Source organism: Accipiter gentilis, chromosome 9 (genome assembly GCF_929443795.1).
Source record: "Accipiter gentilis chromosome 9, bAccGen1.1, whole genome shotgun sequence".
NCBI lineage: Eukaryota > Metazoa > Chordata > Aves > Accipitriformes > Accipitridae > Astur > Astur gentilis.
This window is the reverse complement of record NC_064888.1, coordinates 34,098,745-34,170,833: the sequence shown is the minus strand read 5'-3', so window position 1 is coordinate 34,170,833 and position 72,089 is coordinate 34,098,745.

The window sequence follows — 72,089 nt, the reverse complement described above, 5'->3', positions numbered from 1 at the left end:
TGCCCTGAGCCCTGGTGTCTGTCCCACACCTGGGCATGGATACTGCAGAACTATGGATTCGTTTCCCCCCCCAAGGAAGGATTTCCAGGTAAAACTGGTCCTTGTGCATTCCTGCTACACAGAGCTGGTTTTCTTGCCCAGCCTGTGTGCTTAAAGCACACCCTATATTGATGTGGGACCCTGTCTTTGTGCCTAAAGAGGAAATGCCAAATCAGATTGATTGCCCTCACCTCATGGTGGTTTAAGAATTAAAATGGCCTGAAGGTGGGATTCAGCGGTTAGATTTGCTTGGGGAGGCGTGGTGGCTTTGGAAGTACAGAGAAACTGTAGGTCCTGGTGGAGGATACACTGAAGAGGAAGAAACCTGATGGGGTCTCAGCTAAATGCAGAGGAAAAACAAGGAAATGCTGCAGATACTAAGGGTAAGAAAAGAGGTTGTAGTGAGCACAGTAATTTCCAGATCCATGATAACGCATTGGTGTTTTACGAGTTAAAACATAAGCGCAGAGAGTGACTTTGGAGCCCATCCTGCCATAGTGAAATTCACACCAGGTGGTGGGTTTTCAAATGCAACAACCCCAGTGCAGAGAACCTGAGAGTTAATATGAAAATAATTTTAAGAATGAGTAATTTTAAAGGCCTGGAGATTACTGCCTTGAACACCTTTCCTCAGGCCCAATTGCAGGGAGTGATACAGGTTAGGAGCAATTAAAAGGAAGGAAATCTTTGAGTGCTCACCCACAGGGCCAATAAAAAAAAAAAAAAAAAAGGAAAAGTTGCCAAGTGGAAGTGTGGAAGTTGATGTTTAACTGCATGTCAAGCAAAGCTGTACTGAGGAGCAGGGGGATGCTTCAAAGTGGCTGCTCATGACAAGGTCCTTCCTGTAGGCTTTGCACATGCCCGAGCATGCACACATGAATAAGAGAGTAACCACTAGAGAAGACAGACAGAAAGCCCTCTGAAGATGGGAAGGAATCAAGAGAAAAGAAGATGACCCAGCCAAGTCAGCTCAACTCCATTAACAAGGGATAGCCGAAGGCTAAATGAGAGGGGAAACATGGCATTATCAAGATACAGATTTGTCATAAAGGCTGCATTATTAATTTCAAATATTTGAAAACATTAAAGACACCAAACTTGTACATATGTGGCAATAGCCCATCCACACAGATTAATCTGGGTGAAATACAGTGAGTATTTTGGGTAATCCTATTGCAGAAGCCGCAGGACAAGATAAACTATTTATTGTGCCTTTGTTATTTTATGGAACACATCACTCATTCAAAGTCTTAAATATTGACTTGATCTTCTACCTGGCAAAGTAGAAAAAGCCCAGTTTTTCCCTTCTGCACTGAGAAACAGGTAACTACCCAAGGTCATACAGGAAGTCTGTGGCAGGGAGAAGAATTGCTTTCACCTCTCCTGAGTCATGTGCCAGTGCTGCCATTTCCCAGCCATTCTTCTTCTCTACCTGTGATCAATGTTTTCTCTTATAAGCTGTGGAAAGATAGGGACAAAATACAATAGCTATCTCCTCCACAGATGGGTCGTTCCATTCGGTTTCACTGCTCTGAAATGAAAAAAAGCATATAGAATTTTAAGGAAAGATCAATTAAATACAGAAGAAAAGATTGGATGCATTCATCGTACTGTTTTTTAAGAGATGACTGGCAGACAGCATAGGACAAAGAAGATCCTTTTGAAAAGGATTCCTCTCACTCCTGTAAGTGTTTCTAAATGGTAATGGTCTCTAACTATATGTCAACTCTTTCCAACTTCATTCATCAAACAGAACCTCTAGAGAGACCATGTTGATCCCCATGGCTATAAAATTCCCTCGGTGCTGTAATGATCTGAAGGTACAAAAATTCCATGGAAATAAATCCCAATTAAATACCCATTAACAACGATGGAAAGATCACTGGGGCTATTAGAGGCAGCCCTAAGACACAGTAACCACACGCAAAAAATTGTCCGGCTTCTTATTTATCTGCTTTAATCAGTGTAGCGCAAAGAAAAACCTTCCTAACATTTCAATAACTAGTGCTAATTTATTGCAACTGAACTCAGTAGCATTTTCATAAGGCTTAAGTACTTATTATTTGTACCATGGCAACAACTAGCAGTCTCAATCCAGATCATTCCTTTTTCTTCATATTATAAGAGAAGCTTCTGCTCTCCTTCCTCCAGAGCAAGAAGCAATGGAAGATGTAAGACCCCAATTTTATCCAAGTAACAGAAAGAGTTCAAGCAACTTGTGTCATTTTACTTGGAAGGCTGTGACAAAGTCTGGAACTGAGCGCACTTTTACAGAGTTTAAACTATAGCAGACTCCCCTTTAATAGTAGGACGTCTTTAAATTCATTGCTGGTAATAGGCTTGGTTCACAAGTGTGTAGCACTGGCTGATTTCTGTCGTGTTCCAGAGATTTAACACAGAATTGAGTAAGCAGATTATTGTTGAAATGCCTACTCCCGTGTTGCCATTCAAATGCAACTTTATTCTTTGAGCATTCAGACACGTCTGATCCCAAATCCAGCTATGCGTCACACCCCAATGAAAATATGACAAGGAGATGGTCCTCAACCTCGCTGGCAGTCAAGCATCATTCAGGATGCTGAGCACAGGGCAGAGCCCACATGGGCTATTTATTTACTGATATTGCAAAGGCAGTTTCCTCCTCTACCTTAAACCTTTCTGTCATATATAAGTAGAATGAATCCTTGCCACCCTGTGACAATTTATACCAAGCAAAAATCTGGTCTTTGCAGCTTCTTCAAAACCTCACCGCAATTATAGCTGCAGACCCACAAAAGTCCAAGACCTGAATATTCCTGATATTGAAATAGACTGTGCCATCCTAACTGCACCATCACCTAACAAGCGATGTGATCTGTGTGATACACTCTAGTCCAGGTTTTGATCTCAACACAGCACACAGAGAGCATCGTTGAAAGTGACATGTGATATCTTACTGAATTCAGGCTCAGGGAAATTGCCAGTACTTATCTTGCTTGACCAGAGTGCAGCCTTCAAAGCAGTAATCATGAAATCTTATTACTGTACAAAGATTGGAATTATACACTGGCATCTGTGGTTCACACTTTTTGATTGGTTTAGGCCTTACTTGACTGGGAGATACTAGTTTCTGTCACTAGGAAACTTCCTCGGTGCTGTCTTCCTTCTGCCAAGCTCCTACCAGCTCCAAAGGGGAGTGCATTACACATGGTTTTGACAAATTTTGTCCTAACAAGCGGAAGCACAATTTATTTGGTTTTCCTCAAATCCAAAAGGCCAACTACACTCTCTTATCGAAGTGCCATGAAATCAAAGTAGAAAATGAATGCTTAGCAAGCAAGCACTGTTACAAATCTGAAACCACTGGCTCTGCATTTTCATCCACTGCCTTAAAACATTTACTCCCAGGGCAAATAATTGACTAATGAAACTAAAACTTCCTTGGGAAAGCAAGTGGTTCTGACCTGGCCCATGTACTTTCCACTTCACACTAATAAATCAATATTTTTCTACTGCCCTTTGCCTTTCTTCCTGTAGGTTATCAGTAGTCTCATTGCCCAGTTGCTGTTGCCTTTGTCAGCTGGATTCTGGCTTTTCCTTTCTTTTTGCTGGCACCTGTTTTAAAGCTTGAGCATAGCTCCAGAACACACTGTCCATCAACTGACTTCAACACAAACTTCTTTTTGCAATGCATCATGTTGTATTCCCTTGTGCGGGTTTCTGCCCTAATGTTCACATCTGGTGGGCTTCATGGATTTGTTTCGAAAACAATAAATTGTTATGTTTCCCACCTAGCTGCCACCAGCATATTTCTGCAGATCATCATGTGCCCTACATTTGATTAAATAAGAAACCCTTAGACTTCATTCATAGCCATGTAATAGGCCTGTAGAAACTACAGCAATCAGCTCCAAGAAACAAGGTCTTAAGAAACTGTGCCACATATTTTTAGTGTCTTTCAATACATTTTGTCAGTTGGAAATGAGGGCAAGCTAAGATTACATGACCAATATGTTTCCCAACAGATACCTCAGCATCATCATGTCACAGAGACTCCTTCTGAAGCACCGGTTTAGAAAGTCATCTTTGACCAAACTCTGATTATGGAAAAAGACCAAATCTTGGAGCTGGCCACAAGCCCCTGGGTTTAATTCTTACTGGGCATATTCAATATCTTGCATGGATCTGATTTTCTGTTGCCCTTTTTTTTTTTTTTTTTTTTTTTAAGTAAGTCTGATCAACGGGATTTAAGACTTTCTAGAGCAAAGACTTTTAATGAAATCTGTGAGAACTGAGATACAACGCTGCTAGTACAATTGGTATAGCCAATAGCTAAATTTTTATGAGCTTCTCACTGTAAACCCCTTATTTTGGTAGCTTTTAGATTTCCCCAAAATGTAGCTGGCTTGGGTGGATTATATTCAACAAATGCCCACCTCATGCTGGCTTCTCTTGTGTAACGGTTCAACAAAAATGACCTAGCCATTTCCCTGAAAGGCCTTAGGAGGATATACATTGTTTTCCCCCTTGTAGTAAATGAATTGCTGGATACTTTTCCTCTGGGAAGCTGTGCTGGGTCCTCCCCAGGAACAGATACACTTGGGTGGGGTTATGAACTCATAACCCTGTGCCTTTTCTCACTGGTGAAAGCTGGGTAAGTTTACTTTTTTCCAGTGAAGATGGAAACCCACCCAAATTTGACTGCATTGAGGTTCTTTGAAAAGTTATGGCTTGCTCAAGTTTACATGGAGACTCATTAGATGCTGGAGTTTGATTCTCAAGAACTCCACCACTCCATGTGGTTTCCTCCTCACCTCAGTCCTCCCACCCTGAGCAAGTCACACAGATGCTGTCCTACAGAATAAAGAAGCACCTCCCCATCTGGGCTTTGTGGCCACATTTCCCTGACCCTAGGAAATGATGACAGTCGGCATTAACGTAGAGTACTGGAAAATCAAAGAGCAGAAGGGGACCTGCAGTGCTGGGCTGGAGCAGGGGAAAGGCTGATAGGGAGTTCTGGGAGGTTGGATGGGGAAGGGCAGGTACAGAAAAGCAGGTACAAATTCAAAGGAGTGCAGAAAAAAGAGGAAAGGAGGATGATTGGGTGCTTAGGAGGACATAGGCAATAGGAAACCTTAGCTTCTGTAGTCTGTAGCACCAGAAAGTAGCAATAAAAGCACAGACAAAACAGTTTAGCTAAATTAATATTAAATCCAGGAGAGATCCTTGGGTCAAATCCTCTCTTGTGCACGTCAAGCCCTGTCCAGTGCCTGAAGAGACGTGGGACTGTGGGAACATGCTCCAGCACTGCCAACACATTGAGCCAAGAAGCACTTAAGGCAGCACCAGTGTGAGTTGTTTTAACAGGGAAAGCAAGGGGAACAGGGTAAGTCTGACATCCCCATCCTACGTGCCCCACTCACAGCATCAACCACTGCAGACCACTGCCCTGGAGGCACTCTCAGAGGACTGAGCACAGCTCATTGCAGCAGTGATAGCTGCGATGCCACCTCCCACATAATCTGCAGCCACAGTAAGCAAGGAATGAACCTGGCCAAGTCCTGGGACACCCTCGCTGGGTTTCCTCTTCCCACTGCAGCACAGCGAACACATTCCCCGTGCAGGGGAGTGCTCTAACCCCAGCCATGTGACAGAGATTCACAGCTCATGGGGGCAGAAGGAAAACACCAGAGGGGACAAGACTGCAGCCTATGCATCCAGGAGCTCAGTGAGCCATGGGAGCCCTTGGCTTGATCCCAAGACTGGTGATGTTCTTTGCATGAAACAGTCATGGAGCAAATTTCTTCAGTACCCCAGTCTCATTCAATGAATAGCGAGTTATACAGTATTTCATTGCAACACATAACTCCATTATTGCTGAGAGGCATGAAGTGAAATTATAGATATTCCTTGACTCCCATCCTATTACTAGTATGAGACAAAATGATACATGTGCTGATAAAAGGATTTGAAATGATGGTCTGTGTGTCAGAAGTGCCAGTACAGTCAGAATTATTTTTAAAAGATTATATTAAAGCATAAATTAAAAGGCTATCCAGAAAGAAAAGTAGATGACTTCCAATAGGGTAAAACATCTATCAAGGTTTAGCATATACTGTGTAGTTACCCTTAATGGGCTCAGTCTTTCTCATAGATTATTCACATATTCTGTGGGAAGTCCGGCTGGATCCTCTTTCTATCCCCTGTAAACCACGGTTGATAATATCTTTCCATTATATTCCTAAGGTGTAGCTATTTCATTTTTACCCAAGGGATCCCAGAGCTATTGTGTAGTCCCTAGAAAGCTTTAAAACAATTTGTCTGTGTAGCAATTCATTCCTCCCCATTGCACAAAATCTCACATTTTCTTAATTTGATCATATGAAATGTTTGGGCTTGACTACTGAAAAAAATCACAATCTTTTAAAGGCGCGGGGGGGGGGGGGGGGGGGAAGAAAGAGATTTCTTGAGAGGTTACCTGTTGTCTGTGTAATGCTTGGACAAACAGTGCTCAGACAATCCATTACTTGATTAGATACTAATTCCCTGTGGTTTATCTTAAAGGTACATAGTTCAGCCTTTTAGCAAGTTCACTCTTAAAAGCAGCACACATACCTGGACAAGCCAATAAAAAAAAGTAACAATTCTAACAGAATGAAAATATTCAGTCTTCCTACAGAGGATTTTGCCTCATAAATATTTTTAAATTTATTTTTTTCCCCCCTACAGGGATTTCCACAAATTACACAAATAGATGGAGCGTCTGCTGGGAGAACAGTATTCCAAATGACTGTTAACTGCCTAAAAATTGCCTGCAAATACATTTTTGGCCTTGTTATGCCTAATAATGACTCATTGTTGAATTACCCATTTCTTTATTGGATATGAGGACAAATTAACAAAGCAAATGGAAGTGCTCTAGACTGAAATGCCTGTTATCTTAGGCCTGATCAACTGGCCCATTGAGGTTATTTCCTCCTCACCCTGACTTCCCAGAAAAACTCTTTGCTTCACAACGGGAAACTGATTTCTTCATTTACATGCTATTACTCCTGAAGCCAATGGAGATATTTTTAAAATAGCCTTATCTAGATCATACTTGGCCCTGCCAACCCAGCCTGGGATGCCTGACAGGAGGAGTATCAGCAGGATGGGAGCAGATCAAAGTGCTTACAAACCCAAGGTTCCCCACATGGCTGGTTGCCTCTGCATTGGACAGAGCTGCTTGGGCGGGATGTAGCCAAAGCTATGAGGTGCTCCTTCTGAAGCTTTCTTATCCATGAATCCTATCAACTTTTTAGGACTTACCTCAGGTGACAGAAGTCTCCCACCACTGTTAATGCTGGCAGACCTTCCCCAGCGATGGCAGCCACGGGCCCTCGCCATGAAGACTCTGCCTGGCTCCCTCATTTTCTCATGGCGTGGAGACCCCGCTGCCCAGCCTCTGCTGTGTGATGCTGGTGGCACTGGTGACAAGGTGGTCCTGGCAGGGACGCAGTGGCACGACTTGCTGCACTTGCACAGGAGCCAGCTCAGATTGCCGGTCCCAGCCGGAGCTTTCGCTTGCTGGGGGGGGGGGGGGGGGGGGGGGGGGGGCGGGGGGGCTTTTGGATCCTGGGGCTGCAGAGCCAGCAGGGATGGGGCTGACTGTCAGGTCAGAGGTCTGGAAGGTTTCTGTCCCACATGGCACTTTTGAATGCTGTTGTGTAAGTTTTTCCCTTGTCACAGCTGGATTGCAGAGGGGCTGGTTGGGAGCACTTTAATTACAAGGGTTTGCAGCATCAACAGGCTCCAGTGCAGCCGGTGGCTTGGAAAGTGTCTGACTGAGATGGCTGCAAGCTGCACGGCTGAGCCCTGGCATGCCAACGGGGCTTGGCGCTGCATCTTCTGTAGCTGCTCTAACTCCCTTTAGCTTCTCTCAGAGAAGAGCTGATGCTTGCAGTTCTGCCTTACAGAGTTTCTCCGTAAATCTCGAGACACAGAAAGTCTTTACAGCCACCTTCAACTTTAGAGTCTACCACAGCCTACTACTGCTCACTAAAAAACAAACTTGAAGAAGTCTTACTAGGTAGTTTGAGCTAGTAACTTTCACTGCAACTGCGATTAGTTGTAAATGAATTTATTATTATACTTAGCCATATTCTGGTACCCATGTTTCCATACTTTTGTGTCTGTAACAAATAAGAAGGGAGAAAGAAATAAAGAAAATTCAAAGCCCCAATTTTTTCCTTATAAAGCAGTAAAATAGGGCATGAACCTCTATAAATAATCCTCTAATACAAAGAAAAAAAACTCCATTATCCTCCTCTTATATCTGTAGAGAATGTGTTTTGACTGAGAAGAGTCTGTTTTGACTGAAAAACAACAAAAAAATGTGGCCAAGAAAAGGAACACCTTCTACGAGGAGCAGGAACTGAAGTAGCTTTTAATACAGTGCAGTCAAAACTTGATTAACCCCAACTTAAGAAAATCCCATGTCTGAATATTCTCCCAAACAGGACTTTATCTTAACAAGGGACAACAGGACGTCCTCATCTAATGCTCCTGGCTTTCAAAACTTGTACCCCATCAGACAGGTCTGAGTGCTGTGTTGGATACATTAGTGGGATAGTGCTGGTTCAGAACAATGAAACATCTTTGATTAATAAAATTCATGCTTGTGCTAAGGGACAACATTGGACCTGCTCACCGCTTAATTCTCATCTAAGCCCTCAGGCTTAAGCAAAACCTATTTGCCTTGTGCTGACTTTCTGCACAGGGGTGAATTTCGTTCTATGTGAGATCTGTCTGTGCAACATTACCCAAGAAGTAAAGAGGAATGAGAAATAATCTCCCTCCATTCCCGCAACATGTCCTCGATTTCCTCTTAAAATGTCTCTGATAATTGCTTTCAAATGCAGGCATGTATGCACCCGTTGGAAGAGGCACTCTTTCAAAGAAAACGTGCACATCTCCAGGGCTGATTTTGGTTTTCAGAGGATGGAGTTCCCTAAAACAAACCCTTAAAAAAATAAGAAGTTGCTACTTCTCTAATGAACGCATCTGAAGAACAAGACATATCTTTTTTTTTTCAGTCTGACAGAATGAAACATCAATCCTGAGTAACATTTGCATGTAATTACATAGCTCATCTAGCTTTTACTGATCAAGTGATATGGCATGCAGGCCAGGAACCAATGTACAATAAAACAGACTAAATCCTTATTGCCAAGATTAGCTTCAACTGCTCTTTGGGTTTCTTGGTGAAAATGCATTTTCAAGTCAGCTGATGGCTACATATTATCGTCCCACTAAAAAGTGTTGCAAGGGCTAAGCACTCTAAACTCCAGTTATTGCAATAATGTATTCCTTTTGTTGATCTAAAGATGCAGAAGTCCTCATCTTCTCATCATAACTGACTTAATGAAAATCTCTGGCGACAAATTGATTTTTTTCAACCTGCCAAGTTCCTGTAGCAGATTTAAAATGAAGCAATCTTTAATTAATTCTTAACATTTAATCCCAATAAAACACTCAAACAACAGCTTCTGCTGGCATTCGGAATGCAGCTGTTTAATAAAATAGCAGCAGCAGTTTCAGTTTGTGGATGGATGCATTTCTCTTTGTCTCTTTACACAGTAGACTATGCCCATGGTTAACTGGGTAACATGGTTAACCCCAGAACTGACTTTACCATGGTGTATTTTGTCTGGATTATGATACGCAAGCCTTCACGTACACAGAGCTCTCACTGAAGTCACATTAGGCCAAAGCTTAAGACAACTGAAGAAATATGTCCTGTCTGGTGCTGCCACTTCATCAGCCTTATATCAGCTTGTAAGGGAAACTTGCACACAGAAGCAAAGCCAACCCCAGTGAAATTCAGAGTTTTCATCTCCCATTTCCATAGGATACCCTTCAGAAGATCCCACCTGGGAATGAACTATCAGCTAAGGCTTGTGGTTATGTTCCTGTAGCACAGTGTTTCAGGAAAGAAATCTACTGTTACCTACAGAAATGTAATTTGAAATGCCATCAAAACAGACATGCACAACGCCAGTGAATATTCTCCGATTCTCAGAGTCTGTACTGGTTTTTGACATGGCTCGCCCACATAGTAAGAAAGTTCACATTTTCCTGCTGTTAAAGTGTCTGATGCTGTCAGCAGTGTTGCCAGCATCAACCCTGTTGCTCTCCATAGGGCCTTTCACAATTGTAAAGCACATTTTTGTTTTCTTCCATCATAAGCTTTTTTGTTCACTGTTGGCCAAATAATGTTGATAATAATCCCTTCTAGGGAAAGAATTTTACAGGCATAAAAATTACCTTTGTGTCTTGTAAGGCAACACAATCTCTAGCTCCCCGTGGTCATTTTTCATAGGAAAATGAAAGTGTTTAATGGTGTTGACCAACAGTAAAGCCTCAATCCTTCTCTGAGAGCCCAGAACTTTTGGTCATGGGTTAGATACTAGCCAGCCATGCATGCCACATCTATATAAAACACAGGTCTTTAGTTCAACATTTCCACTTTAAAAAACGTACATTGTTCTGGCATTTTTCAGACAACTACTACTAATTACTGTATGCATGTAATACTTTTTCTGACTTAACCTCTCACACATCATAGAAGAGCGATGTGAGGGGGGGGGGGGGAAATTGCACATGGGGCCTCGTATCTCTTATCAACTGCTTCTGACCTCACAGAGGTGAAGGCAAAGGTGAATCAAAATCCTATCCAGAACTGTTGGAAGACCTAGGCACACAGTCCTTTCAAAATGGTGAGATAAGAGTTTCTTTGGTCATGGCCAGACATGAAAGTGTTAAAGACAACGTAAAGAAGACAGGTCTGCAAGATCTGAGTTTGAGCTGAAGAGGAAACCACTGAGATGGCTGCCATCAGGCTGACCTGTTGTGTCTCCTGGTTTCTTTGCAGTTCTCCATCTGTCTCTGTCCATCTGGTGACCCTTGCCTTCTACTTTGATTGCAAGCTCTTGGGGCTTTTGGAGCTTCTGGGGGTTTGGGACTTTTGGAGCCTGTACTGCACTTGGAACAAGTCCACATGTCCTAGTCATGAATGAGAGTCCCTCATGTGATGATATCAATGATATTGATGGACCAGAGTTCACATCCTTTGGGAAATCCTGGTGTTGTAATTATTTTCTCTTTTGGAACCAAAAGCAGATATTTGTCACAGAAAGGAAATTATTTAAAAAAAAATTAATGAGCACCATTAAGGTACTTTATGTGAATGATACCCAACATAGGTCTGTTAAGTATTACATGTAAAACAATCAGCATAGTATTAACAGTTATTGATATGACCTAAGAGTCTAAATAAAATTAATTGAAATGCCAATGACATAGCAAACCTTTTATCTTTGAAGGTAGGAAAGATTTTGTCTTACTGTAACAAAATGTTTCAGCATTACTAAAATAAAATTATAGTGTTGCAATTATTCGTTTCAACTTATCTTTGCAAACATCATAATAGTTGACACATTCCTGCAAAATATTTCATAGTGATGAAGCCACACTTGTTGGATAGGAAGCTGTTCTTTCAGAAAAGCTCTGCTTCAGAGAGTTTAGCTTTGGCCTGATGTTAGAACTCTGCATAATAAAATCACAAGAGGACTTGCATTTGCAACAGCCCTGGGTGGAAGCACATCTTTGAATGAGTGAACAACAAAACTCTCCCTGCATTAACATTCAAGATGGGTCTAAGGAGACAGTGTTCCAGCCTTCCATTATTTTCTGCTAAGCACCCAAACAACTAGGGCAACCTGGAAAAAGCTACGCATCTGTAGTGAAATATATACAACTAGAATAAGGAGCAATACCAACTCCATTGTGCCCAGACACAAATCACTCTTTTTTAAAAAAATACCTGAAGATCCTTAAATAAAAGCATTGTTATTAAAGTAGTATATGATAAGTTATGTCATTACAACCATTGCATCAACAGCTCATGCAATCCACCATTCAGAGGGTTTAAACACTCCAGCTATTCCCTTTGCCTGGTGGATAATTTTGCAGGAGGGAGAGAAGCTGACAGTCCTGCCCATGCCTACTTCCCTAACTCAGGCCCAGCATTTCAGAGATATCAAGACGAATGCACTGTGAAAACACCAAGTCCATTATTTCCATAAATGCATGGAAACCAACAACATTCAGGAAAGAACAAAATGGGAGTGCTGGGCTCTGTGCAGTGCTTTGCATTCATTACCCTCAGAGAGGTTTCATGAAAGCACTCGGTGTCATTCTCCTAGCTCTCCAGCATCTCAGCCTTGGCTCAGTGTGTAAGTAATGTGTGGATAACTTTTCTTATCTTTTCTTATTAAAAGAGAGAGAGAAAGAAAGAGGCAGCAAACCCAAACTGATTCCGATCCAAGGACCTTTTCCATCTCCCATAAAAGACTCACATTCTTTGGCCTTATAAATAAGTTTATGTTAACAGACTAACATCATAAATAACAGCCCGGTTTGACGCTGGCAAAAAGATGAACTGCATCTATTAAATGTGGCTCACCTCCATGAGTCTAAACCAGGCTATGAAAATATAACTGACCTGATTCCATGAGATAGCCATGAAGGACAATGCGCTGGGCACACACGCTTCGCCTCTCAGGACACTGCTGCTGGACCCCTGCGTGAGAGCCTGCTTGGGAACTGAAGTGCCAAAGGAAAAGGAGGATCTAGCTGGGTCATTCATCACAGCTTCCTTCAGAGCTCTGGCTCCCTGTATGGATGGCAAGTGGACGTCAACACATTCAGAAAATGGTCCTTTCCTACCTCTCCCTACCCCAAGGAAATGGAAGCTTCATGGCAGCGTGGCAGGGCTTTCTGCCATGGGGCAGGAAAGCTCCTACAGCCAGACCCGACCATGCCACCCACCCAAAACCCAAAATCTTTGCAGCATCTCAAGGTTTGGAGCACCCAGTGCCTGTAAGAGGAGATCTACTGGGCTCACTTTCTTGTTTTTACTTTAATGGCTAGCAGAGCTGCTGCCCAATTTTGGCATGATGGCAGCACCCTGGTTCGCCCACATTCAGCTCTCCTCCATCCAAGGAGCTGCAGTGCAGACCTTGTGCCCCAGGGGTGAGCCCAGCGCAGCACAAGATGGGCCAAGTCCCCATGAGCCTTTGTTGGATAAATGTAAGTGTGATGGAATCAAGAAGTAGACAGGGAAATACCAATGTCCCCGTAAGAGAGCTCTGCCTTCAGGGCCCTTGTTTTTTCCAATGGGCTCCAATGTAAAATGAACACTCTCTGGGGAGAGATTAGTTTAAGCACCTTGGTATGGAGGACCCCTTCCCCATCATGTTGATTACCATTGCTGCTCATCAGCATGCTGCTTGCATCAGCTCCTTGTTCATCCCTGTGCCACTAATACTTTCTAATCAGTCTCTAGCCAGTTCATCATAAATGGCCCCCATCAATGCAGCCTTGCTGCCTGTGCAATACTGTCATAGCAAAGTCAGACCAGGCACAATAAACTTGACATTTCAACCAGGTTCAGCTCCAGGTTGGAGCCAGTGGAGAGTGCTGGGACAGCTCAGACCAGGATTGGGGGACCCAAGATCTCCTCCTACCATCAGTTCTTGCTCTCTGTGTGGCCTTAAGAAAATTACAATAATGCTAGACCAGACTGTGGTCTGAGTTACAGGCAAGGGTGTTAAATCTGTTGCGTTCACACATAAAATGTGCTTGTAATACTTTGTGAGGCCCTCTGATATCTGCACAGTAAAGGTGCTAAGGAAACAAGTACAGTTATTCACAGAGATCCAGAAACCAGAGCCAATAACTGACTTTTGTCTGTCTTCAACCCTAAAGCAGGTAAAATTTGCCAGTTTTGGCAGAGTTTCACTGTAAGCTTTGGTTCAGCTGACCTTAATCTCCTGGAAAGCAGGAATCCACAGAAAGAAACCCTATATATATATATATACATGTGGGGGGGGGGGGGGGGAGTGAGTGGGAGTGAGCTGCTGCTCTACTGAATTTCACTAGCCCAACTTTAGCTCACGTGCTTTCTCCATGGGTCTAGCCACATGAACAGCTTGCCACAAGAAATGTTAAGGTGCAAATTTGCAGCACATCAGCTGCTCCATAATAACTGTGTGAGCTTGCAAGCCACGATGGACGCAAGGCGGTCCAGCCCTTGCTCTTTGACAGTTAAGCTACTTCATATTTAATGCAAGGGCTTACCACAGCTACCTCACGGGGCCAAGCACAAGCACAAGTTACCGCAGACCGGCTGATGTGTTGTAAGTTTGCACCATATATCACAACTTGCTTTAGAAATAGGTAGCAGCAAGGCATGAAGATGATGAGGGCAGCAAGACAGGCTCTGGGCTCCCCAGATCATAAAGCCCTCCTCACACCCCTGATTCTGTAGGGTCTTGACAGCAAACTGTTGCAATGCAGCAACGTTCTGAATAGTCAAACCTGGGGCCATGTTCAGTGGGTGCCTCCTGGGGTGCCCAGACAAGCCTGGTGCACCGCAGAGTCTCTCTCCCTTGCCAAGTGGCTCACCAGCACCAGCCCCAAAGGTGCAACCGTGTTGTCTGCACATCTTGCCAGGGAATCACCCAGCCCAAGGTCCATACATGTCTGTCCGTGCTGTGTAGGTGTGCTCATGGGCTCTGTGCTGGGGGCACTGGGGGTCTCTGCAGCTTTTGGGGTGTTTCTGTGCACTGTGAGGGCCAGTCTTTGGGTGTCCCATGCAGAACAGCAGCCACCAGAAGGTAGACCTCATTGTGGGATGAAACCACCAAGGTCAGTCTGAGCTCAGATGTGCTGTGGTGAAACACGAGGAGGGTGGCTCTGATGTGGAAGGAAAACAAATCTGCCTCCCACAACCACCCTCCTGTTCCCTCTGCAGTGCTACAAAACTTTAAAGCCCCTACTCGTGCTCCCACAGTCCCCACGTCAGCCCAGCTTTGCACCCCCAGGTCCCTGTTACCACCTCTTATTGTCCGTCTGGGAACCATGTGGGCACAGCAGTGCCTGAGGATTGTTGCTGCACGGTACGTTTTTGATCACGGAGTTGAGAAACCTCAAGTCACCTCTGCTTGGATTCCTTCATGGTGACTTGTTTCTGTGGGCATATTCCAGTTTAGGGATCTCGCTACCAGCTTTGGTGGAGGAACACTCACAACTCATGGTAGATAAGGATAACCATCCTGAAGCATGCTCTAAATATCCCCAAATTAAATGATAACTATAAAGAATTTAGATACTGTCCCAAGGACAAGAAATCCTAAATGCTGAGTCTGCTATTCTTGGCCTTTCACAGTGACATAAAAAAGCAAAATTTTTATGAGAGTGATTGCTAAACCAAAATTGACTTGGAGGTGTTGCCTTAGGTCCAGCTCTGATGGATTTCAGGCACGAACATTCCCTGACAGTGAAAAAGCCTTTTCAGGTGTCTCAAGCCAGGCATCCCAAATCAGTGACCACTTTTGAAAATAAAAATGTAGGTCTGGGAACCCGTTCCCACTAAGTCTTGTTTATGCGAGTGCACGGCTACAATGGACTGCTTGTCTGTGTAATGGCCAGACTCTGAGTAAGGATTTGCAGACTCAGCCTCCTAATCACAGCCAGTGGAATCCTGGCCCTACTGAAATCAAGGGAATTTTCCCTTTGACTTCATCTGGGACCTGGATTTCACCTTCTGTGTTCCCACCTACAAAATGTGATTAACCAGGCTGCTTTTTTCACATGAGTGTTCGTAGGCTGTAGTCATTAGTGGCTACAAAGCATAATTTTATTTCTTAGGGTGGAAGCTGCTGTTGAAATCCAAAATGTTGTTAATACAGCTTTTTAAATCACATTGCTTCTTGAGTATTTTGCAAACAAGCAAACAAAATGCCTGAATCTCCCCCCCCCCCCCCCCCCCCCAAAAAAATAACTTCACCTTTAGCACTTGAACTTGGAAGTACCATATGTCAACCTGGGTGTGCAAATTCTGCATTTCATGAGCTGCAAAAACTCCCTGGGGGAGATCTAGGGACCGCCAAAAGTTCTTTGGGGGACTCTCTTTTGTACTGAAACTGGGGAACTCTCAGCGGGCTTACCCAGCTGCTGGAAATTCTTCCACAGACACTGATGTGCAGCGCTGTTCCAAAACAAATATCTCTGAGTCCCACACTTCATCCATCTGTTTCGCATTTCAAGGAGTTAGTGTTCCACACACAAGTGTGTTAAGAGACTGAGAGAGCAAGCTGGACCAACAAAGGCTCATTAAAGAAGGCCGGGGGGGGGGGGGGGGGGGGGGAGGAAGGGAAGACAGAAAGCAAGCTATTTTCCAAATATTGTACACAGAGCCATTGGGCAGGGTTAGCACAGAGCTGCAAAGGCCAGTGAGAAACCAAAGGATCTCCCCCCTAAAACCCCTCTGAAACATAAAACATTAAGTTCCAATTCAGAACAATACAGAGAGCTCAAGCAGAAGCACATTAATGTCAGGGGGTAGTGCAAGTCAAATTTGTCCCTGATGTCAAATCATTGACTGGAGAGCAGTTACACCAGGAATGAAGGAGGCTGCAGGTTCTTATCAGTCGACCTGACTTCTGCTACATTTAAAGTCATAAAAGATACCCAGTGCTAACCAATAAAAATTAAAAGAAAAGTCAGGGTCATTTTTGTCGTTCCCTAGGTCTGATCCAAACCCTTCAGACTGCTGGAAACCTAAGTGAACTGCTCCGTAGCTTTTGTTTTCTGTAATTGTCCCTCACACAGTGCACTGTGGGGACTGCTGAATGCATTTCATACATTTTTTGGCAGCAGCGTTCCATGTTGTGTTAAGGGTTCATTAATCTGCTTGCCACTAGGCCCCTGTGAAAAGAGGAAATTGTTTCACACTTGCTGAAAGACAGAGAAAAGAGTTTAGAGAGGAAGGAGAAACAGATTAAATGGGAAATACAAGCGATGGAGAGACAGGTTTGGGGTAGTGCTTTGTCACTTCTCGAATTATACAAAGGCTAACATGTGAATTCGGGGAATGTGACAGACTTTTGTTCGGGGGAAAATGTGCTACTGTGTCATTAATTAGCCCAAGATGGGGGACTTGGCCGCAGCTCATCTCTGCTCAGATTGTGTGAGCTGAAACAATCGAGGCCCATTTCCAGGCTGAGATGGCAAAGGAAATGAAGTGGGAGTAAGGTATTTGTAAAAGGAACAAGTAAAGAGTAAACTGACATCGTGAATCAAAGAATCAATCATTTCAGGGTAAAGAGGCCGGTGGGTTGGGGAGCAACGATTTTCCTGAGAAAGACAGGGTGGCACTGGCACATGTTGTGTCTGCCAAGTGATGTCCAGCCGCTCGAATGGGCTCACCCAATTAACTCAGTCCGGACTCTCTGTGTGGTACCCAAGGCCTTCCTGCAGCCGAGGTTTAGAATTAAAATGCCCTCAAGACCTGGAGACACATTTCATCTCCCAACGTGCTTTCTAAGCCTTCATCTAAACTCCCTGGCACACAAAACAGGGCTGGAAAGAGCACAGGGCTCGTGGGTTTCACACTGCTGCGTGGGTGTAGATGGCTGGAAGGAAACACCAGGGGAAATGTTCTCCCAACCGGACTCAAGCTCCGTGGCTGCCCATTGGTAGCAGCAAGTCCTCTACAGAGGCAAAAGCAAGAGTAAGAGCTGTTGTCACCACTTTTCACAGCAAACAGATCTTCGGGAACACTCCTGTGGGTCCCACTGGTTTGGATGCCTTTTGTATAGCTACTCACATACAGAAGGGTTGCAGGATCAGGGCCAATACTGTGTTAAAGCAGTGAAGATCAGACATGCAGCAAGAATGACATATTGTGTTTTCACAAAAAAAACCCAAACAAACTGCTGCGGTTTGAGTTTACAGTCCTATCAAGCATCCCTCTAAAGACGAGTGGAAATCCTGATAAACGGTTTCAGCATTGCCTCACACAAAAATGTGCTAACTAGGGTGGGCTTAAGTTTTTCTCAGTGATTATGAACTGGTTAGGCAAAACGAAAATTGAGAATAATTTAGATTGGACAGAATCTATTTTACCTGAGTCATAAAAAGACAAGACTGGAGCTGCTGAATAAATTCTGATTTTTGAACCAACTCTAATCAAGAGCTTCTTCCCTAGCTCCTCATGAACTTTAAAAGAAGCAAACTGGTTGCACTGGCCAGATGGCAGTAAGATTTGCAGCATCAAATTTTACATGTTTTAACATTTTTTGGCTGGTTCTGAGTGCAACCACCTCTTACAGAGAGCCCTTGGACTCTACCCATAGTTCAACTGCTGGGAAACAAGGTCGTACATTGTTGACTAAGAAACACCAGTATTTAATATTTCACCTTGTACTTGTATTACGAAGTAGTTTGGTTGACACCTCTGCAGAAGGAGAGGATGTTTTCTTCAAAACTCTAATAAAGGTTTCTACCTTACCCTTTTCATTCTGCAGTGCCTTGCCTGTTTGACAGTGTTTAATTTCTGCACAAAGGTAAAGGAACGTGAGGTGGGCAGATGTACTTGTGCGTTAACATTACACGTGGCATTTGGCAACACACACCTCACCATTGCTCACATCGGGAGTGGACCTTTGTTTTTTTTCTTCTCTATTGGTGTGTCATGGAAATTTGCAATAGGCCAAATGAACAAGAATAGCCCATGACATTATGCCTCCCACCACTGAGTCATTGCTGGTAGGACTGGGATGGAGTTGTGTGCTCCTGTACCACAAAGGAGCCTATAGTTTCTCAGATACTTGATTGACTGCTAAATGAATGGCAAGCACTTCGTTCTCTGTAGAGTGTCATGATTAATTCATCTCCTTCCTATACCCCACTGTACAGGTTGTAGTGGGCTTCATTCATGAACGAAAAAAGACCTGAGTAATGCTCCCCTACTCACAATTTTGTTTCTCCATAGAAGGTCACAAAATATACCATGGCTGCAGGTGGTCTTATGTAAACAAAGCAATCTGGCCAGAGTTCAAGGCTCAGCAATATAATATTGTCAAGTGATCATTTTGTTGAAATAGTTGGATGCCTATAAAACATCTGCAAATGCTAAATTTAAAATACAAATAAAGCCCAAAGTTGGAAACTCCTCAGACTTCTGGTGAAAACATTGTTTTCTAGAACACAGATCCTCTTGTCCCATGTAAATCTAATGCTGAATGTGGACAAACAGCTTAGCTCCTGATAGTGCCAAGAAAATGGGCTTTGCATGGGTGCAGAGCTCTTTCATTCTTGCAGGATCATAGCCCAGCTTCCCAGAGAAAAAAGTGATGGGAGAGCAATAAAAATCAGCTTGGGAAGTGGGGGGAGAAGGCTCAGGGTGATATTGTTGCAGATTGTGAAACCTAAATTAAACAGAAGAATGAAATCATCTTTCTGTTACTTATTTAGCACTTGGCTGAAATGTTAGACCCTGTCCTGAGAAAAGTCCATAAATGGTATCACCCCAGGAGCAGATCGGTGAAGGCATTAAGTCATGGGGATGCTCATCTGAGATAGAGGTCCCTGCTGACTTTCTGCTGGCCCACAAAGGGACAGTCCCTGACTGCTGGAGCAAAGGGAGATGAAAATGCCACCTCAGTCTGCCCCCACTCCCACTCTTGTTTGTTTAACCGTGTGCTGCAAAGCAAAGTAAAGGATGGAGCCAAAGCTCCCTCAGCTCACGATCTACCTGCTCCAGACAAGTCGAGGGCTTGCAGCGATGCAACATCTACTGAAGGAGCAGTGGGATCCGAGGGAGGGAAAAGTCAGGAGCTGGGTGATTTAGGAGGATACCAGGGAAAAGGGCTTAAAAAGGGTGGCTGCCACCTCACCTTACCCCAGAGGTGAAGGATGATATGGTTAAAGCTTCCCTGTAGGTATCCAGCAGGAGCCCTTAGGTTTTGGTTTAGCAGTTCGCAAATCTGAACCGGGAGAGAAAAGAAGAAGGAAATGGAGAAAAGATTTTATACATATTTTTCCATGTTTGTTTTTCAGTCCTACCGACTTTTCGGCTAACACCCTTGTTCACATTTCCCAAGCAAGACCTGCTTCTGAATGCCTGGGGTTAGAGGACAAAGCGGCTTTGCTGCTCTCAGCGTATCTGCAGCAATCTCTGCTGTCGAGGAGACACCGTGCATTGAAACAGCAGGTGGTGTTGCAGGTTAGGAGTGAGCTACAAAGCAGAGTTTGCTCAGCTCTTGACTGCACAATGTCTGGCTCGAACCAGCACTATTAGTCTCTGAGGCCCCGTCCAAACTACAGCTTGAGCCGCACTTGCGCTTGCAGCTGTGCTGTGTTCAGAATTGTCGGCAGAGGTTTCCTGGCATGGTTTTGCTATCCAGCTTTGCAGCCTGGGATTTCTCTAACAATTGTGCGAGCCGAAATCATGCTCTTGACTGTCCCTCTGGGTAATATGTCACTTAATTGGTTAATACGCTTATAATATCGCTTAAAGTTGTAGCGGGCGTGGACACGAATGGCTTTGAAAAGCAGCTTCAAGTGCAATTTTAAGCCTTACTGGCTTTTAAAAGAGAGAGAGGAAAATATCCCCCCTTCTGTTGCTGGCGCAGGTGGGAGCGATCCTGTCGATGGGGCAAGAAAGGCCTTTGGCATTTTTACCTCAGCACCAGTTCATTCTTTCAAGCAGTGTGCAAGGAGGTTTTTCTCCACTGGGCAGCCCTGAGCACGGTTGGGTGATGCTGGGTTTCCAGTCCCCTCTGCTGCTGGAAGCACCCTCTGCCCCGCAGCCCTCGCGAGGGTCGGCTGCCGGCTGCGAAAAGCGGGCAGCGTCCGAGGGCAGCAGGCGCCTCGGAGCACCGAGACGGCTGCGGCTGTGCTGCCGAGCCCTCCAGCAGCCCAAGGGAGCGTGAAGTCTTTCGGATGCTGCTCCTGTGCTTGCACGGGCATCTCCCCCGGTTCCCGTCGGGTCTCTCTGGGGAGCGGCGGTGCTCCCCACGGGCGCAGGCAGGGCTGGGGCGTCCCCCCTACTCTCAACCAGGGCATCCGAACTCTCCTACGACAGTTTTCGTAAATGGATAAATAATTCACCAAACTCTCCCTTCCTGGTTACCAGACAAATGACCGGCGCTTACCTGAATTTTCCAGAAGTGTAAGTCTCCCTCAAGTATTAAGCAAATATTGCTCTCCAGCAGCCTACAGATGCTGCTGCCCTGCAGATGCATACAGTTCACTTCTTGCGTGAGAAAAACATACACATTAATGATATATTCATACTGTAACAAAGCAGTTAATTAATTTGCTAATACATCTTTTCTGCTTTAGAGCCTATCGAGTAATGAACATTTAACGACCCATTCATTTCCCTAAGAACTGCTGCATGGCACAGTGGACTCAATACAAAAGATGACCATTTTCACGCATCAGATAATCTTATCTACAAGGTTAAGATAATATTATGTTAATATTTCCTGCATTATCTTGCATGCTTTCGACTCCTTTGAGAGGGATTCATTTGGTTTTAGCAGCTTTTGCAAGCATTTTTGCTTCCCGGATGATTTCCGTTTCATTTTAGCTTTACAATTATTCTCTGCACTTGGTCAGATCCAGTAAACAGTAGTGAAAAAAAACAAACAATCAAAAAAACCCCAAAACAGTGCAGGCAAATGTTATATTTGACCTGCTTTAACCTCCAGTCCGCTCTGTAAAGTGGAACCGGAGAAGACAGTAACTAAAGGCCGAGCTGCAGCTGAAGTATAGCTCTTGAACTCGCTTCTGAGTGCTTCCTATGAATAAAAATTGAACACAAATTAAAAACAAACAAAAACAAAATAAAAGCCCTTCAGATTAATATCCCTCTCAGCTTTCAGTTTGTTCAAAGCCAGGCCTGGAGGGCACGGAGGTGATGCCGTCCATGTGTGGATTGTCTCGTGGCAAGGACCAGGTCCCCTTGGAAAACTCAGCCTCCGTCTCCACCCGCACCAACGATGGAGTCAGAGGGGCACCGTGGGTACCCGGGTGGCATCCCAGGGTGTGCTCTGCTGCGTGGCCGTGCTAACGTATGGCCACGGAGAAGCGTGCTGGGCCAGCACGTGTCTGTAAGACGTGAGCATGGCTGCAATACCCTCCCCACCAACAGTGGCAAACAGATCTAGAGGGGCTACTTGGTGTGCCCCACGCTGTAATTCCGAGGTGTACCGGAGCCCTCACATGCATTTGTGGTAGCTACATAACATGCACATTTAGGAGTCCCTGAATACTTGTTTGCCTCTGTAAATCAAACCAAAAGGCTCGTTATGGTCTGTTGGGTCAAAACACAACTTTTTTTAAAAGTCCCTAAGCACGGATTTTATCAGTACACCTCAACAGCTCCAACAAACAAACGTCCCTCTAATGCACCAGATAAATAGCATGCATTAAAATGTCTCTGAGCAGCACTGCGAGGACAGCTGCACGCAAGGTTGTGTGCAATAGCCGGGCTCCACGTAGCCCCGAGCCCTGCCGTCAACTGCGGAAAAGAAGGGTGTTTTCACCGCGGTCACCTCCGCTTTCCCTGGGCTCCAAATGAAACTGAGCCCAGACAAAGCTCCAGCAGTTCAGCTACCAAAGCGCAAGGCCGAATTAAACATCACCACTTCCACTTCACTGTGTATTTCTTTTTTTAACTGCTTCTTCCTACAGTTAGCACCCAGGATTATACAACTTGGCAGCAGGTTTGAAAACACGGACGTGCGCGTGGGTCGAGTGTGAAAGAAGGGACCTGGCACGTCCACAGCACGGTCACCACGTGCTCCCGCAGCAGCAGCCCGTCAGGCAGCTCCCCTCCACTCTGTGCAGCTCTTTCATACGGCGACCTGAGAGAAAGAAATATTTGTAAAAACTGGAAAATGAGCTGGCAAAGCCCAAAAAACCTGGCAAGTGAGCTCAGTTTGGTGTACTGCCACAGCCTTTTTCTAAATTCCGTCCTTTTTGTGCGTGTGTTGCCTACCATCTCTGACCAGGTCTTTAGCTGCTACCCCTATAAAACAAATAAACAACTTTATTATGAAATAGGAACTGATATTGCTTTTTCAAGCTAGATGCCCCATCAAGGTGGCAGGGCTTGCTGGCTTTTGAAGGCATGAACACACTCCCACTGCTAGCCAGTGCTACCAGCTCTCCAGTTTTCTACTGGGTCTTGCAGTCCTTCGGCCCCAAAAGCCTGCAAGCCACGGAGCTCAGCTTTCAGTCTGACTATGTGTTCAGTCTCTGAGATGGTACTGAAAACCCTGAAAATAAGGGCTGATCCAATCCTCCAGCTCCAAAAGCAATGGATAAACATAAAGAAGGGCAAATGTTGTAGCTGTTTTATCCAGAGGAGACAAACCTGCATACTATGAAGGAGACACAGACATTATGGAAACAGTGGAAGGAAAAATTAGTTTGTCATTTTGTCATGAAAGTTATTTTTCTTTCTTTAATTGTAAAACACACTGAATTTTTTTTACCTGAGCACTGCGATTACATTTCAAGGTCTTGCTGTAGTACATAATAGTAGGAGGCCGGAATAGACATACATTGTCCATCCTGCCTATAGGTAAAAGAAGTAAAACACCAAAACTGCAAAAAATGTTATTGCTTTGTTTTATATTTGCACAACACCAGTATTTTAACTCTGCTGAGAATCAAGTAATTCTGTAAGTATGATGACTCCTATCTGCAGGCAGCCCTAGCAGGACATGAGATGTAATCAGATGGGCATCTCTGGGGATGCTTCCTGTAGCATAAAGAATTTTATCCTCCCTGAGCACAAATACCACTCTCAGAATTTTTTTTATGTTAGAGAAAGGAAAGGAGAGGGAGAGGGAGAGGGAGAGGGGTTTTTGCGTGCAGGTTTTTTTACATTGCTCCTGCAGGTTAGGTGATGTTGGACAACAGCTTTTGCAATGCACTGTAATAACAGAGTTTTGGAAAGTGGAGTGGGAGAACCACTAATTGCAGACATAACTGGCCGACTTCAGGAGGATTACTGTTCATATAAACTTGTAAGGTGCTTCCATTGACTTCCTGCGAGTTTGGATCAGATCCTTTGTCAGTGGCTAAAACTTACCTGATTTACTCAAGCTTGCAGATTAGTAGAGCGAAGGGTTCTGCTTACCATGTAAGAGTAGAGAAGTGTAAGCCATAAGCAAACCCCCAGTTGCAGCAGGAGGACCTAAGATCAGCCTGTACCACTGAAATGAGCCACAATGATTCTATTAAGACAAATATGCCCCCCTCCTCTGCAGAGGAAACCATGTTAGAGCCTAAAAAGCCTTCCAGCAATAACTATACTTCTGTAGTGTTATTGCACAACCTCTGCTATAAAGTGGGGGGGAACCAAAGAGAATACTATAAAGAAGCCGCCTTGAAATGAGAGGAGAAACCCCTTGACAATTGGATGATTGGTTAAAATTAGTCCCACTACACAAAAGCAACTGTTCTGATCAAACCCATGAGAATTAAGCTCTAACACTGAAGAATAAAAACAGATAGAGAGACAGGTTGAGAACACAGTTTTTACATAGCTCCACAGATCAAAACTGTCTACTATTGCTTAGAATAACAGTGACAATTACTAGGAAGGGATTTTAAAGGACTACGCACTGGAGAGGCCCATAGGAAGAAAAAGGGAAGACTGAAGTTCTCAACAGCAGGACTGAGGACAAAAAAAAAAAAAAAAAAAAAAAAAAAAAGACAAAATGAACTTTTCCAGAACACGCCAGGAAAACTCTGTAAGATAGGGTCTCTGCAGCTAAAAGGCCTGACAGGAAATGGAAGTTTGGATGACTAATTAAAATTGATGAAAATGGGACAAAGACAGATGAGTTCTGTTTCTACTCTTTCAGTAACTGACAAGGTGAGTGCCTCCGTTTTCCCACCTATAACGTGCATGGGCTAATCAGTTCTCTGTCAACAGCAAGGCAGTCCGGTATTAGAAGTAGTTTGAAATTGCTGGGAGAGCCTTGGATGCTAGGTGTTATATGGATTATACTGGATTTATTTCTGGAGCTGCCGCGTCCAGAGCTGAATCTATGAACAGATGGGACAGTCTCCTGACTGTTTCAGCTCCATGCTCTTAACCTCACCTTTGCAAGCAGTGCCTCCTAAATGTAAATGAACATTTTCCTTTGCCCTTACCGACCTTTCTCAAATTGCCTTCTCCACTGGCTCTTCTGTAACAAAGCACTGGCCCCCTACTTCTTCTGCCCTCCATATACTCTCTCTGCTCCTTCTTTTTCCACAGTCTGATCAGGAATTGGCCTATTGTCTTTCAAGCTTATGTGAATTGTTGTTTTTCCCCCTTACACAGTGGATTCTCATTGTTAATATGTGAGCTATATGATTACCCACAGCTGGAAATTCACTTCTGTAACCATATAGCTATTTCCTGTATTTTTAGAAATGGCTTTTTCCAGCCCCTCTTACATCTAGTCCCAGTAGTACTGGTTTTAAATAGAAACTTATATTTATCTACAAAGTACTGAGTCCTGGCATCCCTCAAGGGACATAAGAATAATTCCCCATTTCACATATATGACAGCTCTACAGAGATTGGTTTGCAATGGCAAGAGGGACCTATAGCTTGGCCATTGCTCTTCCATGAATGGGCATCACAAGCACCTTTGTTCTCTCAGGGCACATAATCAACCTGCAAGCTACAGCCTCTGCTTAGATGTTCCACTCAGTTGCTCTCTAAAGTGCACTGCAAAGAGGTTGCTTGCCAGAAGCATCTTAGCTGCGTTGAGTGCTGAGCAAGATAGGAAGCTCATTTGCTGTTTTTACAGCTATCAGCAGCTTTTACTTCTGATTTTACTCAGAAGGGCTGTTCCAGGTGGCCTGACATGAGCCTATAGGACAGAAAGAGATGGTTATTTGTGGAAGATGAGGAGACACTGCTGCATTTGGTCTTAAAGACTAGAAGGAAACAGAGTGACAAAGAGTGCGAAGACAAAGGCAAGATCTAATGCAACAAAGGCCAAGAGAGTAGATCATAGCCTGCATTGGATGTTCGTCCCGTATTAGAAATGTTCTGTGTGTGATAGAAAGGCAAACATAGTACCAGCACACAACTTCCAATCACTGCAGGCCACTGCAATGTCTCCACAGTGTACGTATGTCACTAGAGGAGAAACAAATATATTGGTGTGCTATTCTTTTAAAAAAATAGTGTGACTGTGAATAGTGTTCATAAATTATCTATGGGGTAATAACTGAAAGGTTCTCTTATTCCGCACATGGGCCATTCAAGAAGAGCAGTGCATGACACAGGACATGCAAGAGCTGGCAGAAACACCTGGCAAGCCTGTGACTTTTGTCCCTCTTTCATTTGCCCAAGATAGTGGAGATGACTCTGACATCTATCACTGATTCTTATCTCTCCTTCCTCCTTTTCCATTAAAGTTGGCTCCCTAGGTACCATAACAGCATGTGCGTAAAGGCCTGACAATATTGCCAGTACAAATAAAAATATCTAGTAAAAGTCTTTATGTTTTTTGATAAAAATATAACTGAAGCAGAGCTGACTGAGAAAAAGATCCATTGGTCCTATGGCCAAAAGAATAGTGCCTTTTTTAGTGCTGTTGAGGTCACAGAGTTGACTTGTTTCAATTCCGTAATCCCAAAGACAGTAACTGCAAAGGAAAATGAAAGGTGTGAAGCAAACCCAAAATATCTCCCTACCTGACTGCAGGAGGCATGCTCCTTGCTACCACCTGCCATTCAAGAACCTAACCAAAACACAGGGTCTAACCTCTCCTGAACTTCAGCAAATCTAAATATTCTGAGGTTACATCTAAATACTACAATGAGCAGGGCATACCTACCCTTACCGAAAACACTGAGGCAATGTCAGCTCAACTGGTAGGTCTCCACAGTGCAATGCTGCCTGAATGCATTAGCTTGGGATCAGGCACATTAAAGTCATGCTTGTATGGAAACACAGTTATGCTGTTTCAAATATTGCTTCATATCGTGGGAGACATCTGTGTCTCTGCCCCACACCCTGAGCTCCTCTCGTACCGGGGGGATGCTGCACAGGACACGCTTTGTGTGGAGGCAAGTTGTTATAAAGCTGAGAGATCACACCCTGATCATCTGACTTCTGCTGTGGGATCTTTTCTTTTAGGCCCCTCTTACAAAGACATGTAACATGAAAAGGCTCAATTTTCCACAAAGAAATATTTTGCCGTACAAGTGTTCCTGTGAAGACATCATTTCATGACTGCCCCAGTTCAGTTTAGAGAATGCGTGCAGGGAGGAGGGGTTAAAAATACTTAAGAAGAAAGTTTCCCCAGAACTACTCCCTGTTGAGTACACAGGGGGGATAAGCTTTGACAGTTTAGTTTTAAACAAGAGATAACATCAAATAGGCCCATGGGACTGGTTCCAATTATCAATCCAAACAAAAAGAACAGCTGCACCCAAAAAGGCCTGTGCTTACAGTCATATTTCATTTTAACCACATTACAAAGAAAAAGTCTCATGATATACAAGGCTTTGGGGTTTTCTTTTTCTTTCCACAACGTATTTAGTAAGTCACCACATCATATGGTATAGAGATGCACAGTCAATTAAGCAGGCATTTCATTAACATTGCTTTTATACTCACATCAAAATGTCTTAGGTTAATCAAACCATTACATTAGAAGGGAATGCTACAAAAAGGAAATAACTGACAACTCTACCTACAAAACCCATGACTTGATGTCGATATTGTTCCTGGTTGCCTGTCAAGGTAAAGTATCTTGGGATTGTATTTCCTTGGAGTTTTCACAATGATAATGAGAACAATTATATTTCTCCATCTGGAATCCATTAAATATGATTATGATTGCTGACTTTCCTATCCTTATTACTATCTGGATTAGCTAACCCCATTACAAAGACCATGCTCCCAAAGCTCACTTGCAAATATTGTTATATGATTTCCTGTCATCCAACCAGAGCGTCTTTCTCTTTCTCTCTCCCACTCTCTCATCTTTCCATTCATGTACCATTTTACAAACTATTTTGCCCTTGTCTCAATTATAAGAACCTTAATAGATTCAAACTCCCAGGTGACCTGCATTTGCAGGTGTTTAAGGGGGGAAAAATCAGCTGCCCTACATGGTAATGACTCTTGCCTTGCCTCAATCAAGAAAATGGATCTGGCCTGTAACTTGCAGGTGGTACAGGGTGGAAACTTAAACATCCTGACCATTTATTTCATGCAGAATATGTAAAGATTAAGTAAGGACTATTAAGAAAGACGTTATTATAGAGAAAGAAGAGGACAGAGGTTTTGTACTGTAAACTTAATAAGCGATCTTCTCAATTCAGAAAGTTGAGTTATTGGCTTAAGGCTTCCCGAGTCTCTGGTTTTCATTCTGTGCTCATTTGCGCTATTAGTAAATGCAGAGCAATTTCACTGAAGTTGCTCCAAATTTATACCAGTATAATAAGGATCAGAATGTAAGCTTATTTATCTGGAGAGTTTCTTATGAATTTTCATTAAGGAGTCTTTTAAAAGGAGAAATGTTATTGGGTAAGGGTCACTTCACAGTGTTTCGGTCCTGTACCAGATTGATCTCAAAGTCTGCGTGTCTTCAGCTGCAAAGATTAATGTGAGTCTTTGTAAATGACCATATCTGTAACAGCAGTAAGACACACCAGAACTGTATAATCATCGTTGCTCCTTGATACCAGACAAGTGTCTTTGGGTAAAAGCTGCAATGGTTTCCTGGAAGGCTCTTCATGAAATTACTTCAGAAGAAGCTCTTACTTTTCCTGTGCCTGTGGATCCATACTTTTTCCTCACTTACTTCTTCTGCTGCACATCAACCCTCATCTACTGATTTGAGCGCTAATTTAGAGGTTCGTTGATGCATTATAGCTTTGCACAGCCAGCTCAGAACTTTCAAACTGTTTGCTTTGTGCTTTGATTATGCATTCATTTTGACTTGAAAAAGGATTATATAATAATAAGCAGCAGAAGCCAGTTGTAGCTGTTTCTATCTGTAATGATTGTTTAATGACTATTTAAGATGTGCTGCCTGGGGTTGTCTAATCAGCCAGTTTTTATTAGCTTTCAATGAATTCATAAAGTGATACCTAATCAGCAGTAAAACTTCATTATTGAGCAAGGTAGAGTTTCATGTAGGAAAAACACAAAGGTCAAAAATTATTAATGTCCATTTTTAATTATTATTGTGGGCATTTATAAGGCAGCTATTGTCGTGACATCCAGGAAAAACATACATCAGAACAAAGAATGTTTTCCTGGCCTATGTTTTCTTAATTAAGCCATGGGAAACTGGGTTTGATTCCAAACTTCTTGAAGTCAACAGAGAAAACCACCTTGGTGAGTCCACTGCCTTTGGATCAGGCTCATGGTGAGAACAGTTGTTCACACTTTGCTACTCTTGAATCCATTTCAGCTGCTTTCTGTTCACAGCCAGTTTTAATTCTTTTTCTTGCTGTGCCATTGTGGAAGTAATGTCTTCATAGCAAATGAAGAGGAAGAACAACTGTGAGGGAATTTCGGAGCCACGTGTCTTGGGGAAACACACTAGGTGATCTAAAACATCATGTACGTGTTTCTCCCTTTATTCTTTAAGGAGTCAGATATTTTTTAATTATTGCAGTCTAATGAATCCTTTCTACTCACCAGCTGAGCAACAGCAACTGACTATGTGGTATTTGTCCATTGCAAGTATGAGCTGAGAGGTGTTTGCTTAAAACTCGCTGAAAGAAGTTTACACTGATTCATTATCTCATGTTTGTGACCAGCTAAGGGCATACACATGCCACTTTCCACAGCTCGGCTGACATGCAGTAGTTCATTAAGCCACAGTAACACGATCGTGTTTTAAGAATCCTAATTGTCATAACTGTGGCTACCACTAATTTGCTGTGGTCGCACTGAAATCTATCAAGTACCATCAGTATGAAATCTACATTAAAAGTAAAAGCTTTTTAATTAAAATTCCTTTACTACCCATATTGAATATCCAAGTCATTTAGTGACTCATTTCCAAGTGCCAGCAACTCAGATCTTTTTTGTTGTTTAAAACCTACTTTTCTGTTTCCGTCTTCCTTCTGCCTAGATCTTTCTGTTCTTTCCTTCCTTCGTGCTCATCCTTGCTAATGATAAATTTGCAAGGCCACGGCAAGTTACCCCACACAAGCACTATCCACAGCAGTAGGAGCATTGATGTTGATGGGCCAGCAGAATCAGAGTTGCCAAGTAGATACCTGACCTAACAGAAACTACCACTGAATCATTGGTTGGCCTTCATATTGTTTCCTACTCAAGGAAGAGCATCTTGCAGCAACATGGGCACCTCAAGTTTAGTACTCATGAAGAACTTGCAATGCGAAAGACAACCCTGTTCTCTTCCATGGTGTGGGTTTGAATCAACAAAGCATGGTGCTTTTATTTGCTGAAGAGCCTGGAAGAATTGTAGCTTCAATGCTCATAAAACTGGATATAACAGGACATGAGCACACTTCACACCTTGCAAGATTAACCTGCCATCAATCATCGTTTGACACACAAAAAAGAAAGCTTCTTCATGTCCTTATATGGAGATCAACTTGCAAAGGCCTCCTCTTGGAGTCACCTACTGAAAGCCAAACCCACCCAGCAAAATCCTATCATAAGTTACGTGTAAAGTTTTTATGAGATGAACTATGAACTTTAAAAAGTCTGGAATCTTTAGCAATTGCTTATTGCCTGCAGGATAGATGCAGTTAGTATAGTGCCTTGTGGGCATGCCCTTAGCTGCAATCCTTATTGATGTTCCTTTGCTACTGCTTTCAAAACTGTTAAAATTCCTTCGCTCAAGTGTTCTTAGCACTTATGTTGATAGGGAATACTTCAAAGGATACATCTTTACTTTATCAAATCTGCTCTAATTTTGCAGACAGAATCAAAGAGGTTCATTTTAAGTCTAGTCAAGTTTGCCAACTGTCCTAAGCTCAAGAAATCAATTCCATGTTGCCATGTAATCAACCTAAACGAGAAGCCTGGAACACAACAGGGCAAACTTCTTGCTGAAACTACATTTGCTTCAGCACATTTACACTGGAAATAATTTTGTCCCACTATTCTTACTCCCGTGCTTTTTTCTATTTGTCCAATTCTTCTTAAAGCTTCCCTGATGTATTCAACTCCATGGTTGTACTGATGAGGAGCTGACACATCAGTCCCCAGACACAGCTCTCAATGGTGTCTGTTGAAAGTCCACCATCGTGTACTTGCTTTTCTTTCTCACAGAAGTCTCCTCCAGCACAAAGAACTTGCTGGGTGTTCTCATGCTGTTATTACAACAGCAAAGTATATAATGAGGGTCCATGCACTTGGCAAGCTTTTATGAACAAGTAGCAAAAGACAAAACAGGAGTTTTGCAGCTGAAGTCCTGGGCATTAATCTCCACCTGCTGCGGCAACAAACAAACTTTTTTTCTCTCAACAACTTAAAGACAATTGTAAACCTTATGTCAGTGCTACTGATTTGTCCCTCATGTCAAGGTTGGTGCCACACATAGCTGTTCTTCTAGTTGAACCTTTAGTTTGAATTATTATGAATTCTATAGTCATAATACAGAAGGGATTTTTTATCTGGGGTTTTTTTGTCTTGTAAAATAGTTGTAGAGAGAGTCTAAACTAAGGGAAGACATCTGAACACACTAAACAATTTCTGCAGGAAAATGTTATGCAAAACCTGGAAAGCTATGAATCTTTTCGAGCAAGATGCGTATCCTCAGCTGGGACCAGATCAAGTGTGCAGAACAGAAGTTACATAGAAGGGTTATAAAAAAATCTTCATTCCTATCCCAGTTGCATGAATAGACATTTAATAATTATTCTTATCACGATGCGGGACCTGGCCTACTTCAGACTTTAGGAATCACAAGATCAGTTTGGTTTCATTCTTTTTGAAAGTCTTCTCTCAAGCATAGGCTCAGAAAAGTTTTGTCTCAAGTGAGACTCAGTCTTCAGAACCATTATTAGGGTCCTCTGTACCACATCTTGCACCATATACAACTGAAGACTATGACCCTCTTGGGAAACTTGTCTCTCAGAAGCTATCCAAAATCAATGTAGATTCAAAGATGCAAAATATGTGGCAGAACTGTTATATGACTTCCATTAAAAAGTCCTACAGATGCAAGATTAACCCTCTCTCAGCAATAGCAATTCACTCTACAGAGTATCCCCAGTTTCCAGAAGGAGAATATTCTCTTTCCTTATAAATTCAACCTCTGAAAGTTTTCCCTGATATTTGGGTTCAGTTTTTACTTTCAATGGTATTTTGATTAGACCATGAAACAATGAAAAACTGTGTCCTGTGTTAATGCTGTATTTGTGTTAAAAACCCAGTAGCAAAAAGCCATCCACTAATGTTCTTCTTACCTTTTCCGTAGTATTGAAATGAAAGCCCAACCCTGATGCAGGCAATGGTCATAGTCATGTTGACTTCAGCCAGGTTTCCGTATGAAAGCAGATACACTCCATGAAGATTTTCATTCCAGCTTTGTCTTCTACTTACATCTTCCGAAAAGGAACTGACTTTGAATGGGTCCTGGAACCTAAAAGACATTGACAAAGCAAAGTCAAGACAGCTACAACCACTTACATTGCCTCCAATACACTGCTTTTTGAGTAAAGAGTTTGCATGTTCTCATCAGATTAAAGTTATAGTAAAGTCTCTGCAAAAGACCAAACCAAACAAATGTGTGAAGTACATACAGGAATACATAAACATATATGAAAAGAAAAGGATTACAGCATAGCTTAAATATCACTTCCTTTGGCCTGTGCTTCCACTTGCCTGCCTCAAGGCCTTCAGTACATGAGAAATTTGTTTACATGAAGTTCAGGCTTCGTGTTCAGGCTGGGTTGCAGAGCAGAAACTCTGTGTGTGTTTGTAAAAAAAAATTAATAAATATATATACATATAAAATTAAGTGTATTCATTCTATTTAAATACAGTGATGCCGCATCTTCTGCCTGAGAATCAAGGCCACTGAAGTAAATGACCATAGATTAACTTTGCCATGTTAACACCACATCCAGAGGACAGTGGATGCCATGTATGTATATGTCCAGGTATATAACCACAGGCAAATACACCAGCGTACAAAGTATATGGGTATTAGTGGGTATCAATCCATAAATCATCCGTGTGCTTGCGTGGAGAACTTTCTACATGAAAGGACACACTCATGCCTATCTATACAGTGTGCATACATGCGTAAGCAGTCACTGACAACTAGAGGAGTGTATAAAGTGTGAGTGTACGTGCCAATTAGGCTGACAACTTCCATGCTGACAAGACATGGCTCTGAATCCTGTGATTCCAAAGAGGCAGCGGTGAGAAGCAGAGTGGCTGGATCCACTGCCATGTGGGAGACAGGCAGCCAGCAAAGAGGGAGCATCGGCGTGATTGACACGTAAGCATTGTGCTACTCTGCGAGTCTTTGTTGTGTGCCTATATGGTCTCATTTGTTTTTCTTGGCACTCCCCACAATTCATTTAGTGGCAGCACCACTTGAAGAGACTGTGGCATCTAGTGGGGAGGGAAGGAGGACATCCATTCAAAATAACAGCAACTTTTAAAAAGAAAAGTTCTTTCAATATTTTAGTTGTCTAAATATTTTACAAATGCTTTTGTGTTTCATACAAGCAAGAAGGTGAAGGGATTTTCACCTCTGTCCGTATGGTGATGAAAGCAAGCGAGCAGTGACCCTGCTGTTAAATGGGCCCATTTCCAGAGTTTAGAAGGACTCTCATTTGATATTCCCAACAAAGGATGTTCCTCATTATTAACCTTTACATTAAGTTTGTGCAATTCCTGAGTGCTTTCCTCCAGACATTCCTTTACGACTGTTTTTTCCCTTTCTTTCCTTTTGAAATGGAAGGGCAATAAACGTGCAGACTGACCCCAGTGCCAACACAGGCACAACATCCCTTACGTCCCACGCCCGCCGCAAAACTCTCTTCTCCTGGGGCATGGAGAGGGAGGGTTGCCCTTCCAAAGGGTTAAGGCATTTTCAAATACAGATTCGTATCTTGGGCACAGAAAACAGCACATCGGGAGGAACAAGAAAAAAAAAGATCCTGTTTAGTTTCAGTGTGTGACATTTGCCTGGGGGAAGAAAGTGCAGAGCTCATTGGAAATCCTATTGTTGAAACTCTGACCAGTTAGTTATAAAGTGTCATGATTTAATATGCCAGAGTTGTTTCCATTTTCAGGGTCAATCACTCCATCTGTGTATGTGTGTGCGTGCGTGTGTGGTAAGCCTGTGCATTTAAAGAAATATTTTCAGGTTTTATGTTGCTTAATTTCCTTTACAGGAATTCATTTTGTTTTCAGCAGAACAGATCTCCAGCAAGACTGCTTCCTTTACAGCACATGGAGGCACATTTTCCAACATCAAATCCTCTGATCAAAGCAATCAATGTTAGAGATTGAAGCAATAATTATGATCTGGATCAGGGTTTATTCTGTTATGTGATTAATGCTACATGATATTTAAAAATATCAGGTGCCTGCCTGCTGCTGGTGTGAATTTCAACTGAAAACACCACTTATAAAATAGATAGAAGAAAGGTCAACAAATCTGAGCTTGTTACAGCAACCTGCAAGTCCTACACATTTCAGTGTTTAGACATCAGTTTGCAATACCTGTTTTCTTTTATGACTCTGGGCTTTGTTACCAACTTACCATTAATAGGGTTCAGCCAATGCAGATCTTTTGACTCTTTTTCTCTCTCTGTCCTCACCTGTCAGCCTTCTCTTCATCAACTGTATTTATTACAATCAAGCCCTGTCAACTGTCACAGCTTACATACAGTCTGCCAGTAAATATGTCTTTCCAGTCATTAGACATTCCTTCCAGTCACCTTGGGATTTCTACCTTGTCTATCTCACTCCAAAAAAACTTTTGTTCAGAAGTATTAGACTCCCACAGAGCAGTGTCAGCTTGGGGCCATTACTGTAGGAAGTGACAGAAAACACCAAACTGTCACTCATTAGGATCTAGTTTTTCCAGAGTTGATGTAAGTCAGATTTAGCCCCAAAACGAATCATGATTTATTTAATATATTTGCTTCTACAAGTGTCAGCTCATCAACTTAAAATGCTTCTCCTTTAACTCTATTGAGGCCTGTACAGAAAGTTTTCTTTGAAACCTAGTTTTTGCTCTAAGGCTCAATAATTAGAACAGAATCGAGAACAGTCAAGTTTCTGCTCTACAGGTGCACTTTAGTGGCCCTTGGTTTTATAATTATATGTACAAAGCATTCGTGTTAGAATTAAGGCTGGACACGTGAGAAAATGCCACCTGGTGGGTAAGCTCTTTTTATGCTGGCTCCCAAGTCCAAGCGACATAATATAAGTCTATGGATAAGTTTAAAGAGAGAAAAACAATTAGCTAGGGAAGCAAGGATGGAAAAAGAAAAAAAAAAATCCTATTATTTCCTGATTATAGTGAGAACTGTCTCTCCGAAGGATCTATAGTCCATCCATCCAGAGCAAAACAATACCAGTGAGATATATTCAGAGGTGCTTCTGCAATTGCACCTACAGTAAAAGCCTTTGCTGAGGCGCAAAAACCCCAAATGGTCCCCTGCCTCCCCAAAAGCATGTATGTAGCGCTGGGTTGGTACTGGGATGTGTACTAGTATCTTATCCCAGGTAAGAGTTGGAGAGAGAGATGAGCAGAGGGTCTTGGAGGTCAGTGGGATTGCAGAGAAATGTAGAAGTAATAGGTGGCATCTCCACTGGAAAAAGTGAGAGGACAGAAGTGAGGGATAAAGGTCCGGGATCGTTAACCCAAAAGATTTGAATTGCTTGCACCTCAGTCACCAGTGAATGAGAGTCAGGTCCCTCACTGGTAGAAAACAACATAGCTCAAATGACTCCAGTGAATTTACAGAGCACAGGCTTACAGAGCCAAGTAACTCAGCGAAAATGTCAGTAGCCAGATTTTGCATTCAAATAAGGATGTCATCATTAGTGGTTCACTTACGTAGCAGCTATTACAGACTGTAGGGGACTATGCAGTATTAGAAATAGCATGTTTGTACCAATGACTTGGTTTCACTATCAAAATGCAAACATCTCTCAGGTAGAAAGAGTGTCTATAAAATTGCAGGTTATACTAAACAGGAATATACACCCAAATGGTGGAGAATAAATAAACTGTCCCATAAATCATAAGTCATTTGGGATTTTTAGTGGGGACAATTGCTAACTTCTCATTCTTTGTTTTCTGGCTGTGAAAATAATGATTCCTGCCGCCAATTGCCATCTGAGATTAAATATGGAGCACAGATTATGACAGTGCTCAAGGGGGTGAGCAGGGCTTATGAATCATCTACAGGATTCCCAATAGCAGTAAGTGAACAGGCTTGACCCTGACAACTGTGTGAGGGGGGACAGGTTTCACAATCAGGGATACTGAAAATTGTAGGTCATTTGAGGTTTACATCCTAAACCATGGGATCTATCCAGTGTAACTAACTCCTGACCACTATGAGGCTTCAGCAGTCCTAGGATGCCAGCAGAGGGGTGGCAATGAACACTAGGACATTTAAAGCTACTTTCTTGGAACAACATTCTGGGCAAAAAAATCTTTGGGCAACCACATTTAAATGCTGTATGCTGTATCAAAAAGGAGATCCTTCAATATTGTTTTGTTAGCAAATAAGATGAGCGATAAATGTTTCTGACAAGGTTAAGCTCATTTTCTGCCTTTTCATATGGCAGCTCTAGAAACGTCCTCTGTTTAAAAACAGATGCTTTTTAATGTTTTAGGGATACCAGGAGAAGAAGTTGGTACTTACATATTTTAGCACTGAAACCCCAGGTTGCAGCTGATGAATATTGTGTAACCTTTCTTCTTTTTGACCTGGTGAATGATGAAGAGCCACTACCTGCTGGTAGCTAAACCTAACTCATCACAATTTACAACTTCTTACTGAAAAGAAGCAGCGTTAATTATAAAACAAGGGAATGGAGGGTAAAAGATAGGGGGGTACCATTTACCATGAGGTGGGAAAGCCTATTATCTGCCAGCACCGCAGCCCACGTTCTGTACTAATTTTGAATATTTAAAGCTACATCAGGCTCCTAAACAATGCGGGGATCAGTATTTCTAACGTGCTTTTAATTCCCTCACCACCCTTGCCAACCCAACTTCTGCTTCAGAAGTGCTTTTCCCCAGCTGGATTGCCCACAGCCCCTCCTGCCTGAGGGACCGCAAGGGCACACCATCTTCCAAGCTGCGCACTCCCTAAACAGGCTGGCCCATACAATACCATGCATAGGAAGGTCTTGCCAGGCTCATACCAGTTAACACCTTTTTACGTCTCCCAGGGAGATTGGGGTGAACCCACTGGAAGTATTAGCCACATCAAAGCCTGTCCAGAGCTCCAGACAAAGCCAACCACTGTCTCCTCCTTTCATTGGCAGGGAACAATTGCATCACATAATTAACAATGATGATTTCGTGCCAAGGTGGTGCCTATACCCAGGCACGAAGGAAACTAAATTTTATTATGCCCTCTTGAGAAAAGTGTGAAGATACAGTCTGTGGGATGGCACTAATACAGTGAGCAGGTCCAAATCCAAAAACACCAGCCCAAGGGCCACTGAAACAGCCTGAAGTATTGCTGACAAGCAGAGTGATGATAAATGAAGTAGATTTTCCTTAGTATGCCTTCATTGAGAAGGCCTGTCTCAAACAAATACACCAGCATTAACAAAGTTTTGTAACCCCTTTGGAAGCAGATGCACATTTATATGGTTGGGAAGCAGAGATCAGAGGATTTAAGGGAACTTTCTGCAAGAAAAGACATGCCCGCTGCTGGAGTTGCCCTCAGACCGCCTCCCCGCTTTTTGCCTCTCAGGCGACCAAGAAACCAGCCTACAAAACCCTACCTCATCGCAGCAGACAGACCCCCAACAACATGCTTTGGATCAGGCCTAAGATTTTAAGTTTATACAGAGGATGGCAAATAAATTGTCACAAAGCAGTTTGGGAAAGCAAAAAGTGACCACAGATATGCCAACCACACTAGGAAACAAATGAAGACCCCAGGACAGTCTGAAAAAGAGACGAGATGGCTAGGACATGGCAACTGTATGCTCAGTGTGTTCATCAGTGAAACCGAAAGCAAGATCTGTAACAGGAACATCCTAAGGAGGTGGGTGTCAATAACACAGCATGATTTCCATCCACCCTGTGGGAGCTGTAAGAGCTACCCTTTCTTAGGAAGGCAATAATTCCTGTCTCCCTTGGCCTCCCACAAGGAATCTGTCCAGCACCCTCTCAGAGGACAATGTGACTTAACCAAAATCAGCTGCAATCCTTTCTGGAACTCCAGTGCTGCACCGTCATTCCCATCATACCTTGGATTTTTAACCACTTTTTCCCTCAAATATGTCCCTTCATTCGTTACATAAAAATCCTGAACCAACCTAAAGCCCTTCATCGCTGGCCCTAAGAGGATGTCCTAAAAATAAGACACTAGATTCTGTTTGATAAATCATCTAAAATACTTACACTGACCTGACTGTTGCGCTCAGTCTCCTTGGTACAAAAAAAGACTAAATAAATGCTTGCATGTTGACTGCAACAACACAATTATAGAAACTGCAACCAACAAAGAAAATAATAACTGCTGGAGGTATAGACAAGGGAAGCGGTGGGGGGAAGGAGGAATGAAGGGAACCTCAAGGTTAAATGAGCAATGGGTTGGGGCACACACAAAAAACGTAAACAAGAGAAATCTTTCAGCATAATTTTGAAAGTAAAGGCAGACTGAATTGTATTATGCAGGTGTACAGAAAGCACTTTGCTGCATTATGCCTTCTCAAGTTCTTGCTCCTATTTCCTTTTGTCAAGAGGTCTTTGACTGAAGACAAGATTGTCTTCCAAAGAAAGGATAAAATGTCATGTGAATAGCTCAAGTGATAGACTGCAGTATCTTGGATGCAGCAAGAAAAAGCAATGCTAATGGATTTGTACAGTAAATAATATGGGGCAAGAGGGAGCATCAGTCAGGTCTAGCACAAGTATAGAGAAGGCCCCTTGAACCTCCATAACTTGCAGTGATTGCCACGTGTTACTGAGCAAAATGTACTTCAGGCTGGAGGATAAGGGCTTCCAAATTTCCCCCATAAAAATCAGAGGGACACACTAACTCTTATGTACCTTAAGCCCTGATTTTTTTATTATCTTTTTTTTTCCTTTTTTTTTTCTGATATGTTAGTTCCTCAAAACTGCTTGTTGCAAAACATCTATCCTCATTCCTGAGGTATGGTGCACTCCTAATGGATGACAGCAACTGCCCTGCATGCTGGGACAGAGAAGTCCAGCTCTCTGACTGGTGCCCATGGTCACAAAGTATTTCTTTTGGCCCACAAATGAATGGCCCAAACTTCCTAAGGCTCTTCTGTAGCCATGCTAAGTGAAGTTTGTTCTTCAAGAGACCTATCTCGCCTGAAGTTTTGCCAGTTCAGTGGGAGGCAGGGACCTGCTAAGTAGGCACGAGTAGGTTCTAAATGAATCCCGGGAAAGGAGACTAAAAATCACTAGCTGCGAACATCCTGCTGGGTTAAACTTGTGTCACAAAAAGTTGCGTAGAGAGGAAAGAAGCTGAATGCACCGTGACTTTCAGGACTGGGTTACCATGCTGTTTCTGGAGTTGAATGCATATTCCTGCTCTATTAGAATAACACAACACACAACAGCAGTTCTGCTGCATGGATGGCAGGTTGCTGACCCCAGAGCTCGGCCGGTTGGGGACACCGGAGCACAAGCAGCCAGCGCAGCCTCAGCTCCAGCCAGCCCCAGCCTAGACAAATGGGTCTTTGGGCATCACCTCCAGCGTAGCCTTGTGGAGGGCTGTGCTCTCACCAAACGGGGTGTAGTGGGACGAATACGGAGGTGAGCTGTGGCTTAGCTCGCACAGATGTGACTACACCTTTCCAGCCCCCCTGCTTACCTTCACCCTGCCAGCCCCTCTGCTCTGCTCCTATCTGCTCACTATACACATACCTACCTGCCTTTCTCCTTCTGCCCCTTCCTCACCAACCTTTCTCAAATACTTTCTCCGGCTGTAGCCATACCCACTCTCCCTGTCTCCCACTCCTGTTTCCCCCGCAGTTATCTACCTCTCCCAGCTCCCATCGCTGGCCCGCAGCCCTACACATACTCTCATCCGCTCTTCTCACACCCGCTAAGCCTTACCCCTTCTGCTCCTTTCCGTCCCTTCTTCTGTTTAGGTCTGGGTCCAAATCCTGTTCCCTGAGATCCTTGTCCTCATCATCATGGCCTTCATCAGCATGGCTGCCTTCCCATTCCCCTGCTGTGTCCCAGGCATCAGCAGAAGAAACGCCAAATTTCTACCTTGTTAGCATCTTAAAAAAAAATAACCGACAACAAGTTTTGGTGGTTTTTTGCCTCGAAGCTATTAAAGCACTTAGCTTGATCGGTGTGAATTCTGTGTCACAGGTTTCACAGTCCTTGATAGTATTGTGTTCTTTCCTCTAGTTGGTGTTGGGGCTCCATTTCTCCCTGCACTGTCTAAAGGCTGACTCAGAAAAAACACCTTTCTGGATGAGAAGAGATGGCTCACTTTATTAATGTCCAACATGACTCACCCTGGCGGAAAGGTGGACAAAGGGGTCTGCTTTGAGACATTTTCTCCCCTTTGGGAGCAAACCGAGACTCACCACCAGTCAGGGCAGGACAGCAGACTCACGTGTTGGACTCGGCTTTCTGTCCCTTAGCACATAACAGAAGGCCTTTCTGAACAGTTGTGAATATTAGGTTTCATATACAAAAAAGTACATCCAACTCCCTTTGGCCTTTTGGCTGAGATCAGTTGAAGTATCTGTTTGAGATCTGACGCGTGCTGTATTGGGGACGACAGCACTCACTGGCAGGGGCATGTGCTCTGTGATCTGACAGATCTTGCCTGTCTTTAACTGCTCTGATCCTATGATTTGGCTGCCCTGTGGGTACACTGCACTCTTACCTGAAGATGCACAACGAGCTGTGGGATGCCATCATGCTGTCAAGATGCTTCATGAGATACCAGCAGCAGAAGACTTTCTGGAAATGACACCACATCATCATCCACTTCACGCTGCTAACTTTGTGATGGTGTTTCCTGGAGCCATTTCATCCTGTTTAGGAAGAGCAGATGGGGTAAAAGAGGTGAGGTATGAACATTAAAAGCGGCATTATCTGTTTTTCTAGCTATTGAGAGCCTCGAGTGAACCCCAGGACTTTGAGTGCCTCTTCGATCACCAGGCTGACTCAGAAAGCTCGGGAGGTGGTAGTAGTAGGAGACTTTGTAGACCACTAAATCAAACCAGAAAATGGGATGTGTTATTCCTTAAGACCTCTCTGGAACACATCAAGGGGAAGAACTGCACTGTTAGGGGGTCCTCAGTTTGGGAGGCATATGCTGGAGGTCTCATGCAGCTGATAAATAAAGCATTACTTGGATTTCTCAACAAAAAGAGAGAGAGAAAAAAAGAAGTATAAAGGATAATTCCTTTAATGAGAAAGGTACAGATCCAGTAGATTATTCCTGACTGCCAGGAGCTAATTAGTTACAGCCATGAAAGACAGTGGTCACTAGATACCTGCAGTTGTACCAGAGGTACAAACAGGAAAGTCCAAGCAAGTAACATGTAGTTGGCTCAAAAGAGACAATTAATCAAAAATAAATTGAAAGGAATAAGAAAAGAAGACAGAAAAATGCAAATTAAGATTAGAGGTACTTTATAATGAATTTCTTAAGCAAGATAATTATGGAATTTCTGTTAAGTTTAATTCACATACTATTTCAATGGAAAAATTGGTATTTGCAGTACTGATAAGGCACAGGATGAATGGGTGAAGAGCTGTCTCCAAAAGACAATTGTCAACAGAGAGTCATCACTGAATGGGATTTTTCCTTAATGAAATTTAGCAATGAGTAGTACTGGTCTGCAACTAGCTGATGTTTTCTTCAGTGGATTCAGTTAGTAAACAACAATAGCCTCGCGCATATGAATTAGTCTCAGTAAAAATTAAGTTCACATCAGAACATCTCTGCAAAGTGTTTCTGGAAAATTTCATCTCATTGAAAGTGTTTCTGACCTGGCTCTCACATAGTCTTTGCTGATTACAGGTATGGGAGAACAGAGAGCCTGGCAGAGGGACAAAAGAGGGTGCTGCTGATATGGGGGTGCCACCTGCAACACACTGCGACTCTTGGCAAGGTGGGAAGAATTCTAAAAGACGGTGTTCTGATACACCCCAAAGCAAAATTACATAAATGGGAAAGCGTGCCCTTCAGAAGTTTTCATCTATCTCCACTGACTATGGAGGGAGCCTGGGAGATGAGTTGAAATTAGATGACTAACTTTCAGACGCCAAAAATTCTAGTTTGGCTAAGCGTAGATGGGATGTTTCTCACCCTCATAGCAAAGAAGAGAATAAGCAGGCTAGAGGATACACCCCAGGTGAGCATATGCTAGACTGTGGGATCCAGTTGTCATGTTAAAAAAGGACGTTACAGAATTGGAGAAGGCTCAGAAAAGAGCTGCAGAAATGATTTACTGATTGTAGATAATGTTTGACAGTGAGAAACCTAAAGATCTCACACTGTTTAATTTATCAAAAAGAAGATTAAAAGGTTACTTCATTGCGAGCATTATCTCATAGGAATGCCACGTACTGAAATGCTCTTTAATCTAGCAAGAATGGCACAAATATTTAACACTGAGTGTGATTAGCCACTTGAATGAACTGCCAAGGGAAGAGGTAGATTCTCTCTCTCCTGATGTCTTCAAATCAGGTCTGAACACTTTTCTGGCAGATGTGCTTTAATCAAACAAAAGCTATGCTTTAGTCAGATGCAAGTTACTGGGCTGAATGTAGGGGAAAATGGGTGAAAAAAGGATGCACTCCTGGCCTCAAAAATCTACAAATTTGTGAATGCCAAATGTAATTTGAATGTACTTGCAGGAATCAAAGTGTTCAAACTGTGTTCCAATTTAAGGGACAGGAGTTCCAGGAGAGTAGGTGGAGATGTGCTCCTAGTGTTTATGAACAGCGACTAGCTCTAAAAACTCTGTATCTCATCCAACACCTGACACTGACTCCTTCCACGGCCCAGGCATGACCACTGCTTTACAAATAGGGCTATCTAAAACCAGACATATCAAAATGGTCTGATTTTCAAAGGTGGTGGGCAGGCATGCCTAGCTCTGAGGTCAGAGGGATTTGTCAGCGCTTAGCACCTATGGATGTGAATTTAGACACTTAATGAAAGGGGAACACTTTGGGAGTGATTTCAATAGCATCTGAAAGACGCGTAGGAAAACCAGCCCTCACTTTCAGTGGTCACCGTGCTCCTAGATCAGAGCAGCGCTTTTAAAATTCCTGCTTTTTGGCATCACCTTTCTTTGTCTCTGTTCTCTCAGCTGCAAAATAATCACATTTCCTGGACTGGACAGCTGAAAGGATTAACATGGGTGTCTGCAGACCTCTGGGGAGCTCTGTGGTCTACTTCTAAGGTGTCTGTGAGAGGTGGCTAAGAAAAACAAGTCCATTTATGCTGTACAGCACTTTAAGAATGTGCATTTCAAAAGGGACCTACTCCTCTGGAAAACACTTCATGGTCCACAAATCAAAAAAGGTGAAAACCACAGAAACAGAAACTGAGAAACAGAAACTGTAAGCGACCTGTGATTTGCAGCCGCTCGCCGTGCGCGGCAGCCGGGCGATGCTCAGCATCATTAGGAAGGGAGGCAAGGACCCCCCCCCCCCCCGGGCTGCACCCCTGCCTGCTTCTGCCTTCCCGGGCAGCACCTAAGGCTCTGCCCAAGGAACCCATCCGCAGGCAGCGGGGGGAACGCTGCCTCTCCCTCACGACCAGAACCAAGTGCTAACAATGGAAGTAAGCCAAAAAGTCCATAGGAAGCAATTGCATCTGAAGTATCCCCCAGGTTTCCTAGCTCCCTGGGCTGATGCCTCCCACCTCGCCCCAAACTCGGTGCTGGCTGACAGGTTTGGATCGCCCCCTCTGCGGGGTGAGCTGCGGGCCCCCAGCACCGCCGCTCGCTCTCCCAGCAGCCTCCAACGCTGGTGCGTTCAGGATCGCTTCTCATCTTTGTCTCTAGCCTCTGTCGCTTTCACCTATTCCCGTGAGTTTGGAGCATTTATTTTTTTTTCCCCTCTCCTTCTTCTTTTTTAAAGAAAAAGCTTTGCTTGTCAAGCAAGTTTTTTTTTCTCCCTGAACTCTTAGACTTCCAGCCTCACAGACACAGAAATACTATTCAAAAGGTGAAAGTTTACAGTCTCAAATAACAATGCCAGCTGCTATCTTGGTAACAAGTTCCACTTCTGATGCAGGAGGGATGAGAGGGTGGGGAGGAGAAGCCAGCAGCCTGGATGCCTAATGCTGCGGGACTATTTTGGTACCGGAGAGCTGCCGGTCTAAAGGTGTCAGTGTCTCCAGGTGGCCTGAGAAACAGCTCTGCACCGGGAGCGGGACCGGGAGACTGCGCCTGGGCACGGAGCATCTGCCTGGCCTTGGGGAAGAACATCCGCCTCCCTCGCGCTTCTGAATTGTTACCAGAAATATAAACCCTCTGTAGCTTGCTCAGGCTATAAGCAAACAAAAAAGAGCGAGGAGAATAGGGTGCAATGAGGGAAAAGTATTCAGATGGCATCGTTTGGGGCTCAGCTGCTCCTCTAACGGTAACTTTTGCGGTGGGCATCAGACCGTGCAGTTCGTTCACAGCTGTAGAGAGGTTTTTCTACCAGGCATGCCTTTAAAAGCATTTTGGACAGTTTCTTTTACAGTGCTGATTCTTTTTTTTTAAAATCATTGCCAAAGAGGCTATAAAAATCAGACTAACAATACGCATTTACAAGAGACATTCATCTCGCTTTTTAATCTTGGAATCCTAGTTCTTCTTTAATCTTAACACTCCACCTTTGGATTTGAGATTTGTATTTGCATACAAAGTTTAAGCAAACAGTCAAGGTATCAAATAACAAAGTACAGAAACTCTAAGAGATGAAATGGTAAATAAGAAACATATATCATAATACCCAGGCTTAACACTGGACATTTTGAAATACCATACCACTGAAGGAGTATTCACAACACTGTTTCATTGACACCTGACTCCAAATCCTTTCATCATTTTGACATTATCAACTACATAATAAAACAGGCTTTTTTTTTTTTTTTTTTTTGTTTAGATACATAATTTATGATTTTATCAATAAAGGGTTATTTTTTTTAACAAGGCATAGCCGCAGAAAGCTTTGTTCTGGCTTTTTTAAAGCATCAATGACACTAAGATGTATCTATATTCATGGACCCACCTCTCAGATTTATTGTATATGTTTGTGAGTATAAATATACATATACAAATCTACTGCTACTGACGCTTTAAAAAGCTGAAGTAAACATTTCTTGGGATAGTTTTTTGAGACCCTGCTTTAGGAGAAACAAATGTACAGACACAACGTAAATCATGTCTCTGAACCGAACTGAAGATGTTGATATCCTAAGGTAGCTCACATTAGTAGGAGGGCGAAAGAGTCGAGTGCCAGGAATGAGTGAAATTGCGCATAGATGTGCGTGAAACGGATGGCAACAAGTCCTGTGCTCGGCACAGGCGTGACAAGTGGGGGAGACGCTTTGGCTCTACACCCCCCCAGCCAGCCCCATCCCGCTGTGGCTCTGGCACCCTGCATCGGTCCCTGCGCTGGGGACGCTGGGCAGCACCACGGGACGTGGCAGTGCCCCACGCATCCCCCCTCATCCTCTTCCTCCACCTGCTAAGGGAAGGAAGAGTTAAACCTTGGTAATTTCCCCCCCCCACCACCTCCTGCTACTTCCTATCGCTGCTTGAATTGCTGGAGCTTTGTACATCTGGTTCAATTCATTCCCAATGATTCAGGTTCTCATTTTTCCCCTCCCTTGGGGACACCTTTCCTGAGTCTTGCTGCGGAGCCTGACCCCGGTGCCAGCAGGATAGAGCCCCAGGAAGTCCCAACAGCCTCATCCCGACTGCGAATACCCAGCTGGGTTTTAAACGCATTGCATCAGAGAGCAGTAGGTCACCACATTAATCAGGAACTCTGAAATCCTCCGAGACACCTTGTTGGGAACGGTTACCGGGTTCTGGCTAGTCTTAAACATAATTTAAAAGACTTTGGGGTTATTTTAAGGCTTTTCCTTTCCTTCAGCCCTATCTCTATGTAAATGCTCTCCACTTCTCACTGCCAACTGCTTCTAACAGACATATTATTTTGCTTCTCTGGCCTACTTTGTTGCAGACAAAGTTTTGACTATCCGAGTTCTTTTTTATTCCATTTTACATTTTTAATGCTATGTTGTAAAACGTCCTTCCTCTTGAGCAGTAATAAAACCTTTTTTTCCCCCCCTCCCCTCTTCAGATTTCTTTTATAACACATTCAGCATTTTCTGGGACATAATTAAAACATCAAACAGTTTTCCTGCTGGTTATGCTAAAATCTGAATGCTTGAGTCTGCTGGCATTATTGAAAATTAAAATGTACTATTCTTGAGTGTATTTAGGATGCCCTTAAATAACTATCAAAAATGGTTTTGTTCTGCTTTATATACAGACTGGCACCACAATGCTATAATACCTGCATTAAATAATGTCTCTAACTGGTAGCATGAGGATACTTTTTAAAAGTATAAAATATGTATTTTTGTTCACTATTTTTCCTAGGCTAATGTGTCTAGTTTTCCCATACAACTTTATCCCCAAGGAAAAATATAGATGGAAAGACCATTACCAGTACATGAAGTTCAGTGGTTCTCTCTCTTTAGATGTAATTGCTATCAAGGAGGCTGGCAGCAAGGTAATTTTAGTTCAAATGAGTACATAGCCTGAAAAAGGATAAATCAACCTTTGTAGGTCTGAAATTAAATCCCAGTGTGGGATTGTTCTAGCTAAGTGTACAACAGGTTCATAAAATATATTTGCCAGCATGAAAAGCCCCTAACATCCAAGGGCAGCAGCGAGCATGGGGCTGGAGGGGGAAGGTTTCATGCCCTGCTGGAAGACGTCCTTCCTCCTCCCTTTGTTAGTAATGGCCTCAAATTACCTTTTTAATCAGGCTATGAGGGCTCGACGTTGCTCCCATTGAAAGCAGTGGAAAGCCTCCCACAGTACCCAAAATCCCCTTCTCGGGATGATGAATACCTTTGGTCCACATTCACAAAGGAGCTGAGGAGGGAAGAACTGATTTCACCAGGAAGCTAGAAAGGGACACCTTTACCAGAATTAGGCACGCACTTAAATGTCCCCATGGCTCTGGGCCCAGGGTCCTAGTAGTACTCACAGGTTAGATAGCTGGGATAAGAAAACCTATGTGTCACCTCACAATATCCTGCAAGTATCCCTGCAGTGGAATTAACTCGCAATAATGTTTTTGTTTATTGCAGAGATTTCTCTTCTGTGGCTGCCTTGGATATGGTGAGCAATTTAAAAAAGGGGGATGGCTGATGCGCAACACAGAATTTAGGTCACACCTCTGCTTTGGACTCTGTGATGTTTCTCGTGCATTTTTTGAGCTCCAGTGCATGCATGTGTTGGGCCAAATGGTGAGAGATGTGTTCCCTATATGTGTGTGTGTGGTCACACGAGCAGCTGTGAGCCTGGGTCCCCCCCTCCTGCCACAGTGCTGGGAGTGTGATAGTTCCCCACTTGGGGCAAGGAAAATCCCCTGTCCCAGGAAAAATCAAGGACGAAAGATTTGCTTGGAAGTGCAGGATAGCAGTCTTTGTATCCCAGGTCTGTCCTACAGTGTGAGATGTGAGATCATGCTCATGCTTAAATTTGACCTATGCATTTCTTGCTAAGGGCTCCATTTTGGTCAATAAAGCGACTCCAGCTTCATAACTGTAAATTTTCAGCAAGACAGGGTTCTGTTTTTTTCCAAACTAAAGAGCATTTTATTAAAAGCAGACATGTCCCAGCCAGCATCACTTATTCACCGTGACTTGGAGAGCCAGGATGCCTGGGAGGCAGCAGGGCCCCCACTGGTTGCAATGCCTTGCTGCTTTGGAGTAGACCCCTTGTTCTATAGTCCACACCTCTTTAACAAAGCATGAGTATTGAATGGGAAATGTCATAGAGGATCAATTTTTTAAAAAAATCTTTACCGTTCAGTTGCTTCTAGACTGAACCTGAATTTTACAGAAACAAGATAGAATTGTAGATAAATGGATGTCCCAAACAGTTTATGGTGCAATTTCTCAGACAACCTCCGACAGCCACTCTGTGGACCGTGTTTCAAGTGCTTTTCTCCTCAAGTTATTTGAATCTAAAAATCTGGGTACTGCATGTCAGAGTACATGGGCTATGTACAATTAACTGATATTGAGGTTCAATATTTCAATTCGTTGTAGATACTTAGGCAAATGCTAACCAGTTCCCCAAAAGTCAATTGGTAAAAGCACTCTTCGAAAAGTAGGCAAGTGACTGAAAATCAAAGGACATATGTGGCTCTTTTCCTGAAAAGCAGCCTAACAATTATAGCCACTTCTCCTGATTTTGAGGAGGAGGGTTTGGCTCAGACTTTCCCATTCCTGCTTTCAGCCTCCCACTAAGCATGGACAAACCTTTTTCTTGAAGGTTAAAGAGAGTCTGTATAACCTCATATGTACAGCGTGTCTGCTCCTTGACCTCAGCTCTCAACGTTGCCCAAAGTGTTACTAGAGCAATGGAAATAATAATAAACCTCCCCAAATGCAGAAGATTGTTGAACACATTTCTTAAGCCAAAGACTTCTGTCTCGCTACAATATGCTGAAGTAAAAACATATCCAGGAGTCGTTCCCTGGAGTCTCAAATCATTCTCTCATCACACTGGGTTCAAAGACAATGCGAGTTGTGTAGTGTAGCTGAAAGTATCTGCATAAAGCAATTCCTCTATGATGTTGTTTTGTTTCTGGCTTGCTTTTACCTGGGCTATCTGAAGACATTGTTTGAGGCTAAGGAAAAAAATATGAATAATGTTTGGGCCTAGAGATCAAAAAATCAGGCTTATTTCCATAGTCGTTAGTAGCCAGTATCCCATGTGAATCTCTTCTTTTTTAAAGCTGCACTGAAATGCTGGGCATATTAGGAAGGATTTCTTTTTATTTTTATTTTATTTTTCTAAGAGTTTGTTCTTCTTGATTTTTGAAGATGCTGAAAGCTTTTTGATGTCACAAAACCAATCATAAGAGGGAAAACGCAAATTTAAATGTGAGATAAAAGGGGCTTTGCATGCATGCATAACAAGAAATCCATTGAACAAAACAAATTACTTACCACCTCCACAATGGCTCTCTGCCTCCAAGGGATGGGCTGGTTCACAATGAGGAGGTGACGGTGATAAAGTCACTGTGATACTGTGATCAGAAAAGCTGCGGTAAGAAAAAAAAGTATATAGGGGAAAGTAAACTACAAAGAAGGGAGGGTGGAAAAAATGGCTCACCATTCCCCTGGGATTGTGAGTGACTTTCAGTATTCCCCAAAAAGTTTCACTTCAAACATTATGAGGCCAAAGAGGTCTCTTTCTGCGTGCCAGTTCTGGCAGCTGCCGGAGGAAGGCGGGGGAAGGCGGAGGAAGGAGGGTGGCTGAATTTTTCATTCAAATAACTTTGTTCCCCTTTGGATATGCCTTGCCTGGAATCCCTATTGATGGCAATGAGGTGTGAATTTTCCTGATATGGAGGGCAAAAGTGATCTCTTGGAATTGAGTTTGTTTTTAAGAGGTTTGTTTTGGTTTGATTTTGTTTTCCATTTACAACTCTCCCTTTCTTTTACCATTTTAAAGCCAGGAATGATGAGCACTAAGGGTTGGGGAAAGGCCAAGAGAGACGTGTAGTTATAAATTTCCTTTACTGTTCTATGTTTCAGTGTTTGGGAACCACTTCAGACTGGTTAGCAAGAAATACTCTTCCCTCCAGTCCCCTGCTTCCACGCCCAGACAGGGGTAGGTCACACTGGACACAATCCTTTTATATGTTTTTTTAACGTTGGTTTTTTGGTGGTGTTTTTTTTTTTTTTCTCCAGGGCAAAGCACTGATTTTTAGGAGCTGAAACTCTGCGGATGCCTCAAAGCATACTGTATCTATTATGGAATAAGAATATTAAAGATACTTGATTTGTAGGACAGAAGTTATATCTTCGTTTGACCAGCTGGTCTTATCTAAAAAAATTGAAGAATTTCCTGAGTATGAATCCTTACCTATGCAGGTCTTACATGTACGCTGTGCCCAGGACTATTGTAACTAAAGCCCTTCCCACCTCCCAGCAAGGCCCACTCCAGCTGCACTGTAAGCATCTCACCTTCGGGATGTACCGGCTTGTGCAAGGGTTCTCCATGCCCTTTTTCTGCTGGGGTTCAAAACCAGAGGGAGGAAAACCCACAAAGCACTTTGAAATAATTTCCTTTCTAAAGGACATGGAATATGGTCAGAGTGCCTGGAAATATTTAGCTTTTTTTCATTTTGGCTTTTTCATCTTGATTTCTTCCTTTTCCTCTTTCTTCTATCATTCCCTATATCTCCTTGGTCACCAAAAAAGCAGGAGGTAGAAGGAGAGGAGAAAGAAAAGAACAGATGATCAAACAGAAAAATAAATGAAAGAGTGACTTGATTTTTGAGCAATGAACAAAAATCTGAAGCACTTCCTTGAAGAGTTGTTTGGGGTTTTGTTTTGGGTTTGGTTGTTGTTTGTTGTTTTTTTTTCAAATCATTGAATATCACAATATTTTGAAATATGAGTTTCTTTTCTTTCTTTGCATGCATTTTTTCACTCTCCGGTACGCTTTTTACATGGGCAGGTAATTTTCCTGCCTGCCATTGGCAGCCATTGGCCATGCCAAGCTCATCTTTTGCTGTTCCATCACAGCAAATCCTTTGGTCACATTTTGATGGTCAGCTGACTTCAGCTTTCATATCTATCAAATCTCAGCTACCTGTGAAAATGGCTAGTGTCAAAAGGTTTGCTCAGGAATCCTCTGCTGTCAGTAAAAACTTATCCATGGCTTTCAGTGGTGTTTTGGGATCAGATCTGACCTAATTTGGTGGACCACTGATCAATTCTTCCTCCAGCATGCTTACCATAAGGCCATGCTTGCCATAAATTCACTGATTTATGTTATAGGAGTTATCCTTGGTTCCTGATATCAAAACAATTGTTCTGAAGTGTGTTGATTATCACATCAAATTGAAAATTATAAATTTGAACTAAATTTTACTTCAGAGATTCCCACTGCATGTTTGGAGCTCTCATTTTACCACCAGTCAGGGAGGAAAATATATCTCAAGTACACAGAGACTACACAGAATGGGTAACAGTGTTGGAAGAAGCCTGAAGGAGATTTAAGAAGCATTCTGCTACTTTAACTAAGCATCTCTCTGAAGAGCTGTTGCTTTTACCGGTAGTACTATGTCTTGAGGATCTGAAGAGCATTTCCATCACTGAGAGGAGCTGCAGAGAGTTATACAATAATCACCTGCAAATTTGACAAAGCAAAGTCAGGATCTTAATACTGCAATTCATTTCCTTTGATATATTATCTGTCATCTCCCCCTTCCCACACAACCTCTTTATACTGAGAGGGAGATGGCACATCACCTATTCCCTTGACTGTTGAGAGAGACAGCTCTTTCTCTCCCCTTTCTCCCTCTCCCTCTCAGTCTCTTTCTTCCTCTCTCTTGTCTTATTTCCTCCCTGGATTCTTCTGGTTGTTTCTTCCATCTCTCCATGCCTCTTTTATGGCTCTTTCAAAGGAGAAGGAAGAATCCTGTTAGCTTCAGCTTGAACACAAAATACTGCAGCAGAGCGAGCCCGTGCCGAGGACTTTGGCCACGTGGCCCACAGCCAAGGGAGGGTGTCCCAGCACGCTCCTTTAGGTACGGCCGGGCTGTATTTTAAGCAAAGGCCCAAACTCCGCTCATTTCACTTTCAAAGAGCCTGGAGGAGGTCTTTGGGGAGCTCTGAAGTCCAGGGGAGGAGAAAGCTGGCATTCAGGACAGGCCTGGCCGTGGACACGTCTGCACGCCTGCGTTTGCCACCCAGCTGCCCTGGGGAGCTGCAGGGCTTGAGATCTACACGGCGCAAAAGAGCCCGGAGCCGAGTGATAATATTTATACAACCGGGCTTTTCATTACCATGGGCTTCTTTGTCGCTAGCTCTCATTGGCTAGCAGAGGTTAGAGAAACCCCAGTTACAATTCATTTAATATTTATATAACTTCTTACACTTTACTGCATAAAGACGACCTATGGTTTCAAGTGTGATTCACACGGCATATCTGGCCCGTAATTTTGAATCGACTTAAAATTTTGGTAGAAACTCTGAAGGCTACAAACCCGAGGTTTATTTATATCTCTCCTAATCCCTGTGAAATCCTAGCAGCAGAGTCACCCAAATGAGAAGTCACAGTGTTCGGGTTCTTGTCTAACCAAGGCTCATTGATTTTTTAAGCGCATAAATTCAGAAACTCTAAAGACCCAGCCAAAGACAATACAGCAAGCAGTGCAGTTTGGAGATCTCCCTGGGGAGGAGATGTGGTTGTAAACACTTGAAAATGTTTAAGTCCAGTGAATGCTCTAGTTATATTTGGTAGGTCTGACAGGACAAGCAGTCCTAACAATCTGAAACAGCGGGCAGAATGGAAGGAAAAGCTTGCCAAAGATAACGAATGCCTCACAGTCCTTTTTGCGTCACCTCCTCCAGGACGTGGAGATATCAGGGTCTCGGTCCTCCTAGAGATGTTCTTCCCTCCAGGCAGCTCTGATCCAAGGCACCTGGCAGATGTCCTTTGGGTTGTTGGGCGTTCAGCCGGCAGGGTCCTCACGCGCTGCGTGAGGAGCGAGGAAGAGCTCCGTGGGCAGCAGAACCACGGCGCCTTCATCCCGGGCCACAGCGCAGCTTGGACGGCAAAGCCCTGCGCGGTGTCTGACACCCTCGGCCACTTCTTAAAGTCTCTTTGTGGCTGCACGTTGCGGACAGGTTTACGTCAGCATTTGTACAGGTGTGGTATCGAAGCAGAAAGGTGAAATGACTTCCCCAGAATCTCAGGGGAAGGCTGCGAGAGAAGAACGGCTTGGTCCGGGCTCGTCCGTGCCACGGGCCGGTAGCCGGCCCCTGCACCGTCTCTCCCGGCCCTTGGCTCCCCACAGCAGCATTACATGGGGTAGGAATGAAGCCCTCCTAGGTGAGAAAATGGAAATCTATCTGTGCAGAAAAAATGTTTGAGACTTCTAAAAATACTTCAATTCAAGAGGCCTCAGAATTCCTCTGTAAAAAAAAAAAAAGGTGCAGAACAAGGAGCAGATAATGTCCGAAGACACGCCGAATACAAGGGGATTGTGGTTCAGAAACAGGGCTCTGAGGTTTGTGAGCAACAGACATGAGTAGCAAAGAGACCAAAGAGGTTAGCGCTAGATAGACAGGTAAGGAGAACAAGAGCATTCGCAAAAATACCAGGGGAGATGAAGTACCAGTGAGAAGTTGAATCCTTCAGCAAACCGAAAGACTGAACTCTTTTGAAATCTGCCTTTAAATAAATATACAAACACAAAGTTTGCACAACTAGAAAACACTGGAGAAAAATAAACCTGTAAAAATAAAGATAATGACAAAGAATGGGTAGGGGAATATAGAGAAAATACGAATATAAACAAATCAGCTTTCCAGATTGCATACAACCCAGAACACTTAGGGAATTGAATAACAAATTTATTGTACCACCGACAATTATTTTTTTGACAAATCATGGGAGATTCCCAGGGCCTGGAGCAAAGCAAATATTGTACAGATTTTTCAGAGAAGAACTGAAGCGTGATCCCGATAATTACCACCTCATACGTCAGTTCTCTCTCCCTGGTAGTATAATAGCACAAATAATTTCCGGAGACCTATGGGGCTGACTTGCTCATTACCCCCAGATGATCCAGTATAGTCCAACACAACGTTGGCGGGGGGCTGACTGACAGCTGTGGTCCCAGCCAAGGGAAAGGAGGATGACTCGCTCGGCTGCGATGCATCCAGCAGCGTGTCTGGATCCCACGGTGCAACCCTGCACGGAAAATACACAAGATGATGCTGAACAAACTCATTTCCAAACTATAAATGATGTTAGCGCCCTGCCTAAGCTTATTAGTCCCAATACTAATTTACCTGATCCAAAACTCAGTGAATCTGTGGAAAGAGTGTGTTTACATCCGTGAAGAGCCCGTGAGGAAATAATCCCAGCTCTGCCACGCGCTGTAGGAACAACCCGCCCATCTCACTCAGATCCCACATTCCTAGAAATGCTTCAGGAAGCAATTCAGAGAAAATAAAAAAAATTTACAGATAGCCTAAAAAAATCCCCACGTTCTTAATATAATGAAAAAAATGGAGAGAAAATGAATAAGCAGCCACTGCTGCAGTCAGGTTAATGCTCGTAGCTGTTTGTCTAAGCTTCTGGGAAAGGGCTAAGGCAAAATTCCTTTCCTTAATTTCTTGTTCCCACCTAAAATGCAGGGCATATATATTTCATCTATAATCATTATTTGTAGATATTTTTTAGGGCCAGGCGGGACCATTAGATCATCAGTTTTGGCCTCCTGCATAACACACACCACAGAATTTCGTCCAAAAAGGTAATGAACTATTCACCTCGGTTGTGGCGGTGGATAAGGGCTGAACCTGCGACTGTCTCTGTGGCTTTTGGGGGGATCACGGATGAATTTTGACATTTCTTCATATAGATTCTGCAAAGCATGGTCACATGGAGAATCCCACAGGATAAACAACTCTCTCCTTTTCAAAAAAAGCCACTACTTGGAGAAAGAGAAAAGGGCAGAGGGTTTGGGGATATGGAAGCCCACAGTATAAATGGAAAAATTTAGAGATTATCAGCTTTTTCCAAATTTCATATCAAGCTTTTCATTCTTGCCCTCTTCCTAGTTAACTTTTGTCAAAATAACCAGACGCAAACATCAGGGAAACTAAATGATAGTTTAGTCTCCAAAAGAGGTTAAAAAAAAAAAAAAACTTACTGAAATGTGTTTCTATAGTAGACTTTATACATCCATTCAGTGTGGTCTAATGTAAGTCAGGCTTTAACAAATATTTTTGCTCGACTTGGTTCCAGGATAAAATTGTAGAAGTTACTGAAAGGTGAAAAAAACCCTCAATCTATTCAACTTTAAAAAAAAAAAAAAAAAGACATTTAAGGGGGGTCTAACTGAAGTATACAAAAATCTTAGCTGAATGGATAATATCAATGCATGTTACTACTTTTGATACTGCACAGATGACAGGATCAGGGGCATAAATGGAAGTTCAAAAAACAAATTCAGAGGAGACATAAGGAAGTGCTTTGTCACTCAAAGAATAATAAATGTTTGGAATGGCCTACTGGGCAAGGTTGTTGAGGCAAAGACAGTGGGCTCGTTCAAGAAGCAATTAGATGCTATCCTGGGGGAAACGCTGTATTACAAGAGACAAGCATCAATGTGTTGAATGGCCTTTTCTCATTCCTAACATTTTCTATGTTCTTTTCTCCAGCTTGTACTCTTAAGGGTCTGCAGCCTCAGTGTATGATATCAAAACTGAAATCAGGCCCAGCAGTGTTCTCCACTAAACTGGGCCAAGAAGCATAATAAAGATTTGGCCTTGCTATAAAAATGTGCCGTGCTGTACTGCTATCCTGCTCATTCCATGCTGGCTTCTGGGCTTCTAATAAAGGAACAGGCGTTGGGCAAAGCACCCAGGGTTCAAAGATTTGTTTCACACCTTGTGTCGAGCCCAGAGCACACTTTCAAGAAACTGGGGCACCCTGCCCTTCAGGTGGGAGCACTTCAGAGGTGGGCCAGGACAATTCCAGCGCACGCAGGGCTCTTTGGATCCTTCACAACTAAACTCGGTATTCAAATGTGCCTTTATTAGCAGTTATTAATATTTTTTGAGAATTGCTCTGTCCCTTTCAGCTTACCCATCTGTTCCAGTGCTGTTTCTTCCCCCCCAAGCACAGCGCTGATCCTTTCCGCCCTCTTTTCCCCTCTGCGTACACCAAAAGGGAAGTAAAGTTTGTATTTGTTCTTCGATGCACGTGAGGGCACCCACAGGACGAGCGAGTCTTTAGAAGGTTAAATAACATACCTTGGGTTGTGCCAAAACGGGGGTGCGCAACTCACAGAGCAATCAGCCGAAACGATGCAATTGCACCCCACCGCCTCCTGGGAAAACTGCAGCCCCCTCCATGCTGAGGTCCCTGAGGAAATATTTAAAGAATGCTGCATTTGTAGCTGTGCAGTTTTGTGGGGGAAATCTCCACCAAGCGTAAGGGGCTGCACAAGAGAAAGTGTTAAAGTAGTTGGGGGGGCGAGGGAGGGGGGGGGCAATGTATGGATGTGCAAGAAATGCTCAGCTAAGAAAGCAGCTTACTGACTGGAAGAGAGGGATGGCAGCCTCTCCCTCTCCAGCCAGGGCGAAGAAGAAAAAAGGAACCTTGAGCTGCCACCCTTGCCCAGGAGCTAAGGCAGCCCCTAATTCAGGGCCGTGCAAACAGAAGTTAAATTAATATAACTTGCTGAAAGACTCAGTCTGTCCTTTCTTCCCCTAACTCTTCTGCAAGGGTTTTTTTTAAATTTTATTTTATTGTATTATTATTTTTTACTGGTGAGGGATTCTTATTATTATGGTTCTAACCTCCATTACAGTGGCTTTGTGCCCCAGCACTCCAGGGGAAATGCACATTCAGAATAGCTTTGCAAGTGCTGCTGAAGCCATTTGATGTCTGCACCACTAGCTAAATTATTTGCTAACAAACTTTGAGACTTTTTGCCCTTCCAAAGGAACCGTTTCACATGTGGTTTTTGGCTTCCTCTGCAGTGGCCCAGCAATATTATTTTATCCCAGCAAAGAGCATATTATTGTTTAATATCACTGCTATATTCCAGTATGTTTCCCAAGATGATAGATGTTGGCACAGACAAGAGGCAACTTTTACAAACAATAAGTAATAAATTGTGGAAGGCTGAGGTAAATATTTTTCCATGTCCCCAAACAACTCTGAGTACATTCCTGAGGAGTGTATTGACAGTAAAATGTTTGAGAACAAGAAAATTTGTTGGATCAGGTTGTGGTTGTTGTCCAACCCATAAAATATCAAGAAAATTCCTAGCTCTTTCTACCATCTGTTCCGCTGTGTACTTCTGGGTGCAGCTTTAAGCAAAGCATTCAAAATGTCTACTATAGCAAATATGAATATGAATGAGTTAGTGAGAGAAGATAAACTGCATTGTTCCAAGGCTTCAGGGAAAAAAAAACAACCCAAAAAACAAAGTTTGTCAGCTATGTCCAGATAGCTTGGCAATGAATTACTCACATACCTGGATTCGCTGTGCCAGTGAGATCTGCAGTGCTATGGGCACCCATTCCTGCCTGGCGGCGTGCAACCCACTCAAGCAGGGTCAAGAGATGTCACACGCAGGCTGCTGAGCATGGAGTGTGTGCAGTGAGCTGCTTGGGAACAAGTCACAGATAACAAAAATCAGAAATTAACTACTAAAAACGTCATCTCAAGATTATATTTGAAACCCATCCCTGCTGGAGGGCAAGCTACAAAGAGAAAAGGATGACCATAATCAAAATATTATTATTTAGGGTAACATTCACCTGCAGGTAATGCCACTGTAACCATCTCTGTGTGCATCACCTCCAACACCACACATATAACTGTCCATCTCTACCCCTGTACATCCCTTTGAACCCCATCCTCACAGATTCTGCCCTCAGGCTGGCACACTCACCCAGGCAGAGTGCTCACTTAACCCACCAGGAGTCAGAGGGAAAAGGACTAGTGATAAGGAGCTAAGCTGCAGGTACCTGGCCCCAGTCACATGAAAATGGGCACCTCAGTATGTATAGAAACTTGATTATAATATTTGTACTGCTTTCAAAGGATCTTTACGATTTTTAAATACTGAATATGAACATACTCAACGTCCTTCTGGGCCAATATCTGCCTGTTTAAATGGAAACTACTAATCCTCTAGCACTATAAGGGGAAGACATACTCAGTATACGTACTCTGTACTTGAGACATAAATAATAAATTCAATTTAAACTGAAATTTGAGCAGACTTTCCATTAAGTAACAGATCACTGTTGGATGGTAGTGTTTTTTTTATATCTGGCAGAGGGCTGTATCTCAGATATGTAGACATCATGTAGAGATGGGATATTTTGTACGAACATTAATAATGATGTTCCTACATTGCTCATGCTGTGGAAATGCTTCCTATTCATCTCATTATCTTCTGGTCCCACAATGGCAGCATGATGAGTGCAGAGAAATGAGTGAGAATCCTTCTATGTCTTTGTGTGGTGGGCATAAAATGGTTGCAAACCAGATGAATGCTTAAATACATTATCTCTTTGACATTTCGCACTACCCTTCTGGAAAGACCCCATATATTTAATATCAAAAGGGCAGAGACCACTCACCATGGGAGAAAAAGAGAATGACTGCTTTGTCCTGCTATCTGTATCCCAGGGAGCAGATCACAGAGGACCAAGGTGGTTTCCCTTATGCCTTGAAAGGGGCTGATGAGAACCCAGAAGCATCTAGATAGAAGTCGGATTCATTCACTCATATCAGTCCCACAGATCTGCTCTAAATCTCTCTTCCCAGTCGCCTCCTCCAGGGTTAAAAAGATGGCACAGCAGAGTGTGCCAGAGAGTTATTGTTGTGTACGTTTCAGTGGTCATTGCTGTCTTCATAACCCTCATTTCAGTATAAATCATTTCTGTTTTCACATTTTCTCCTGGACTAGTTCCATATCCCAAGGACCATTCCCATGAGTGGCTGTTGAATTTGGCCCCCCAGCTCTTCTCTAATGACCTTTCACAACATTGGTAAAGGCTTCAGCAGTCACTGAAAGCATCAAAGGGCCTATTCTCATCTTTCATGGAATCTAATAAGAATGGTGGGGCTGTATATTCACAAAGCTGGCACTGCTTCTCTGCATGTCCTTGGGCAACTCCTTTAAAAGCTGCAGGACTCTCCATGTGGGAGAATGGGAATAACGACACTGGCTGCCAACCATGAAGGTTACAACACAAAGCCACTTAAAAGACTTGTCAAAGCCCAAAACAGTCGATGCAGGCAAAACGCTTTGCAGGGAAGTAAGAGGTACACACAATCATGGAGAGGACAGTAATGTGCCTAGAGGTAGCTTAGCTGCCACCCCAGCCTGTAGCCCCCAAATACAAATGATGACAAGTGTGAATATCCCAAGCTTCGCTGATCTAATTTACATCAGTGGCCAACTTCTTGTACAGACTAATCTCTGGAATAGGCCCCCTTCCCGCATGCTATTAACAGAACTATAAATATTTAATTTGAAATATAAGATACTAATCAGCATCTTAAATAAAAGAAGATTGTGATAGATTGGCAGACTGCCATGCTCATCTCCACTTTATACAGTGCTTCCTTCTTGTCTTGAACTGCTAGATGACATCCTTCCGATGGAATTAATTGGCCTCTTTCTTGCCCCATGCTATTTCTGGTTTAATTATCTTGCAGTTTGGCAGTGGACGATGTTCTTCCTGTCACTGCTCTTTTGCTCTCAGTGGTGTGGGGTGTTTTCTAAGTTCAGTTCCATTTTCCTCTTACAAGTTCCTGACCAATATTTTGTGACATTTTCTGCAGAAAGAACCATTTAGATCCCAATGCAAAGTGAGCTGTGATCAAAATCCATGGGCTTCAACAGCTGATAGATCAGATTTTCACACCTGCCATGTGCCTCAGCAGTCGTAGGACAGAAATGTGCCTTGGAAAATGAAGTTGCACATGTGAGGAAGAAGAAATGACAAGACTGATTGGAAGAAAAGGAACTGAGTTTCTGTTTTCTCAGGAAACTACAGCTTGACCTCAGGTTACTGAAATATTTCCATTGACTTCGTGGCTTTTCCTTTGCAGACGTATCAGACATTAGAGCTATCCAGTAAAGTACATTCCCTTGTAATTACCGAATTACCAAAGTGCAAAAAGTTACAAAAGACATGAAATGCATTTTACAATTAGCCATTGGGTTTTTGGTTAATTTTGACACTTCGGTCTCTCTACTGATTGACTTTTTCCATTAAAGTATTTTAAACTGTTAAAAATAAACTAAAAAATGAAGGAAGAGGAACCTTTCTGGATAGAAAGAGAGAAGGCAAAGGGAAGTTTAGCTTACAAGTAAGCCCTCTTTCCTGGTAAACAGAATAGGTAAAAGGGTGATGCACCGAGAAAGTACAAAAGCCACTCTTAAGAAGTTTCATAGCCATGGAAGAGCATAACATCAGGTTAAAGCAAACCCAGACCCATCCCAAACCCCTAATTTCCATCTTTTTTTGTTCCTGGGAATCTTTCAGAATTTACTCTTTGTGACAGCCTGTACCTGATTTTTCCCATACTGTGACATATTGCCTGGTTTACGTGCCCAGCCAGTGCCTTCCTATATGGCCTGTCAGAGCTGGTTTAGTCCATGTCAGGGAGCCAAGTATTAGTAAAGCTGGGGAACGTTCTCCTAGAACAAGAGACTGTTCCTGTGCTACGAGCCAGGTGCTGTAGCTACACTTGAGACCAGCCGTGGACACATACTGCACTCGCCAGTGGTATTTATAGGATTGTTAACAGTTGAAGAGATGTGAGGCACAGCCCTGTAACATTATTTCCTTTGCCTTCAAAAAGCACTTCTCTGAAGTGCCCGGAGACATCCTGTCTTAGGGGTTATTCCCAGTTAAGATAAACCAAGTGAAATTGTGCGACTACTGTCAAAAGAAGAATAATGTTAGTGCTTACAAAAGCTCCCCTTCAGATATGAACACTGCCCCGTTATGCATAACCTCTGTGTTTGATTTCTCTGTCATATTTTCTCACACTGGAGATGGTCCCAAAGCAAACCTCTGAACGCAAGCACAGAACAAGATTAAGAATCAAAGCCTAGAACACCAGAACATATGTTTGGCTTCTTAGTTGTATCTTTATAGAGGTCCGGCCAAAAGCCTCAGTGCAAACACCCTTGAATATTTGTATGTTTTGCAAAATAGGCCAAAATATTCGTGCTTAAAACTATTAACCTTTTGCTGACTAAACCTTTGATGCAAATCTAGTAATTGCCATTTATTCTGCAGGGGAGAGAAGCCCTGTTTGACCTGAATACAGGGCTAGCTCAGCTTTGTGTTTGTTCCCCAGATATTCTGGCTGCTCCTTCAAGTCAAAAGAACATTACTCCGTACTACTGAATCCCTGACGTGGGTTCCCATTATGTTCAGGTTCTTTGACAGAACTCTGGGGCTGCAGCGCTACATGACGTGGACACACCATGCTTACTGCAAAAGGAACAGAGGCAGTGGTTTCCCTTGGAAGCTAGTGGCCTACGGTTAAGACAAGAGTAAAAGACAAATTTCTCATGTTAAGCTGGTTTGCTCCTAGCAATAAGAAAATTGGATAGCAGAGAGAAAAGGTCTTCACTACGACCAAAGGTCTATGCACGTTTCTCAAACCTAGAACATACCCACAGGTACATTCCCCTAGGAACATACTCCTCTCAAGTGTGAAACATCAAACTTACTTGCAAATTCCACAGCTGGAGGTCTGACATCGTGAGATACCTCTGACATTCTGGACTTTCCCTCTGTCCTTCTTATGTCCTTGTGGGACTCTTCAAATTCTGCTGAAGGTTTCTGCTCTCCCAGTCCTCCAGCTTTCTTAGAAATGTCTCAGCAATCTGTTGACATCCCATAAGGTCGAGACAAAGTGTCAAACGAGTGATTTTTGCAATCAATCAAGCTTTTGCCCAGGTTTAGGCGTTCACTGTCTTTTCCCCCTTGAGGTTGTTTCTGACAATCTCACCAAGTGAATTAACAAATATCACACTTACAGAGGTATTTTCACACCACTCATGTAAGACTAGGAACTACCCAAACTATTACAAAGTATCTGCAATCCATCCTGGCTACTACATTGTGGAGATGATACAGGGGATACCCTAGCACGTTTTCTTTGCACACCCCAAAGCCCAATGAAAACAAAATGATTTAGGACAGAAAAGATGAAACAAAAAAATGTCATTTAAAAGTTACTCCAGAAAATTTCAGCATGGAATAATCTAATTGTATTCATTAATCAGATTCCAAATAAAATCAGCTGTCTTCTAAAGTGAGAACAGAGAAAAATTAGGACAACATACATCCGTGACAAAAGTTAGACTTTTTTTATTCCAGGAGAACTCAACTAAAAGCTCCCTCCATTCAGGCACCTGGGTTTCATTTCATAATAGCTTCTGTCCATTGTTCCTTATTATCAGAGCTGACTATGTTCAAGCTAAGGCAGATCTTGTTCCTAAATTTATGTCTCTGTGTGTGACCACTACAATATGTGTTTTGTATGCTTTTTCCTGAAAGCCTAATATAGTGATACCTGTGACACGGCTTGGACTCCCCCTTTCATGTATATTACCAACTCGAACTGCAACCTGCTGGTAGATTTTTCTTAAACTCTAAAATGAGGGTCTAACCTTCTCTTCTTTTTCTTTTTCTTCTCTGTTACCTATAATCTTGATTTGACTCACACAAAAGTGACACAGTGGGAAATCCACTCAAGAAGACTTTGACAACTAACAATGGAAACCTACCTACACGAAAGTTGACTGGTGGCATTTATAGTGAAAAAATGTATTCAAGTTTAAAGATGTCATCTGTGTTAACTGATCCGTGTTGGTTTTGTGTTTTTTTGTCAAAAGAAATGTGCTGTGGAGTCACCTCTGTTAGGGTAAAGAAAACTAGCCAGAACAACATTACCACTAAAAAAGACAGGTATATTCAAGGAAAAAAAACACACCCCAAAAACGTTTAAGTTTGGGTAAAAACGATTTTTAGGTCGGACCAAATCCAAAGGACTTAAATGAAAGAGTGAAACTTGAGCATATTTAAATGCAACTAGCATATAGAATTATTTATACCTCTGCTCCTTTTGCCTTCTCTAACATGAAAAATACTGTTATTTTATGCAATACCACAGGTGTGCTAAACATATCTCATGGATTAAATTAAAATAAGATCACTGTAGATTTTTTAGTGGTAGCTACTGATTGTTTTGGCTTCAGTTTTAGAGCTGAAGTTGAGACAGTTTACACAGACTCCTTTCCCCCTGGAATAAAGGAATCCAGTGCTTGCTGCAAACCAGCCTTCTTCATCAAATGGGACACCCAAGGCTGCCGTTGGAAATCTTGGGCATTTCACCCCAGAGAAGAGAAGAGATGCAAGTCAGTACAAAGTTCAAAGATGCTAATAACCAAGTAAAAGATCTTGACTGAACCTATTAGGACACTAAAGTCATTGATAGTGTACAACCAGTCCTCATATCCTCTTCCACGTTACTAGGTGCTCCACTAGGCCAGACCTTGTGGCTGGGCTCAGCTGACTTGAAGCAGTTTGTCTCACCCTTATGTTCACTGCTAATAGATGCTTTTCTTGAAAAACACATCAAATATTCTGCAAATGTGAAACTTGACTGAAAAATGGTCCTTCGGGTCAGGTTATGAACACATGAGGTGGAGCTGATGCTGCTACAACAGCCCCGTGAAATGCAGGACAACAGGTAAACCTGGTGGCTCTTGGAAGGAACCTGAGGTGCTGAGATGCAACAGTGATGAACGCTGTGTAAAATGTGAATGGAACAGAAAGGATCTGAAGGAAGAAGGAGGCAGAGCGGCTGTCACAGCCCTCAGCTCATTCATCCAGGTCTGAGTAGCCTGAAGAAAGGACAGAGTTCGGAGGGGTCTGTACCGTTGTTGTCCGTGCTGCGGGTGGTCTCTGGCTAAACAGAAGGCTTTAACAAAGGAACAGATTTGTAGATGACACATCTTTCTTATCTGTGTATTGCCTACACCTGAGTGATATCTGTTAATTTAAATTCACTTAAAAATTTAAAGAGGGTGGGGAAAAGAAAAAGATCATCTGTCATCTGTCAAAAAGAAAACATTGAAGTGAAACTACTTTTTTCAATGGTTTTTCACTAATCCAATTTCTTTGTCAGTCCTCATGATGCAGAGGTGGAGAAGTTTTTCAAAGCAAGCCACTTGGCTGCTTTGGGAAAATTCATGTAGTAAACAGTGAACTAAACACATCATCGGTACAACAAGGAGTACCCCAGCAAATCCAGTGAGAAGCAAATATGTTGGAACAAGTGACTGGAGAAGGAATTTCATCTCTCACTGTTGTGGCAACCCTGATTTTGCTGTGCAGCTCCTGAGCATGCTTATTACAGAGAATAAGAGACGTGCGAGCCAGCACGCCTCACTACCGCATCTTTTTTTACAGCTGTTTTAGAGCCAGGTAAACTGAGGGTCTTGGTTAACGCATATCCTAGGCTGCTAGGAATGAAATTTGGGCATCTTGTTTCGTTTCGGCCATTCACAGGCATTTTCTGGTATGCTCCTTTGTACACAGTACATCTTCTCCACACGGACTCTCCACCTCAGCCCAGAAAAGGGCGGTCGCAGCACCACGGCTCCCGTGTCACCCGCCTGATTTCCCCTACAGCTTCACCGCCAGAGAAGTCTCAGCATCAGACCTCCGTGAGATGAAAGCCGGCTAAATTCTCCAACCAGAAAACCCCCCAGAAGTTGTGCAATTACACAAAACGAAACAAAAAGCCCTTTAAATTCTACTTTAGAGAGGATGCGTTCAAGTGCAGGTGGGGGTTATTGTGTCTCGAGTCCATCATTGGGCAGTCAGGGTAATTGACCCAGCGATACCTGCCCGGAGGAAGAGACAATGTTTGAAATTCCTGTTAGAAACAATTATGTACTTGACCTTAAAGTATGGGTCTTTCTGCTTTTATTTTTTAAGGAGGGCATTAAAAAAAAAAAAAAAAAAAGAAAAAAAGAAAAAAAACCCAGAAACGCTCCCAACTCTTTGAAGGTCCTGTTTGTGCTGAAACAGGCTCTGTGAATTGGTAATTGGCCTCTCAGAGCCCAGGGGATGCGAGGCTGCGGCAGCACTCGGCAGGCAGGCACCGCTGCCACGCTCAGCACTTCTGCAGCCCCCCGCTTCCCCCGCCCCGCCGCAGGGTCTCAGCTGCAGCGGGACATGCCGCGGACCCCGTCCCGCAGCCTGCTGCTCCCCGCACCCTCCTCGCTCCAACTGCCCCCACCTCCGCCAGCCCTTCTGCAACGCTCCCGTCCCTTCGCTCCGCTCCGAAGGGCTGGAGAAGGGCTCACGCAGAAACGCGGTCGGTAGAAGGATGTCAGCTCATGGGCACAGCGCTCGAGCCCCAGTGGTGCTGGAGACCGTGGGCCTCTTGCGCAAGGGTAAAAGCGGGCAGGCGCCTGCCTCCGTGGGTAGCCCAAAACAGAAGAAAAGAGCAAAGCCACAAACACGAAACTTGCCTGTTCTTCAGCGTCGTTAACTGTTTCCTGTGAAACTAGGAGCTGAAATGATGCAAAGTCTCTGAGGGTTTTGCTCACTTCAGGGTACGGACGGGGGATGCAAACGAGAGGTGCCTGCTTTGCCTAGCAGTAAGGTCAGAGTTGGCCCCACGAGCTACTGTCTCAGATGCCCAAGCTAGGTCAGAAAACAGCCCTGCTTCTGGGCATCAGTCCCGTAAACGGGAGAGGGAACTCGCGGCTGGATGTGTAGGGTGGCCCAGAGCCCCCCAAGGCAGCCCAACACCAGAGGATCGGGAAGCATCAGGGAGATGCCTCAGAAAATGGGAAGACATCCACACTGGTAGTAACTTCTCTGCAGGACATGCTTGTCCCCAAGGGCTTGCGGCACTTCACGTGCTGTTCTCGAGGGCTTTGCCTTTCCCCCAGGGCAGGGCCAGCTCTCCTGCAGGTGAGGAGGGGGAGGACGGGACCCGCCGGCCACACAGGGAAGCCTGACGCTGCCGGCTGAGGAATCGCTCAGGTTTTCTTGGCGCTGGCGCTGCCTCGGCTCGGAGGCAGACAGCACGGCAAGCTCTGCGCGCAGACACACCCCGACAGGTAGAAAATGTCTCTCTTCCTCTATAAGCAGCGTCGTCTCAGCAGAAGGATGCGTAGCCCAGGTTTTACACTTCTGCCCTCAAAACCACATGGATTAGAAGCAAAGAATGATCTTCGGCAAGACCATGAGCATTTCACGGGCAGCCACTTTGTTTCCCCGCTCGATCAGGAGAGGCGACACTGGCTGTTGCCGGCAGCGTCCCCACGGCCTCTCTGGAAGGGAAAGCTCGTTGTGAGCCTGGAAGCGGTGCACAGCATCATCCCGCTGGGCTCCTGCTCCTGCTTCCCCTCTGGAGCCACGGGTGAAGGTAATCACACAAAGCAAAAGCACACACACGGGAGTGGGATAACGCTCGTGGCCGTGCACAGAGCGGGAGATTTCAACCCTGCTGGTCCCAGGGAATTCAAACCATTAAAAAAAAAGAATTAAGCCTCACCAGTGTCTTTGCTTTAAAAATCAAAACAACAATAACAAAAAGACCAGTCAGGTTAATTATACTAGAGCAGAGAGGAATCTCTGAGATGTAAATACATTTCCATGAACATTAAAAGCAAACCCCTCTCTAAAGTGTTTTTCTTTCACAAGCAAGCAAGAAAATACATTGGATAAAACAAACTTTGCTTATTTAAGTTTCGACTCAATTACCTGTTAATGGAAAAAATCTGGCACCACTAATAATGAGGCAGGAATGAGATCACTGTTCTGGAGGCCTGGCTTGTCAGGGAAGCTTGCAACAAGAAGTGCATTTATCTGCCTTTCTATAACCCTTTTCAAGCACTCTGTCAGGGAGCCCAAACTGAACAGCCAGTTTAGGAGGAACTTGGAACCCACTGCAGGCCCCCTCGGCCCTCTGGGAAAAGGAAAATTATTGTTGGCAAGTCTGCCTGGCTCCAGAAGTTGATCCAGTGCCCCCCACTTGCCCATGCAGCAGCAGACAGAGCTAAGAATTTTGTTATAATTAAATAACGGAGTGCTGATTGGTTGCTGGAGGTGGTCTTGAAACTGGTGTTTAAGGCAGTGGAGAACAACGGTTACTATTCATAGAAAAAGCAGAGTCTTAAAATCCATCTGTTTCGTTCCAAATTTAGGCCAAAAAAATGCTCACTCACTGTCTTTAAAAATACCACCTGCTTAGCTATTTTGTATAATGTGCCATTATGTAAGTTTGAAGGAGGAGCAGGCAGGGAGGCAGCGGGGGCTGAGAAGGGGCGGGGGGAACAGATTAAAAAGATATAGTTAGATCCAAAAATACTCCAGCAGCATATTCTAAAGGGAACACAAAATAAGGGAGCAAAGGAGACATATTCCGAGGAAGATTAAAACCGGGGTGTTTGCTAATGCCTGGGAACCAGCTACTACAAATGGGCTTGTTTGCAAATAAGATTGTTTTTTTCTCTTTTTTTTTTTTTTCTTTTTGGAAAGAATCCACCCTCCTTGCTATGCACACCCAACTCCGGTCCCCACCATGCTACAGGGCTGTGGAAACACCCCAAGCCTTTCGCACCCTGCAGACCTTTCTTGGGGGGGGGACCAGAGCCCGGCCAGAGCCCCTGCCAGCAGGTACCTCCCAAACGGGGCTGTGCTGCTCCTTGGTGGGCTGGTGCAAGCAACGAAGTCGAAGGACCGAGACAAGGGGCTAGGAACACCACGGTGTCTGCTTTTCCAGAGCAGCTTTGCTGTGTGAGCAACAACATGAGCAAGGCCTGGTGTCCTGCAGATGTGTCTCCCATCTCCGCATCGTCCTTCCCCTCCCCTCGCTTCCCCGCTGCAATCTTACATAATATTACATATTGCAGCTGCAATATTTCCAGTTTTCCCTATACGCTTAGCTCTCTCCCACGTCCCTTGTTCCCTCCAACACCCCAATGCTCTCCATGTCTCCTACCTAATCTCCTTGGCCTGCCAGCTGGGCAGGAGAGTGCAGATGCTGGTCCAGAAGTAGACGTGTGATAATTGGCCATCTGGACGCTGCCAGAGAGAATGGATAACAGCTGAGCTCTCCCTGCCTTTTCTTCAGCAGCAGATCTGGAAAGCCTCTCTTCTCGGTGCCGGCAGAGATTTCCCTGGAACTCAGAGGGACTTTATCATCTCCGAGAGTTTGACTGCCGCTGTCAAATCTGGTTAAAAAATGCCAGAGGATTCAAGAATTATCAGGAGCGGGTCAAACAGATGGACAGACAGCATGACTTCATGATCTCCACTGCCTTACAGGTCCGGACTAACACCTCCCCACCCCAAATTAAATGCATTTCCAACCTCAGAAAAAGAGCAACTCCTAGAACATGGATGCAAGTCATAAGTGAATATTTTGGATCGATCCCCGCAGAAAATCAGTCCAGCGTTTGGCAGACTCCTGTCCTCAGAGAGTCCTTAAAACAGGCTGGTGACATTATTGACAATGATGGGTGGTTGGGACGCATCCACTTGTAGCTGATCTGCCTTACAAGTCTCAAGATGTTTTCCAAGAACATCTTAAAACGAATGCCAAAGGACCTGTCTACCCTTTTTTTAATAATATAGGAATTGCTACACTCTCCGAGCAAATTTGCATATTCATCGTTTTAAGGCTCGAAGAGCTTTAGCCTTCCTGTCCAACAAAGACCACTGAAGCTCAGTGTTGGTCCTGTACTGAATTTAGTCTTCAGCTGGATCATCTAGCCCAAAACAGCATCTGAAATCTTTACTCAGAGTCTCAGGTGGTAAAACACTCCTACGCCTATGCCAGACATAGTTGGGCAACACTGTCACACACGTTCATTTTTATTATTATTATTATCGTTTGCTGTCATGATTGTTGCAATGGCCCATGCAACTATTACTGTGAATTTTCTTTACATCTTTGTATGGTGTAGTGAAATGAGCGGGACTCTAAAGATTGCTCTTTTTTCCTGCCTTTCTCTTCCTTTTTTTTCTTTTAAGCAAAGCTTAAAACCATGTGGCACTGCTTTATTGAGTCAGCAATTGCTTAAACTTTTTAAAATTCCACACACTAAGTGAAAAATGAGATTTACAAAACTAATGGAAAATAAATGTCTCCCGAACATGCAATACGTTGACTGGCTTCCTTGCCTTATCCCGTAAAAACAGATGGAAGCAATAGCTACAGTGAATTACCTACTGCATGTAGGGCCCCATGCCGTCCTGTGGCAGCCCCGTACAAGGACCGAGCGTGCCCGTTTGTCACCGCCCCGTGCCGGAGGTTGTGTGGCTCTGGAGGTGAAGGCGGTGATCAGACCATACCCCTGTAGCCAGTTGCTCACCCCGTTTTACACCTACGGTGTATGGGGAGGGCTGTCCTCCCACCATGTTTCCAGTGTACCTGGTCTGATGGGGTCCTTGGTTGTGACTCCTGGGCACAAAGGGAGTATAAATAATGGTAATTTTCTCCCAGGAGCTTTGACCTAGCTAAGGTCCTCTAAGCAAGGGAAATTTGGAGGCAAATCTGAAGGCTTAAGCTTATGGGCGTATGCCTTCAAGGGACACGGCCAATGCACAACCTAGAGGAAACCCAGGTGGTTGCTTTCTCAGGAATATACAGTTGTTTTCCATAGCAAACAAGAGTTCCCAGCACGAGTTATCCACCACTCGCGAGCTCTGCTCAACGTATCGTTTGAACACATGCCTCTCTCGCTGCACACACAGAAGGAAAACCAATTTGTCCAGGAACAGTGGTTTTTGGACTCCACTTTCCAAAGGCTTGCTAATAAAGCAGCGAGCAAAGAACACACTACTTTGCTGAATATAGGAATCATACCTTGATGGTGTCTCCTTTGAATCACGGCATTCAAAGATCTCCCTGGAGCACTATATTTTTACATTAGAGGAGAGCAGTTATCCCCAGCAGAGATGCAGCACATGTGTCTGGCTGATGGATGGCCATGCTCTAGCAAGAGTCAAAACGTTTAGGAGAAAGAAAAAAAAAAAACCACCAAACCTCCCTAGGAACCTGATATAGCAGCAGAGTAATTTGAGCATCACACTCAATTTGCTGGCTACCAACAACGGCAAGATTTGGCATCTTCTGCAAAGTCTTCGCAGAAACATCCTTCTCGCCGTCGCAGAGTCCCATCCCACCCTTGCTGCCCACACTCCTGTCACGGGTGGCGAGGGGACATGTCCCACTTAAGTCAAGGGGAGTGCCGTGTTAGACCACAACAGAAACGGCATCAGGCGTTGGGTCAAGGGACATAAATGGAGCCTGGTAAAAAATTCACTGTGACTCAATCCTTCCAACAAGGAATATGAAGCCATACTTGCATGTATTACCCTTTATTAACACATCTGAAACAAAAAAAGGCTTCCGACTTGTAAACTAGTCATTAAAAAAGTGGTAGCAATTTAAAGCACTATATGTTCTGTTCAAACATTATTTAGTACTTCACCCAGTACCTCCCAGCCCCTCTACAAAACAAGTTCCTTCTGCAGCCAACAGACAACTGCTTTGCAGCCAGTTTTGGTTTTATCGGACCCCACGGTGAGGGATGGCGCGGTCTCGGCACCGAGGCTGGGCTTCCCAAAATGGCCTGGTTTCCAGGTCTCTGCAGAAAACCCCTTCACCTGTTCTCCCACAGGAGGGAGAATACTTACCCTTCCCGCAGAGTACATCAAGACCGACTAGAGAAGCGCGTTACCTGAGCAATACAGTGGCACGACAGCAGGGAACAAGCCTGCTCCGAGACCTTTGCATTCAATTGTCTGGAGTGCCATTGCAGAAATTACTATGGCTGAGATTTTCCAAGACTGGAGCTATGGTGGCATCCAGTTGTGAGAGATTCCTAGAAATTACAAAGCTTAAATCCCTACTTAGTTTAAAAAAACCCAAACAAATCAACCATTTAATAAAAATTCTAGCATGTAAGTTCACTCTCATCCTGCAGCATCTGCAGGCATTGCTGCATTGGGTGGATGCTTGATGCTCAGTGCTGAGAGCAAGCTGTGCTGCAAAGGCCCACTGCATTAAAAAAAAAAAAAAAAAAAAAAAGCAGCAAAACCAGACTCAAATCCATCCAGGAGATAAACCCTAAGGCCAGCACAAGAACTCTGACTAATTAGGGCTACCTAAGCTCTCCTGTGTGACCTTTATAGTGCATCAGCCCTGTGTAGTGGGATCACCAGGTTGAAAAAAAACTGTTTTAAAATTAAAGGTATCATCAGCCCTGGTCTTCCATCCCCCAGTCAGGATCACTTCACACAGAGGGATGACATTAGCTCACGTGCTATTTGTCTTTGCCAAATCACGTGCCATTTGCTTTAAATAAAAAGGACTTTCAACCACTGCTACTCCTGCAGAAGCTCGCTGAGCGCGGAGAGGGCTAGTGCAAAACTAATTTAGGAGGCGGTAGCGTTGGAACCCAAAGGAAACAGAGGATTTCTCACAACTAGAGCTGGCTGCAATTTGTCACGATATTCACAAGTTTTCTGACGGAAGTTTTCCGCTCGGGCTGTACATCTTCCTGGCCAGAGTAAAATGCAGTCAAAGCATAAATGAGTTGACAAGTCATTCTCTGCACATACTAAGTTGCTTTTATTAATCCAGAACTGCATGCTACAGATACTGTACAGCATGAACATTTATTCATTACAAAAAATGGCTTCCAAACCATTAAAAATGAAAATCGGAATAAGAGCATAAAACGGAACAGTAACATCACAACTGTTAGGAAACATTCAAAGTATTCACAAAAAATGTTATAGTTAGCATCTTAATAAACCAGAGAAAAATCTGAGACAGTTTTACAATCGCTTCATGTCAACTACAATGGCACTGAATGAACAGATGAACAATTTTTCAGCTTTATACAGCGTTTTTTGCAACATCAACATGCCTAGGTTTTTTTTTTTTTTGTTTTAAGTTTGCTACCTACCTGTATGTAGTAAGTGTACATAAAAGTGGCAGTCTGATTTTCCTTTTATGAATAATCTAATATACAGAATTTGGCCCTTAAGGGTTTATACCTCTTCATTTTAAATGCTTTCCGGACAATCTGCTACCAAACACGTCTGTTATAGGTGACATTAAAACTACATACATATCTACCTATGTAACATCACAGCAA